Raw genomic sequence first — 72,089 nt, 5'->3', positions numbered from 1 at the left:
CTTCTGTTCTGGGGCAGATGAGTCATTATTAAATGCAGGAACCTTATTTTGGTAGAGAGATGCAGCCTAACTTTAGATATCTACTTTAGTCAGATGTATTAAAACCTGTGATGGCAATAACTGCTCGGTTTTATGTATGAGGCCATTCAGCTAATGTAGTGGCTGGCAATGCTGTAGCAGACAATTGTCGATAACATTTTTTTCACAGGGTGGTCAAATAAAGGCCACAAATGTTTAAGACTTGCCTTCTGTTCTGAGCATGAACATTTAAAACAATGGAAGTTGCAAGTAGTATATAGCTCTCAAATTCATGATCTGGTCTGAATAAAAGGCCATCTATAAATGGATGGCTAATATGTAAAAATATGAAAGCATTTACAGTAAAACTGGGCTTCCAAGGTGAAAAAAAGTCATCAAGCTCAGCCTCTGAAAAATTTTCAATGATTTAAAAAAGAATTCAAAATTGCCTGTAAAATCACTAGTAATCTATAAATAGTTTTTTGAATAAAATCAATGTCTCTGTAGTTATTTTTATGCTCCTCAGTTCCTCATGATCTTTATTTCAGCAGCAGAGCAGCTGTTGAAACACACACAGAATCACACAAACAAATATATAATAAAGTGTATTTTGTTATACTGTTGTAGAATATCTTTTATTAAAAAAATCATTTGACTAAATTATTTTCCATAATTTAAATTTATTTTGCTGAAGGTTGTAATCTTCATCCAGATATCATCCACTTTTCACCACACCCAGTTCTTTCTTTTGTTTTGAAATAACTTCAGAAGAACATCTGCAGTTAACAGGAAAAAATAGGAAAGCACATAATACTTCTCAATGTGATGATTTAGCTTGAGATTGGAGAGAAAGATTTGGTGCCAGTTTTGCCATACAATTAGACAATGTTAAATATTTTGGAACTAGAAGATAGCAATATGATGTTGAAAAGAGCTGAAAGAGCTGAATCTGTAGAGCTATAGCACCTGAAACCTTATAACAACTTCTATAATGACTAGAGTTAATGGATTTTTTCTTGCGGTTTTAAGTATCAGCTAGAGCTTCTGGAAGTCTTCCTGGAAAAGGTCCCAATGACACTTGTACATGAGAGTTTATTTCTAGTGGTTGCAGTTTAGATGGATAGAGGAAAATATATAGAGGCCTAAACTCCACTTTCTGGACCACAGCCACACTTTATGTGAGAATTTCTGTATTTACTAAAACAGCCATTTGAATATATGTAATTCCTGTAGCAACTAATTACTCTGTGGATTAATCAAAAAGTCATTTCTCTTGTGACACATGAAATGAGAAATCCCAAGAGAATTATAAAATAATCCTTTTTCCTGAGCTCAGGATAGAGTATTTATCACACTCACTGAACTGCGTACTGTGGCTGTGAAAACTGCCGAAGTCATCCCAATAGTTTTGGTTCAGAGACACTACCCTGCCAATACCTCTTACTCCAATTTGGCTGTTGAAGTACTGTCCAAACTGGTTCCTACAATTTATGAAGCTGAAGGACTGTTCTGTGTTAAACTCTATCATGGACAACAGAAATATTATCCACAACCCACTGCTAATCAGTATGAACTGGAGACTACTGTACCTACATCTTCTGGCTAAACTGCCATCTGTACAGAGAGAAATATTTTTTTGAGTCTGGAATGTTTTAATCTACAGTGATCTGCTGAAAACAGTTGCACCATGTGATATATTTTGTATCTATTACAAATGTACGTGCTTACAAAAAGACCACTGTAATGAAACAGTTTTCTGAAATATTTGTATTTTAACTTATGTTACTAAAATAATATTAGTGTGTTCAAACAACTCATTTGGCAGTCAAATGTACTATTTTTTTTCTGGAATGGGATATATTAATACCCTTAAGGACTTACAAATTAATTTGATTAACAGAAGAACAAAAGCTAAGTCTAATTACAAGCAGTAAAAATAATATTATACAAGAGTCCAAATCTTGCATTCATTTAATTGACTTTATTTCTATAACCTTATTGCTATAGGTATTATTGTCTCTGATTTTAAATTAAAAAGTAATTAGAACACTTATCTAGTATCTGCACATTACTTTGGTTTTAGAGAATACAAAATACAAAATAAAAGTGAAACTGTAAAACTTAGAAAGGGGTTTGTGCTTTAGCACTGAGGGTAGGCAAGAACAGAGCCAGACACAATGTCCTCAAGAACTCTATTATTAAAAGTAGTTGTCACTTTCTCCCAGAGCTCTGCATAACTGCATTAATTGTTCAGAATCTTGAAGCTTCTCGGATTTCAGATACTTTTTGTTTAATTAATTCTATGTGTTGTACCACCATACAAATATCAATTTTACTAACATGATATTGCTGGATGAGTATGTCCCCATCACTAATATAAATTCATGAAAGCTTGTCCAGGCCTGTAACTTCTGGGAAGAGCTTTCAAGGGCACAGTTTTTCCTGTAGTTTTTCCAGTCTTACAAGAGACCAAATTCTTTCAGTCTCATAGACCAATACTGTGAAGGCATTGCCAGTAAATGTATGAAGACTTCCATCAGAGACACAGTATAAAGGGTAAAAATAGAAACAAAATTTTAAAAATAAATCAGTCATGTGGGGACATGACAGCTAACTCTTTTTTTCAGTAGAAATCAGCTCTATATGAGATACTTATATAATAATTGCAGATTTTTCCTACACTTAGGAATTATGGGGTTTTTCCTACACTACCAACATTCACACAGATGTCTAGAATGCTTTGTAATGTAGGTGTAGTTTATGAAACGTAAAACTATGTAATACAACACTCACATTTTGCGCTTTCTTACCATTCTAACTCTAGGTGTCTTGGTTGCACATAAATAGAAAATAACAGCTTCCTATTTAGACAAAGATATTAAAATTTATTCTGAAAAGTCCTTCAAAATAACCGCAATTTCAGGAAAAGCATTTTATATTCCTATGTAGCCTCTATAGTCCTGAGAAGGGGAAAAATAAATAGCCCAGAGGCTTTGTTTTAAACAACCAGGATACTTTTATTCGCCAGAATCTTGTTTCTCTGCTAAACACCTTTGTGTATCTCTAATTGGAATTCACTGATAGTGAAATTTATCTAATCACAGTTAAATAAATCTGTAATGAGACAGCAGAAGAAATCTGGATTTTTGTTAGTACATTATCCTTTACGATTTGGAAAATAAATAATTCTAATCTAGTCTTATGATTCCTTTACTGCAAATGAATTATATAAAATATTGGTTCTATTGTTGATGAGCACCAAACCATTGAAAAGAATTTGGTTTTCAAATTTCTGTGACTTAAAGAAAACAAGGTCTTCTATATAAAAAACTTCATGATGTTCATAGTATCAGCAGAATGCAAAAGAAAGAGTTGATTATAAATAAAAAGCTTTGTATTCATGTAAAGTTAACACTACTTCTGTAGTTTTCTTCCTCAGTTTGATGCTTCAGAAAGAGTGGACTTTCTTGTGCTGTATCTTTTTTTATATTTTGTTGGTGATATTAAATGTGAAGGGAAAGTTCTGAAGAGAGATTTTGTCCTCCTTATCTTTTGAACTATAAACTATTATTGTTCACATCAACAAAAAGATGATAGCAACTTGGATACACCCTGAAGGTAGAACTGTTTAAATTGTTTCTGAAGAAATCTTTCCATATAAAGTGGAATTTATGTACTGATGTTGATGTTGCAGTACAGCAGTAAGTGTATTAAAGGAGAAGTAGCAGTAAAGCTTCTTCACTGAAAAGGAAGACAAAGTCAGTTCCTCTTTAATTGCTAAGATATTTTACAGTGCCTTTTCTGCCTTATGGAAATAGTATCTACTAGAATGATGGATGAGCTCTATTTTCCACTCTGTTGGTTACTGAATGCATTGTTTAATAGACAGCTGTGGTGAGAGGTGTTGTTCACGACGTTCTTGTACATGCTTCTGCAGATGCAGACTCTTGAAAGGAGAGAGCAAATAAAGAAAATTTGTTATTTGTTCCCTAATACACCATTAGAATGGCAATAAAGAATTAGTCTTCTGAAAATCTCATGAATTCACAGAGGGAAGGAATAGTGAGTTTACCTTAATATGTAAAGAGTTTACAGAAGCACACATAAGACTGAGTTTTCATCTCTGTCTCCCAGCTACACAAAACATAGCTTTTTTCCCCCTTTCTTTCTTTCTTTCTTTCTTTCTTTCTTTCTTTCTTTCTTTCTTTCTTTCTTTCTTTCTTTCTTTCTTTCTTTCTTTCTTTCTTTCTTTCTTTCTTTCTTTCTTTCTTTCTTTCTTTCTTTCTTTCTTTCTTTCTTTCTTTCTTTCTTTCTTTCTTTCTTTCTTTCTTTCTTTCTTTCTTTCTTTCTTTCTTTCTTTCTTTTCTTTCTTTTCTTTCTTTCTTTTCTTTTCTTTCTTTTCTTTCTTTTCTTTCTTTCTTTTCTTTTCTTTTCTTTTCTTTTCTTTTTCTTTCTTTCTCTTCTTTCTTTCTTTCTTTTCTTTTTTTATTTTGGTTATTAGTAGCAATTTACACCCATAACTGCAACTGCAAAAAACGGGATTTTGCCCTCTACCACTGCTTGGTAAGACTTAGTATAGAGCATTGACCCTCATAAGTTATCAGAGCTGAACCTGCATCTTCATCCAGAGCTCTGAACTCAGCAGTTGTGGAAAATACGTTTAATTTACTTCACCAGGCCTTCAGTTTTCTACATAATTTCATTAAATAATAGGAATAGAAGGTCCTCTTTATAGGAATTTTCCTACTCAAGATCTATGCATGTATCAGTATAAAATACCTCACTTTTCAACAGACTTGCGGTATGATTTTATTCAAATCCAACTGACTGCTTATTTACAGGAAGATCTGATACTTTCTCTTTTGTGAATGGTTTACATCTATTTTAAAGCATTGCAGGGAAAATTATGTTTCAACAGTGAATGAACAGTCAAAGGTGGGATGCAATATGGAAATCCAGATTTCTAATTATCCATGTACATGCATGTCCTGTCCTATTCATCAGCAAAAGGGGAAGGTGAACCTTTTAATTCTCTGTGCGGTACTGAGAGTCACCACAATGGCCAAGAAGCTTGACTAAAACCAAAGCTTTACTCAAAAAGGCAGTGGAATTACAGAAGATGACAACGTTACAATTTCATAACATTACTTTTAGTGCAGTGGGGTTGGAAACAGATATTGACTTGGCAAAGGTTTCAGCAACACAATGTCTGATGTCACAAAACCACAGAATGTAGCAAGTGAACAAACTTACAACAACATTACCCTTATGTGCCAAAAAAATCAGAGATGGAGAGGAAACAAAAGGAGAGATAAGAGAAGAAATAAGAGAAAAGATGTCACTACCCTTGGATTCAACAGTGGTCTCTGAGCTGGTGGTCAGGGTCCTCTGGTGGCGGGTGTGTACCTGGTGGTCTGGGTCCTCTGGTGGCAGGAATGCACAGCGAGGTGCTGGCCCCCTCTCCTTTTATACCCTTCTGGTGCCTGTCTTGTAGCTTCCTGAAAGTTCTCCAAAATGAGTCTGTGGGAGGGGGGGAGAGGAAGGGGGTATATTGGTGGTCTCACAGTCTCCCTCTGAAGGCAAGTGCTTAATCTCCTTGTCTTCATGACAAGGTGGGTTTCGCTAGCCAACACACTGCCTCTGCAGGGTTTTGCTCGTCTTTCACACTCCCTTATCAAGATGAGGAAGTTCCCAAAGCATAATGCCTGATTTAGGAGTCTGCTTAATTCACGCATCTTTATCAGTTTCTGGAGACGGAAGTTTGCGAGGATTGCCCACCCCGGCCTAGGGATGTTTGTGACAACTGCTGACCCCAGCCTGGGGCTGCACAAAGAGTTAAATCCATCTTAATAAAAATAAAATGATTCCATAGAGCACAGCTAAAAATTGCAAAAAGAGCTACGCTCAAGCATCATCAGGAAAAACGTACTGAAAATGAAACAGTGTACTGAAATGGAAGTCTTTGGGAATGAAGGCTTAGTTAATGGCATTCCGGTAACCACTGCAGCACCTGAAGAGGTGCAGGTACTTGTTCCTACCCAAACTGGAATTGCTCCAAGGAACAGAAATAAGACCTGTGGTTAAAGTCTCTGCTACAGGAAGCCCACTACCCACAAAAGAATTCATCAGAACATGATGAATGTAGATAAAGGAATGCACAAACTCCCCACCTGCAGTTGTGTTATTGCTGCTATTTACAAAGTACATGTATTCAGGCTTAAAATTCAGACTAATTGGTAGAAGAATTGTCTATGAGCTTTGTGATAAATGGAAAACAATTCCTAGCTCTCCCTCCTGGTAACTCCCTAAAAGAAATTTACTTCTTATAAAACAATCCTTGTTAATGTTGATTACCAAGGAAATTAAAGCAGCTATATATTTTGTCATGAGTTTTAAGTAAATGCATTTATTCTGAGCTTATGAAGGTACTATGTTGAAAATCCAAATGCTGTATCTAGACTGACAAGAAAGAATAAAAGCATAGGAAGAGAAACTACTATTTGCAATGCGAAGTGTGACATAGAACCCGCAGGACTTTGACATCACTCCTTAGTGAATTTGTGACAGAAGTAAAAAAGCATCTCACTAATCAGTACAGAGTGATTAATTTTCTTAATTATACCCTTTTTTTTCAGTCTTTTCCTTTTTTATTATACCATGCTCCAATTGGCTCCACATATTTCAGACCCTCACCTAGCATGGAAGGGGTATGAAAATGGTTCTCAGCATTGTCCTGTGATGATTTCTGTAGCATGGGCAGAGTCAACAGAGGTAAGCGAATCTTCCAGATCCTCTATATATCAGGAGGCAATGTTGTCTTTTTGTGTTTTCATGATTTGTATAGAGGAAATGCACAACAGCTTGTGTGGAAGCTTTGTACAGGACTGGGACCCTTAAATGGTTAGCCAGTAAAATCATAAGAGGTAATTAACTATGTAGGATCAAGTTTGCCAGCAAAGAATAAGACAGGACAGTAAGGATTGTCAGTGAAATCAAGGACAAGTTTACGAGTCTTCTTTGTCTGTTGGTGCTCATTACCAGAAAACAAAAAACTTCCATTCCTAATGAGGCAAGTAGCACTCCACAGTAATCAGTGTTTAAGGGAAAATTTTCAAAAGTGTCCAAAGGCACTTAGGGGCCTCAGATGTCTATTTTTTTTTTAATAGGCTTTTTGGAACAGAGATCTAATTGAAATAAATGTGTCCAGGCTTTTGTTTCTTCTACAATATTAGCTTTCATATTTTTAATCCTTTCTGCAGACTTTAAAAAGAGACAAAGAAAGGGGAAATCAGAAAATTATTTTCTGATTAGTTTTACCTCTCATAAGAAAACTATAGCATATCTTGGACAGTGTTTGAGTTTTTTTAAGAAAGTTGTAATGAGATACTCCATTGCCAAAAGGAATAGATCAGAGCTTTGAACTGAGAGATCTAATCACAACTTTTCTTCTCATCTTCTTGTTATGCTGTATTATAAATTGTGATAGTTTCAGACTCTCTGCTCTCCTCCATCCAGCTTCACGCAATATATATGAATCTGATTTTTTTTTTTCTTTTCCCTGAGAATATTTTGTGGCACAGCTGACACAAAATGTGATTTTAGCCTGCATTCTTTGAAGTGCTCTACATTCTCCAGGTGAAGTTCCATATGACTGTTTCATATGACAGTGAAAATTTTCTGAGCTGGACATTTGTGTTTGATATAGGAGTTCAGAGTTCAGGCTATAACTAGGCTAATATTTTACCAGTGTCTAAGGAAAATACACATTCATCTGAAATAAGTATTCTGAAAAAGAATTGAAAATTTCTTGTCTGCTTACTGTTGAATGCCACTTAAAATCATTAAAATCAAGATCTTTTTTCTTACCAGATTCTCATGGATTCTGCGCTTGTGAGTTCTCTGTGACAATATTTTTCCAGTCTAAAGTAAATGGAAGGAAACTCTCAATATTCAATCTGAGGTTCAGATATTTCTTATTTTATTCTTTTAAAAAAAGTATTATCATGCTGCTACTAGCAGATGCAAAGTTCAGAGAATTTTAATGAGGGAACAGTAGCAGATTTAATTCTCACTATTTCCGGAGTTCAAGAATAAGAAAGCTATTCTCCTCAACCCTGATTATTCAGTGGGTACTGTCAGTCATGAAAATCTAGGACACTGAAACATAAATTCAGGCAGCTCCAAAGTCTGCTTAAAAAGATTTAAGGCCAGAACAATAAGCTGACTGAGAAAGATCCATACTTGAATCCTCCTTTCCTGAACACCGTCTTCAATAAAAAGCTGTTATTAACTGTTTAATTAGCCTCTTCTTGGCAATGACAAAGCTGGATGAGAAGAAATGATTAATTTTGGTTGTAGCACACAGCATAAGCTATAGAGAATTAGTGTAGCATGTTCTTAGCACAGTAATAGGAAAAGATGAATTTTGTATCAGAAAGATTTTTTTCCTCGAAAGGAATGTTTCACTATCCTTTTAAAATGTTTAGAAGTTGAAACAGTTGTGTTATTTATGTAGTAACTCTATCTTTTTCTTTTTTTCTGGTATTGAAAGAGGCAGGTAGCGTTTCTGTTCAGTCTAGAAACTACAGTACAGAAAATAGACATGAGGAAAATTTTTTTTTTCATGTTTGTTAAATTACAGTATTCACTAGAAGTCTTAAATATTAATTTCCTTCTAGTATTTCTCATAAATGCTTTCTTAACATCCTATAATTACTGATTTAAAAGATATTCTGCTCCAGAAAAAAATTTGCCAGGACTATACACTTATGTAGTATTAAGGATATTACACAGATGTCTCTGCTCAGGTACTTCTAGTTGCAGAACAAGCACCCTCATTTAATCTTTGAGATTTTCGAAATTAAGGACACCAATTTCTATTTAGTTTCCTTATGAGGCAACTAATTCTGAAGGATTTCTCCCAGGTGAACATGATAGAACCAGACAGACAGTACAAGTAGCAATGTGCTTTAAAATATTCTCATTATTATGAAAGTTCCACAATGCTTAAATATTCTTCTAGGACCTAATAAAAACATCTGTGCATGAATGGATATTATGGTTGTGGTGTTTCTGATGATGGCTACTATAGTCCTTAGGCAGCGTCTTTTCCCATTACAGTATTGGTCCTCCCAAGAAATACCAACATAAGGGACTAGAAATATAATAATACAAGCAATTTCTGAAAGGTCTAATGGCATAACAGCAAAACATTCTTTTGTAGTTGAAAGCCTATGTATTTGATTAAATATCTGCAGTACAACCAACTAACTTGTAGATGCTCAATAATATTATAGTGAAGTGTAGGAAATGCAAAAATGATGACAATGTGAAGTATATTTAGTTTAATATAGTCTCTAAAAATTTCAAATATTCCAATATCTTTTAGATCTTTTCCATATTCTGTAATGAGATCCCCAATATGAAATTTTCTCAAAACTATTCCGTTAAAAAACATAATGAAGTCATCTATGTTCAGACAATATAACAAAATAAAACATACACATCACAAAAAAATAAATTTAAATCTGTATAGATTCCATATCATCTGGCTTTTAAACTCATCAGGAACAAATACAGAAATTTTCATTCTACATAATTTTCTGTGTAAACTTTATTAAAGGTAAATTGAAAGATACAATTATTCTTCTTCTGTACATTTAAACGGAATGCGTTAAATCTAATTGAAGATTATATGAAACCATCTGATCAAGAAATAATATCTCAAAACTATTTTGTCCAGTTCATATTAAAACTCCTTGTCATTTTTTTGCTTGTTTGGTAATATTAACGTAATTTCAGTAAGAATTCTTAACGAGTTCAGTTATATTCCTGTGGTTCCTGCTATGTCATCTTTCACAGCACAAAGAACGTTTTCTTCCAAGAAAGTTCAAGTTCTGATTTATCTTCTGACCAAATCAGATGCAAATGCTTTACCCCATGTGCAAAACATATGGATGCGTTTTAAACAGTATTTCACTGAAACGTGCTTGATAGTGTTCTATTCTCAAGATTATGGCCTGAAAGGATGTATTAAATAAGTTACAACAGGGTACATTACATGAAACAAAATTGAATCTTACTCTAAAGGCTTGATAGCACACATCTTTTGTATAGTCTTCCTTCTTAATTTCTTTTTTTTTTAATTTGGTACATTTCTAAAGTAAAGTTTCAGAGAAAATAGCTGACAATAGAGGAGTCTGCTCACCTCGTTAAAGTACATCATCACACAGTGCAAATCGTAGCCAAAAATCTGCACAGACTTATTGATCTGTTAGTGTCCTCAAAATATTAAATTTTATAAATATCAAATTTGTCCATAATAAATATTTAACACTGGTCAGTAGAGAGCACACTAGACTTTAAATGTGAAAGTACCGTAGATATCCATTATGCTAGCTTACTAAACAATAAACAGTGAAGCATAAACTGGGTTATTTGTGCTTGAAAGAAAACACATAATCTTGCATTTGAAATACAAGACATACATTATACTTTAGCAAACCTATTAGATAAAAGATAAACACTATATTTTAGTAAACCTATTAGATCAAAAGCAATATTATTTCTTTAAAGAAATCCATAAAGATCATGACAATAAAGTGACAACGCAGTATATTAGTTTTCTGTCACTAAAGTTATTTTCAAAGAAACAACCTGGATCTAGCCTTCTTCAAGACTGAGTGTCACCTATATTTGTCCCTCATCCTGAAGATCATCTGGCTGATGTACACTTTATGCTACTCACTGTCAGCTTCATGACAACACTCAAACATACCGACATCACAGGCTTGCCAACCTGATGTCAGATTCCTTGCTAGACAGATATACATCATAGTACTCTAATCTACTATTCTAACAACACAAAAACTTCTAAATAATTGATGAAACAGAAATAATGGTGGTGAATTAGGTTAGTCTGTTGCTAACAATGTTGTTGCTGGTCTTGTCTTGCTGATCTTTACGCTAAACCCAGTGAATGTAACATGTCTGTTGCTCATAAACCTTCTTCAACAGTCATATTTGCATCTATAGTATGATTTTAGAACATTTTAATAGGCCATTGAAAAGCAAGAAATACAGTCATGGCATTTTGCTAGGTAAGCATCAATGCATTTCGCAGATCTCCCTGTGCTGTATGTGGTGCTACCTTGGAAGCCCTTGACAGTGGCTGGTGAATATTTTTTTTTCCTGGTCAATACTCCCCTTAGATTCATTAAAACCGAATTCATTATCATTTGAAAATGAAAGCTACTTGATATTTATTTCCAGGATCTTGGAATCACATATTGAAAGACACAAACACATAAAAGGCTAGAGAACATAAGAAAGTCTACTCCAGGTTAGATAAAACCTTCCCTGCCTAAACCATTTAAATGCAAGTGACCAGAATCACCCTGGGAACTTTAACACCGAAACAGACAAAATAAGCATTCGGCTGCAAGAAAGGAATACACAGTATCAAAACTGTGCTATTGAACAGAAGTTACACACTGTACTCAGGACTCACAAAACTCAGCTGTCTGAGCACTGAGATACCCAACGAAGTCAGTGCTAAGAAATAATAAAATGAGATATAGCTGAAGTATTTTTTCTTGTTTGGGTTTAGACATACCAGGTTGGGATTAGGCATAGGTGTGCACAGATGCATAGTTTCTGCCTAAATTGCGCACACCTTGGAGATACATCCCCAGCAATCAGCCCTACAAGCATGTTAGTATGTTTTCAGTCATTTAAGAATTTTGATACACAATTTTCAGGTTTGTAAGTGCTGTTTTAGATATAACCTGTAATGATGTTCTCATTGATAATCACTTCAAAGTTTATTGCTTCTTCTTCAATCAAATTTACTACCAATTGCAGCAACTCATTAAGACAATTCAGTAAAGCAGTGTTTCAGCTTCTTGAAGTATAATGGTGTCCAGTTTCATATCACTAACAGCTGTTTTATTTAACTCATAAATCAGCTGATTCTTCCAATACATAACAATGTTTGAGACAAGTAACTTGCCAAAATAATGCAGACACAATTGTTATACCTATGTGCACAGAACTTTCCAGTATCTCCAAGAATTCCAAGAATGTTCTCACCACAAGAGTATTTTTGCTGAAGATGACTTGTAACAAAGAAACTGCTGCTACCTAAATGATCACAAATGAGAAAAGCAGGTAACTTCTTGTAGCTTTCATTCACGTGAAATCAGTGCTTGGCATTCCAATGTGTTTCCAAGTATCTCTTGTATACTGCATATTTTGAAATAGACTTCTAAGAAAAAAACATATGTAATTTCTTGCATTCTAAATCTCTATCCTTAAAAAACTGTAGTCTGTATGAAGAAAAAATATAATAAGCTATGGGAAAATATTGTAAAAAAAATATTAATGTATTTCACATTCTATTCAAGATCAGTTGGTAAACAACAGTATGCAATGGTCATATTTCACACCTACATTCATAGTTAATGTCTCCTTCAGTAAGAGTTTTGTCCTTGCAATAGCCAGAATTATTAATATTGATGTTAGTAATTAGCTCATCACAAAAAGAGTCAGGTTTATAAGCACTAGCAGGCTAATCAATATCTATTGCACTGTTAGTTTTTCAATGAAGCCCTGTCCCAATAGATCACAAAATTGTCTCTGATGTTACACTATTTTGGGAAAAGTTAAAGGCTCTTTACTCAGTACAGTTGAAATTAAGCTATGAGCAAAGGGCAAGAATGCAGTCCATGAATTACATAATTAGAAGATATGACTAAAAATTAATTGCTATTGTCCTTCTTAATTAAGGCAATATTACCCTTGCAAAGAGGAAGAAAAATACGCAGACAAGTGGGGATTTAGGTGTCTCTGCTTTACTACACTTTGTATACTATATACTGTGACTCCCTTTATTTTTTGCCTTTTCTTAAGTACTCAGCAGCTTGTCCTCTGTATGCATATTGAAGAAAGGCCAAAGCTTTTTATCCTTATCTATGTCTATCATAATTAAACCAGTAAAAATGTCATTGTCTCCCTTCCCTAGCATCATCAGGAGCTGAATTTAGAAGATGTGCTGCATAGTTTACAAGATATGGATGAAAATGTTCATAATCAGTCAACAGAAGTAGAAGCTATTAGGATAGATGATGATAAAAATATATTGTCTGAATAAATAGTTACTTTGCTCTTTTTTCACTTGTAAATATGTGGTTGCAGAGGTGCAGTCATTTGGGTCTTGGTAGCTGGTATGAGATAGATAACATTCGTACTGAACTGTGCTGCGTAAAGAAGGCTGTGACACTCTGCTAAATGCAAGATTGATGTCCCTGTGTGCCTTGCCAAAGAGAATATCAGGAGAGAAATACCACTGAACAGAAGAATAAAGCTCATTATTTTAGTATCAAGTCCAAGAAAAAAAAAATACAATTTTGTTCAAGAACATGTTCTGAATAGTAAGTACTTTTCACTATTTGCTCTCTTCAAAATATTTAAGTTGAAACAGAGACAGTATGTAAAATAACAGAGGTACATTACACAGCACTAGGACTCCCATAATGTTATCAGAAATTTGGTATATTTTCTGCTTCTTCTCACCACTCCATCTTAAAATCACCTTATACAAAACAGCTGGAAACTCTGACTCAGAAACAGAGAATAGTTCCTTAACCCTAACTCAACCTTAAGTTAACATAAAACCAAAGAAAATCCATTGCCATCACCATAAAAAATCTCGACAACCACAGAAAAATAAATTAAAAAACCCCTCAAAACCTCCCCCCAAAACAGGGTGCCTCCTTTCATGTTGTAAATGAGTTTTGAAAGTCAATATGCCCTGTAGGCCTGCCATGTTTTCTCAAAAGTTGACCTGAACAGCTAACATCTCACATTAAATAAGGACATGCAAAATGACACAACTTTATAAAGATGTGATTTTTGTCCAAGAAACTACGGTTTCTCCTATGCAATTCGCAGTTAACTATCTTTCAAAGGCTCTATTTAAGGATGAAGTTAAGGATGAAGTACCATCTACAATCTGAATTGCCTTTCCTCCTCTCCCTGTCTACAACAGGAATAGGATACAAAACAAACAAACAGACAAAAACACCCACAACAATTTGGATGGAAAGTTCATCATACTTGTGGTACTGCCAGTACTTGTAGGCTTATAAGCTTTTGCTTCTGTGTTTAGTGACTCATGACACCTGAAACTTCCAGAGTATTCTCGCGTTAAAAGCCTGGTTGCAAGTCGTTTCAAAATATTTTTTTAATCAGTCGTCAACATCTGAACAAGCTTCACATTCCATATTCCACAGACTTAATGACACTTTGTTACATCAAGATCTATTTAATTTACAAGCATCAAAATTAGGTGTATCTGAGAAAATTTTATCTTCACAAAATCTGTAACACCAGCTTTCATCAACAGGTCATCAAGAACATTTTATAGCTAATGAATACACCTGGCTTCACAGAAAATTTGTCAGCCCGATTTCTGTAACAAAGCAGTGGTAAGTAGGAGGTAAAATGCTGTATTGAAATTGTATCCCAAGGGTACTTTCAGAACTGTGCACATTATACAGCTCAGTGAGTCAAGATAGCCTGGTAGTCTAGTTACAGTTTCAGAGACAGGGTCTACTTACAGTTTCAGAGATAGGTTCACAGCACAAATTCTGAGTGCCTGTACACAACTTATGTAAATAAATTAGTTTGTTCGTTTATGATTTAAACTACTTTTACCCTCATCATCCCTCATTTTATAAAAGATACAAAAGTTTTATCCCTGAGTTGTTCTGCAATGTGTTAATTTAAAACCACAATTGCATTTATTTATGAATCATGAAAATTTTGGGAATTTAATAACAGAATTCACACCAACTTCAACAACAACAGGCTATTACCCAGAAATGTCATCTCATGCGATAGTGCATACTCAGAATTTCACACAAAGAAATCCAAGACTGTTCTTGGAACAGTGCTATTTGAAGGCCTGAATATTTTCAAGCTGCTGATATTTCCCATTAGGTCTTCCTATACATAACACTCAGATGCTACTAGAACAGAGTCTTGAAATTACTTGTCTTCCAAACGACTCCACTATTGCCGTAAAAAAAGCTGACTGAATGTGTGTTGTGATATGTAATAAGGAAATACTTCATGCTAAGACATGAAAGAGAGCAATGCTTTTGCTACAGTACAACATTTAAGCACAAATTCCTTGAAGGCCAGTAGATAGCCATCAGGTCTCGAGCCAAGATATGTGCACTTTTGGGGAAGATCATCAGATGACTCTGGATTTTTGGTAAATTACCCAAAGTTTTCTCAAGGATATTTGTTTTCACAGAAAGTAAAACAGTTGTCTGGATGTGGGTCTATCCCAAATTTTATCTGGTAACACTGCCTTTTGACATAGTCTCTATACACAGCAGATAATAGGAAACATTCAGAAAAAAAACGTAACACTATATAATACAATATAATATAATTATAATGTACCTGTAAGTACTAGCATTCAGATTAACAATCTTTCCAAAATTACTTCTAAATCCATGTAGAATTCTTTATGGTCAGCAACAGAGTTTATCAATACAGTCTAGTAAGCCTGAATGACTCCTTTAAGCGTTCTAATGTCTTTGTGAAACTCCACTTCATGCCTTCTAGCGCAGCAAGCACTCGCCGTTTTCACTTGTTTGGTAGCAGATCAAAAGGTAGATGCAATTATGTGCAATTTACCAAAACATACACATCTATGGCTCATAATATTCTTTTCAGTTTTAACCCCTGCCGTGGTCCATACATTTGCAGCTTCAGAATAGATTACTGCAAGGTTATCTGAAGGGCTATAATTTTACTAAGTTTCGTAAACTAAACACATTCAGAATTTTAACACATAAGGTTTAATGTCAAAGCAATTATTGCTCCTCTGGGATCTACAATGAGCGATATGAAAGTAAACATTTTTCTAATCTGTTGGGTGTCAGATGGCTGGGACCTTAGCATCTGAGATGCTCCCACTTGTCTCACACAAAGCAAAGATAGTCATCAGGAGCAGTGTTCTTGGCCTGACATTCAGATTCCATTTTGATTTGAAGAAAAACCACTATCCATAGCGAGAAAGCATCCGGTCCAAAAACTTTTTAATGAATTTTCTTGTATAGTCTTATTTGTCTGTTGAAAGAGAGATATCAGATATATGAGGGAAAATAAACATAAAACCATTTCGAAATGTGTTTACAAATAGAAATCCTTTTTCATTTTGTGATGAAAATGGCATCAGTCTTAGTGAAGTAGAGCTACCTATGAGATACTGCAGCAAGATTAGGAAAAAATAAGAAGCAGAAAGATCTTTGAAGAGGAAGAGTCAGAGTGTCCACAAAGTGATTTAATAATAACATACAAGACTACTGGAGAAAAGTTCTTGTCCCCTTGGATTTGAGAATACTTTCCAGAAAACTCCAGAGTCCTCAGTCTTGTAAATCTGCCCTACTCAAGGGCAGATTTTAATTACTCTCATGTGCAACTTCTGTATTCTCAGCACTTCATTAATTTGTTCTTAAATTTTAGATACTGTGCTCTCAATAATTAACAGAGTCCATTGTGGATATAACTCTGTGCCTGTTACTAGATGCAAGCATTGTATCAGCTACACTATCTTCGGTAGTAAGACATCACAGGAACCCAACTAGCTAGCAGTGGCTGAGCTTTTGATGCCTGGAATCCGTAGAAAGATGATGACAATCTCTTGAAAAATGAAGTAATGGATGGAAATAGCCAACAATAAATTAAATTTATTTATTTATCTAATATTTATTAATTTTATGTGAACACGTAAATAGATTTCATAAATAAAAATACCAGCTTCTGAAAACCATGTGTTCAGTAATATTTGAGGCAATCACTGATAAATATAGTAAACTTCTATTTTGAATTAAACTATCAAAGGTGAAATGAACTCAATAAATTAATGCAGTTGAAATAGGTTGCCACTTTTTGTTTAGAGCATTATATCTGGGCAGTTCTGGTCATGTTCTGCTGCAGACAGTCAGGACTGCAGTGTACACCGAGAAGACAAATTATCATTCTTACCTCATTTAGAACATACTTGACAGCAATTTAAGGAAAGCAGTAAGGCTTTGAAAATTATAACGAGAAAGGAAGATCATTTTGTAATTTCTGTAATGTCAAGCACTACCACTGGGTACTCACCATTGATTTCATTTCAGTGCTTTGCAACTACTTGCCGCCACCACAGCTCTTCGAGCTGTAATTAAGGTAAAGTTACTGTGACAATCTTGTCATTTCAGATTTTCAGATTTTCATTTTTGAGGTTTATATTTTGATGAAATTCCTTCTTATCAGCCCACAGCTGTAAGCTAATAGACTATAACAAATCTAAATGTCATATATAATGAAAATATAGCAAAGGGAAAGCTGGCACAAAGCACAGCTAGTTCTAACTTTACAAGTACTGAAAGTTAATCAGCCATCTCTGGATGTGGAGAACAAGTTATTCTATTCCCCTTTCCACAAGTTCTCTCTGAGGACCAAGTAGCCCCACACTTCCAATAAAACACCAAAGCAGTATCTCTAGACTCATTTGAAGAAATTCACTGGTAGCAGTATGTATTAGCCACCTCTGCATTTCCACTGAACAAATTGCTTCAGGAGTCAGACCATAAACAATTGCAAAGCTGTCAAAATTAAAGTGACTCTGATGGGTATTCCTCACATTGTTACAATCAAAACACTCATCATCTAGACAAAATGATTGCAGAATTTGATATGTGAATTAGAGGAGAGATATGAACGCTAGGATCCAACTCAGCTTATCCTAACTGTATTACAACTAAAGACTGTGAATATGTTAACCCTCTGTCATGGTTTAGTCTGGCTGCAGGCCAGGTGCCCACTAAAACCACTCTGTCACTCTCCCTCCTCAGCTGGACAAGGGAGAAAAAATATGGTGAAAGACTTATGGGTCAAGGTAGGGACATGGACTCCATGAACTTCTCCAATGTGAGTCCTTCAGGAACAGGCTGCTCCAGCGTGGATCCCACACGGGGTCACAAGTCCTGTCAGCAAATCTGCTCCAGCATGGGCTCCTCTCTCCATGGGTCCACAAGTCCGGCCACGAGTCTGCTCCAGTGCGAGCTCTGCACCAGGTCACAGCCTCCTTCGGGCATCCACTTGCTCTGGTGTCAGGTCCTCCACAGGCTGCAGGTGGATATCTGCTCCACCCTTAACTTCCGTGGGCTACAGAAGGACAGCCTTCCTCACTATGGTCTTGTCCACAGGCTCCAGGGGAATATCTGCTCGGGTGCCTGAAGCACATCCTCCCCCTCCCTCTTCACTGACCTTGTTGTCTGCAGAGTTGTTTCTTTCACACATTCTCAGCCCCCTCTCCCTGCTGCTATTGCCCAGCAGTTTTTTCCCCTTCTTAAATATGTTATCACTGAGGCTTTACTACCTTCACTGATGACTCAGCCTTGGCCAGCAGTGGGTCAGTCTTGGAGGTGGCTGGCATTGACTCTATCAGACATGGGGGAAGCTTCTAGCAGCTTCTCACAGATGCCACTCCTGTAGCCCCGCTGCTACCAAAATCTTGCCACGCAAACCCACAACTCCCTCCCCAGACCCAGCTCCCATTAGTAATAGCCTTGGCAATTGTATTCCAACAACCATTCTGAAGACAGGCTAACTGACATAAAAAGTATTGAAATTAGTTGTCTGCGATTATATGAAATATCACTATGTTAGTTTAGATTGTTTTAAGATATATATTAATTAAATATGCTGGCAGCATTTTAGTAAATTATAATAAACTATTTCTATCATCATTCTCTGATAGATGCCCTTTTAGCTGCTTTCTTTTATTTTCTCTATGTAAGTTGCACTTTGGTCCCAGAAGTTGTGCCTGTAGGCACATATAGGAGTGTGAAAACCCATCTCCTTTATTCCTTCTTCTTAAAAGATTTTAGAGACTGTTTGTTAATATCATTGTAAGTCTGCGAGGAGTTTCTACAATTAAGAAGTGAATAATACACAGTGACAAGGAAATATAGATTGCTTATAAAAATGCTCTACGAAATGCCAAGATCTGAGATTGACTGATCTTTCTGCTAAAAAAAGAAGAATTTCTTTCTCTGCCACAGCTATTGCTAGTGACTTCAGAGCAAACAGACCAACTAAAATATCAGAATATCACCCTTTATGCTTATGTTCTGATTTTCTATCAATATGATGAGGGTAATAACACTATATATCCCATTCCATTTGTCTGTTTGGATTGCTAGTTCTTCAGCATAAGAATGGTTTCTCACTACACACATTACAGGGCAGTGAACTTGATTAAAGCTTCTAGCGCTACCCTAATGGATACAGCTCATAGTATAACAAGACATAGGCAAGTGGCATATATTTTAGTCAACTTCAAAAAGACTGTTCTTTGAATTTCTTTAGTGGCTCATATTCACAGTAACAACAATATATATCTTTTCCTGGAAAAAAAAAATCAAATATTATTCATTGTAGACTTCCTACCCCTTTGCCCTGATCCAAAGCCATTCTGATGCTAAAAGATATACAACAGAACTTTGTATTTCCAGAGATTCCTGGAAAAAACTGAAATCCTATGTTTCATGAACATTCAAGAATGCTGCTCTTTAAAAATCAAATAAGAGAGTTGACTTGGGGAAATAAGTTTAATTTATTGCCAATTAAATAGTGCAGGATAATAAGAAATAAGAACAAATCTAAAAAAACTTTCCCTCCACTCCTCACTTCTTCCCAAGCTAAACTTCACTACCAACTTCTCTACCTCCTCCGGGGGGTGCAGGCAGAGAAGGAAGGTTGAAGGGTTGAGGTCAGTTCATAACACTTTGTCTCTGCTGCTCTTTGCTCATCATACTCTTGTTCTACTGCAGTATGGAGTCCCACCCACAGGAAATAGTCCTTCATGAACTTCTCCAGTGTGGGTCCTTCCCATGTGCTGCAGTTCTTCACAAACTGCTCCAGCACGGATCCTTTCCACAGGATGCACTCCTTCAGAAATGGACTGCTCCAGAATGGGGCCCCCCTGGTGTCACAGGTCCTGGCAGAAAACCTGCTTCTGTGTGGTCTCCTCTCCATGGTCCACAGTTCCTGTCAAGAGACTATTCTTGCATGGACTCTCCATGGAGTCACAGCTTCCTACAGGGCACATCCACCTCTTCCATCATGGTCCACAGTCTGCTGGGTGGATATCAGCTCCATTGTAGTCCTCCATGGGCTGCAGGGGCACAGCCTGCCTCACCATGGTCTTCTCCACAGGCTGCAGGGCAATCTCTACTTCAGCACCTGGACACCTCCTCCCCCTCCTTCTTCACTGACATTGATGTCTGCAGGGTTGTTTCTCTCCCATATTCTCAGTCCCCTCTCCCAGCAGCTATTGCCCAGCAGTTTTTTCCCCTCCTTAGATATGTTATCATAGAGGCACTACCACCTTCGCTGATTGATGGGCTCAGCCTTGGCCAGCGGTGGGTCCATCTTGGTGCTGGTTGGAACTGCCTCTATTGGACACGGGAGGAGCTTCTGCCATCTTCTCACAGAAGCCACAATTGCAGCTTCCGCTGCTACCAAAACCTTGCCACATAAATCCAAGACACTAGACTTAAACAATAATGTCATTAGCATTTTGGAAAGCAAAGATAATATACTTGAAGAAATAACTGATTATTTCTGTACTGTAAATAGACACCAAATCTTTATTTTTGTTGTTGTTGTTCTTTTGAAGTATTTCCTTTCTCCTTCTACATTTAAATATAGAATTCTAATAGTAATATTTTATGGACATTCATTGGCTAATATCGGAGCAGCTGCAGATCATTTTACAGTGGTATCAGGAACAGAAATTTTTGTCCACAAGTGGCTCATGCTCACACTGCTTCATCTGAGGTAGACAGACATTCTCTGTTATCATTCTGCATTTGATAATTGTCCTTCTCTTATTATACATTGCCGTTACTGACTGATCGATGATGTTTGCCAAACTGTAGATATTATATTCTCTCTCTGTGTCTCATTTCAGTTTTTATTGCCAGATCTTTCCAGGAATTATGTGTTATTGCTACATAGATGCCTTTCAAAGAAGGGATTAGATTAAATGATGTGTAAAGTCCCTTCCAGTCCAGTGCATTGTAGTTTCAGGTTTAGTAAAAAATCAATCATGGTAACAGCTATATCAGGTTTCTTCCTGTGACATCTGCTCTGCATCAAGCAATCTGGTGGTCTTCGGGATTACAGAATATTAGGAGAGTGGATATAAGTGCAGTTGGACTTGTGCTATACATAAACATGCGCTAAACATGCTTTACAGACACAGTATGAGATTTCTGGTCATATGATAGCCAGATACCCAGAAATCTTGGATAAAATCTAGAAAAGAAAACATATCTATAAAATGAGAAATATGATCACTCTAATAAAGGATTGTCACTTAAAGTAGTCATTTGACATCTTCTATAGACAGTGAAAAGAAATTGTCACATGTACACTGTGAATTTCCTGAGCGTAGAGTAGATTTATGAAAAAAAGTAAAATCTTTCAGAGAGGCAGACTTTAGGATAATTAACTGACATCTAGATGACCAGGCTAAAATCATCAAGAACTAAATAGGATAAATATCATGATAGATAAATGTCAAAGTGTGTGACTTCAAGTACCAAGATTTAGCACAAAGTCCATATCAGTTGGAGCATGTGAAATACAGTGGCCAGAACAAAAGACTAGTATTGAATTAGACAGTTGTAGACAGTCCAAACTGTGCATGAGTATCCTTTTTCTTAATATATTACAAACTTTAAATGTATATGTAACAAAAGCAACTGTAACTAAGGTTATGCTATGTCTGTAATTTGTTAATACTTGGAGTCCTGACTAAATTGTTAAGTCAGAAAGGAATGATCTTGGTAAATGTCTACGTTGCAAAGAGTTTTATCAATTTCTGAGCATTTCAGAAAAAAAATAAATCAACTCATAGATGTTCTCGATAGTCTTCTGCTCTGGAATTAGTTAAACTAGACCTAGACACTGGTGCAATACAGTACTACGCAACAGCATTATTTCAGTTTTCAAATGTCCTCCACACACTTATGGAAGCACAGAATGAAGTGACCTCCTGTGAATTACCCAGGTGAGAAGCTGCTGCTCTGTTTCAAAATAGTAAGACAAATTCTGGCTGATTCAGCACTTTTGAAAATGAAGCTATTGTGAGAGTGATGTTTAAATATGGATTTATAAGTTCAATTTTATATATCCGGGTTTGAGAATGTGGCCTATATATGAAATGATAAAGTATTCATACGTTGGCTTAAAATACTTGCCAGATATCTCTTGAAATGTAACAAGTACCATGAAACACCAGGAGACAGGATAAGTACAAAACTGAAAATAGTTCTTGCAGAGAAATAACCTTCCTTTCATACAGATGCTCTCCTATTAGCTACTACCTCTGACCCTTATCCTTAAAAAATGACCTCCTGTGCTGAACAATGTATATAATAAGTGCCGTGCTGAAATAAGCTCACAATGCATTCAAACATGCCAGGAAATAAGTATTTTACTGACTGTAGCCACAAGCAACAATATTTACATTTAATAAGCAAATAATAAACATGTCATTAAATTGCTAAAATTACAAAGACTAGAAGTGATCCGTGAAATTGTCAATTATCTAACTCTCCCTGCAGTGCTGAAAGGACAAAGCAAAGATTCAAGTCACATTTTACTCTCTATCAATCTCCAATTTATACATTCCCTGTAAGTTAGTCCCTTTAACCTCTCAGAACCAGCTCTCCTCACGCTCACTTTCTTTGAAAAATAACATTTGACCAGTATACTTAACATGGGTTTACCTCAAATATGCCTTTTGGACCATGTTCCAAATATCCAATATTCTCTTTAAGAAATGTTTTCTGGTATGATAGGAAATGGGAGAAAAAGAAAAGCATTTCTGAAGGAGCTGTTACACAAAGTTCAAGGTCACTCAGAACATGAGTATTATTATTTACCTCCTCAGAGTGAATCTCTCATTCCTATATAAGGTTTTGGGTTTTTTTAAGAGGGAGTAGTGGTAGTCAGAAAAATGTTAATTGATCAAGACTAAACTTCACTGTAAAAATATATCAGTTGTGAAAGTTGACTTTCTGAAAAAAGTTCCCTGAATCCAAGCTGAAATTTCTTGTCAAAACAGGAGGAAAAAAATTGAGACGAAACCTATGAATCATCTTCTGACATAAAGTACTAAGGTCCTTGATTAGCAATTATCCCACAATCCAAGTGAATGTCACAATTTTTGGACATGTGACTGTACTGAGGTAGGTTTTATCTGCTCTTGGTATCATCGCTTTTGTGTAAATTCTTTTTTGAACAAGATTCAGTTTGAATCTTAGCACTATAACATTGCTAGGACACAGAAGCATCTGTTTTTGTAGTTTAATAAATTATCATCACCAACAGGAGGTGAAAGAAGTGGCAGAGACTCAATGTTTCTCTTATCAATTTTTCATTATTTTTTTTTTAAAGTTCTAGTTTCATCTTTCCTAAGAAAAGGAAGCTGTCTTAAATGTCAAAGTTTAACAGATGGAAAAAAATACCCCTTGCCCAGAATTAATAATATTTTTTGGGGGAAAAGAACTGTGCAGGTTTCTAATGCAGGGCTGTTAAAGGTATTTGAATTTTGACATTTGAAGCTACTTGATCAGTACTGCCTTCAGTTTTCAATAGTAGCTTCAGTGAGTTTGGTTTCACTCATCTATTTTCACTAAGTGATATTGCACTTAGTTCATTTGCTCAGATACAGTATAATATTTTTGTTTGTTCTGTTAGGTAAACATGATCAAATAAGTGCAAAGAGTGGTGGCCCTAAACTTTCATAGTTTTTCAGGATCACAAGAGAATCCTTTCCAGTAGGCACCTGTGCGTATTCATCACAACATAAGCATAAGAGAACAAATATCCTAAAAAAAAACAACAGAGGTTATTCGTTATCAAGATAATACAAGATGAGACCATTCAACTGGTATGCATTGGAAAACAGTAAAAAAAAGTCATTACCATCTGAAGGGCCTTGTAACTTTCTCCTGTCTTGCTTTTCATGCTTGGTCCAAATTGCCACATACTTGCCTTTGCGACTTTCAGGATAACCAGAGAAATCCCCACTGAGGGTTCTCTTCTACTGCATGCTGCTTCTTTTGACATATATGTCCAGTTCTGCTGTGTTAGAGTGCCAGGCTTCATGCTAGCATGTGCATCATCTGCATTGAGCAGGAGAGATGTAAGACTCGGGAAGATTTTACTGAGATTTACAAAGCTCTGCTGGGAATAGACCTCGTGTTCACCAAGGAAAGAGTCAGCCTTGAGTGCAAGTGAGTGTATGGTTAAGAATTTATAACCTTTCTTTTTGCTACATGATGTCACAGAAAAATGAAACATACAGAATATCATGAACCACTTGTAGGAAACAGGCATTCATTTGGTTCTGATAATGAGAAGTTTGTGCATAGTGTGGTACTTGTTCCATCACTTCCTCATCATGCAAAAGTACAAGTATATTGCAGAAATTATATCAATGCCATTATTTGATGTAGCTAAACAATGTATGGATTCCAGAAGTAGAATACTTTTTCCCCTACAGGTTTTTCAGCCTCACATCTCTGTGAATAGGGATATATATTCCCTCACAAATGAGGTACATTAAGTCAGGATAGTTTGATGCTGCCCTGTGCTTCAACATTTAATTATTTCTGATATGGTTCAAAATATGTTTATTTAATGAAGTATAGATGCAAATGAGATTTTTGGACTAAAGTCTCATTTAAACAGAAATATTTTGTTTCTTCTTTTCAATAAAATCTTTTTTGTATGAAGAGAAACTTCCGTTTGCACACAGATTTAGTCATGGCTCTTATCTAACATACATTTCTGAGCCTTTATTTCCTGTTTCCATCTGTTTATGTTTTATTTACAATGGCTAGCTGTTTTTACCACATTTTCTCCATTCTACTTCACCTCTTGATAAATGACCAACTCCCAAAGGAAATTCCACAGGTCCATCACATTAGCAGCTTTCCCTGAACTTCTGCAAGCATTTCCTACTTCCATTTGAAGAGCCCTCACAGTAAGAGAATGCTAAAACATGTAAATCACTCTTTTAAAATGCCAGTGCTGTTAATTACTGTCTTGCTGGTATTATGTGTTTACTATACCAGAGTTAATCATGATTTTATTGTTTATAAAAGGTTCATTACAATAGTCTTTTAGAGAATATCTGCTAGTCTTTAAAACCACGTAGCGTAATCCTCTCTCAGAGGAACGTGTCTACCTAAGGTTAGCTGGAAAATGCAAATGACTAATTATCACCCTGAATCGCCATTCAGCCATCTGTTATAAGAAGGCAATGCCCAAATCTGAATCACCCAAAAAATAAGAAAGTTATAAGAGAAGTCCAAATATGTTTTGCAACAGTACTTATGGAGGTAATAGCCATAATATTGCAAACAAACTTCATTTTCATATAAGGATAATATTTTTTCTCTAAATGTTGGTATATAATAAGGAAAGTATTGATAGAGACTGTTCTATATCAAATGCACTATATGACGACACTGGCATTCCACATTCGTTCCCCCTTGCATAGGAAGACTTGTGGAAATGAAAGCCTATGTTAAACACAAAAAGATTTGCAACAGGTATGAAACAATTTTTATCGTTTTGATACAAATTATTAGGTAACTTATGAGTGATGCATTAAACTGAAAGCATACATACATGCATCATGTGTGCTTTCAATATATGTATAGAGACATATATATGATTTGAAATTTTAATATCTGTGTATATAAACTCACATAATATGCCAGCTGCTGACAATTAACTCAAAATATCCAATGCATCCAAACCCCAAAGTGAGGTTAGGACTTCTAAGTCACTTTCAATAACTTTTCAGTTAAGAAAATCTTAAAGTTCACATTTTGATCCCCAACAAAAACTTCACTTGTGACAGCTAGTATCTCTTCTTTTTCCTTGTTAATTACTTACTGTATGTTATTTTTAACACGTTATGTTTTACATCAAAAGGCTGAGGTTGGGTAAGTTGATTCTTTCTGACTCCTGACTGTGGAGCTGGTGGGAGGGAGTGATGGCCTGTTCCCCAACAGTAGTTAAGCATGGTTAGCTGAGATAGGCTCCTGGACTGAAGGCTCAGAATGAGAGAAATCAGTAAGAAAGGGGTCTGCAGTGAAAGAGAAGCCACAAACTTGGTTTCTCAGGACTCCTGAAACTCCCACTTCTGAGAAACTCCTGTTTCTCAGGACAAACACCTCAGGCTGTGCCTCCAGTAGCAGCTAGCATGGCCCAGTAAGAGTAGACCTGTGCAATAAACTGATGCTAAGGACCTGGTGTCTGCAGTATACATACTTCAGCAAGATTTACTTCAGTTTGAATTTAGTCTGGTTCATGGACTGAAAGTACATTACCAGTAGGAGTATGTGCTTCTGAAATGTATCTTCCAATTTAATGTCATCTAAAAAAAGAAATCTGGTTTGTATACTTTCTGAGACCACTCTGGGAATAAACCGAAGCAAAATAAATAGTGGCAATAGGGAGAGCTGTTCTAAAAATATAGTCCTGATCCAAACTAAAATCTTAATGTAGAAAAAATCTTTGGAGGTGAATGAAAAATAATTTTTTCCTCAGGAAGGAAAACACACAGTTGGCAAATGCTGAAATGACATTGAAAATTGCTGCAGGGAGGGGTACCTTCTGCAATAATAAAATGGCAGAACATAAAGAAGTTTTCAGACTATTTCTTTTTGTCTTATACAAAAGGTCTCAGTTTTCTCTGTAGGTAGTGTCACTTCATTCTGGCTTATAACCTAATAAAACATGGCATTAGATACTGAAAGTCTATCATCTTTTCTTTGGGTTCCCTTAGAGGAAGAGATAAACTTGGGGACAAGACAGCTACTTAGCAAGGAATAACTAAAACCTCTTTTTTTTTGTGAAGGGAAAGACTGATTTTGGAGCTAGCGACTTTCTTTAGAGCACTAGATGAAGAAACAGTAAATGCAGTATCACACAGTATACTTTTCCCTCTACAAGCCGAGAAACAGAATTGACCAAAGCACATCTTCTGTCTTTTTCTCATAGAGAATGTGAGGCTCCCCCTGCAAAAAACCCCAAAACTAAACATCACAGCCTTCCTCCAAAGTGCTGTAGTCTAGTCCCATGAATAAAAGCCTGTAGCAGAGCAGGTTTGATACCATACCAGTGATGTTATCACAACTAGCAGATCCTTGCAACAAGTAGATACCAGAGCTCTGTGTCTAATAGTGCATTATTTCTGTCGACTGTGTTATTCAAAGATCACAGAACAAGGATATATGCATGACTAACTGTTGCTAATAAAATACTTGTAGTCTTATCAGAAAAAAAAAAACAAACCAAAAAACCCATAAAAACTTGCAGGCTGTTAAAGGAAAATAGCAGATTGTAACAAGGTTCCCAAATGTGCAAGGACAGGATATTAACAAAGTTCTTAAAAATAAAAGCACAGGACAATACAGAGGCCACAAGACTACAAGCATAATCACAAATGGTTATTTACTGATCATTAAAAGATTGTAACTTTTTGATCTGAGTAAAATTGGTCCTAGGGATCACAAACAGAACAAAGACCAGATATCCAGCACATGTAAAATACCACATGTATACTAAAACTTGAATGTAACACAGAAATGTGAATTAATGAAGAAAGAACAAGAGAACTATGTTTAAAAATCTTGTGAAAAGGAAAATAACAAACCCAAGCAGACCCACAGTGAGGAGAAAAACCCCTTACACCAGCAACATACTCCTCCTGATGAATTCATAAAAAGATTTTAATGAATAAATATTTGAAATTTTGATGTGGCCTCCACATTTCTGTTCCACTTCTTCTTCAGGTTCACCTGTAGATGAAGCTGCCTAGTTCAGTCACAACTTAAGCTACACCAGACTTGAAAATAATGACTTCTAATTGATTCCAGGTTGAGAAAAAACCAAAAACAATTCAAAACATTTTTGTATTTAGGTTCAGTAAAAACATATTAAACAAAAATCTGCACTGCATCTGTGGTTACTGATAGCCAGATCATCCAGACACTGTGTTTACCATGTGAAACCTGCAGTAGGCTTTGCAACATGCAGACAGGATGTTCTGATTAAAACAAATCCAGCAACGTATCATAGCTTAAAACTGCTCAATTGCTTTAACTTATCCTAGGAATAAAAATTTAAAAATCAAGACATTTCTAGGATTCTTTGCACCCTACTTAAAGAGGAGCTGAGAGCATGTTGATAAAATTGTTCTTTCAGGAGAAAAAAGAGCATATCTTCCAATTTTTTTTGGTTCAAAACAGCATAACAAGGATCTTCGATGAAAAGATGTTCTGAGTAAAACCTTGATTTTTGCTGCTGTGTGAATCTGAAAGAGCACACACTCTTTTTCTTGGATGATTGTGCTTTAGGATCTGTGCTAGGGAGAAGCTGTGAAAAGATAGAGAAGTTACTACTGGACTGCTGCCCTACTTTACCCTCTCCTTCATGCCAAATTTAAAATCCTCTATATCCCTGGATATAGTAGAATAAGAATGTTTCAAAAAGTTTAGATGAAAGATGAACATGACTGGCTTTTTGGTTTGCCTTGTTTTGTTTGCTTTACCATGTTGTATTGTTTATCTTTAAAAATGCATGGTGGTGCAGCAAACTGAGAAAGCTGGTCTTTTCTGGCTGGTGTAGTTTCAGTCAGATAGAATCTTCTGGAAAGCCGAAATTGTGCTTTCCCTGGAAATGTTTAAATTTTCCAGGGTCTTCTAAAGTGCATGTAGAAAATGAGAGTCGGACAGCCAAAAGATATCACGGGCAAACAGAGGCTGGAAAGCTGCTGAAAAGAGCAGGGCGGGGGGTGGCGAAATCAAATGCCTAAGGTAACAGGGAGAAGAGGGATCCAGAGTGTATCAGGTGAAGTCCGATCACACACAGCTGTTGTAATGCTGTAAAGGACAAAAAGAATGGAGCAAGGACCCATACTCTAAAGACAGAGTAGAAAAAGTAGAGCTTGTATCCAAATCTTCCTAATTTCAGTCTGTCTTAGCCAGTAGATCTGAATTTTTATATCTAAAAAATTACCTGATTTAGTTTTTGTTTTAAGAAAACCTAGCTTTATAAGCTCCATGTTCTCATGGCATTTTGTGTATGCTCACTTAACAGCAAACATTCTGGAAGATCTACCTCAAAACCTAGCCAATTTGGCACTTATACTAACAGTGACAAAAGGAAAGTGTGAGGAGGAAATAATGGGAAAAAATGGAATAAAAATTTGAAAAGACATTAGAAAGAAAAATACGATAAAAATGGGAGATGGAATGTATGGCATGAGTAATATTAAAGTATTCTGTATTGTCTTCTTCACTTCCTCTCTAAAAACCGAGACATTCAATTTGCCCTGAAAGGCCACATTGTGCCCTCACACTTCCTGGCATACTCCTTCATACAGAAATTGGTAAGGAACGATGACTAACCACGCAATTCTAGAAACCCCACTGTGCCATGTCATGCTGTGATGCTCATCCCACATCCACAGTTAGCCCAGTTACCTGGGAGGAGGATGAAATATGATAAACATTGCCTTCATCTGAGGTTTCAGAGAGAAAATGCATTAAGACCATGGTGTCAAACTGGGCAAATGGCAGTTCTTTTTTAGTGGGGGCAAATCTAAAAATTAAAAAGAAATATATTTATTACTTTTCATGGCTCAGTTTTTGCTATGTAAATTAGAAACACGAACAGAACTCTATTTCACATTGCTTCCTGTTAAATTTTCAGATACAAAGGTTGCTAGTACAATAAAAATGTCCATAGGGAAACAAATAACATCAAAAGGCACTCTCACATACAGCAATGTTATGTGACCTAGGTTTTATGATTAGGCACTGATTCACAGCCTGAACAACAAAACTCCTGTGTAAGTCTTCAACAGACAAACCAAACCTTAATTCCATTTCTCTTTCTCAGTCATACTCTTTTTTTTTTTTTTGCCTTACTCTTCAAAATAAACTCAAATAGCTAAAATAGCCCAAAGACATTATACCTTGGTCAAGCTACTTGATTGCATTTATTTCATGGCCTTTCATTATTTATAGCAATAGGCTACAGGTACTTGAAGCAACAATGGCATTATACAGAAAGCTAGTCACAAAATCACTGATAATACTTCTTAGCATGAGTTCTAACAAAGACATAGACTTTTGCTTGTTATTGTCTGTTGTTTGCAATTGCCTCAAGATAGTGGTAATATTTCATAGGTTCCCTTTCACAACCCTTTTCTTCCCATCTGTAATAAAGCGTAGCTAAGGATGATTTTGGAATATTAAATACTTCAAAGGTAACTAAGCTGTATTAACAGAGTTATAAGAACAATGGAAGAATTCAGAATCATCACTTTTTTATTGTTTTAATCTTTTCCTACCCTATTGACATAATAAAGAGGGCTTCATAACAACTGCTATCTGAACTGCTGTGGTACTCCAAGCTATGCATTAATCTTCAAAGGTGAAACATTTGGAGCCGTATTTCCAAGAATGATAGTGTGGTGTTAGTAAATCAGTGATTCCAGTTCTGCAAACATTCTTATATGATATTTTTTATTTTTCTTCTGAAGAAAATCAAGAAACATGGCAAGACTTTTGTTAGTAATTTTTGTCCCATGCTTCAAACTTCAACATCATCTGCAAATTGGGATTAAAAAAGATAAAAAGTGTCAGGTATTTACAGCCTTTTTAAAGTTTTAAAACTGGCAATAGTTATAGATTTTTAAATAAAAATTCATGTCATGGTTCAGTACATTTTAATAACTGTTATTTATAATACATGCAACATAGCGTTAGATTAATACTAATGAAGATTCATGCTTTCCTGAAGGGAATACATTAAAAACAACAACAAAAAGCCCAAAATACTGCAGGCTGAAGGAATAATTTATTGTAAATTTTTTTCAGCAATAAATATTTCCAATTACTACTTAGAGTTCATTAGTAACTAAATATATTATGATTAAATATGGAGGAAAAAAAAAAAAAAAAAAAAAAGGAAGGCCCTGCCAGCAGAATAAAGACTTTGATAAAGAAAGGAAGTAATCATCAGAATCCAGGAAAATAAAAGGATGATGTATCAATGCTGAGGAAGAAAATAATGTAGAAAAAAATAATAGGTGGTAGAAAAATAGAGAATCACTGCGATAACGGCAGAAAAAAGATAGGATTGAAGATTCTGAAATTGTTCAATTTATAGAACACATAGTCCTGTAAACAAGACATTGCCATCTCTAGAAACAGCCCCAGAAACTTTGAATTAGCAGACCATGGCAAGGTTTCAGCACTTGTTAGACTTTGTTAGGATTTCCAGACAACCACAGATCTTTAACAGCCAAGTGACAGCAAGCTAACTTCTATTAGGTTTTTTTTAACTTTCTGCAGTCGTGTGGTTGAACATCTGTTGTTAGAACAATGCGTACACATTTTTGCAACCAGTAGATCATAACCGAAGATAGTTGTTCTGTGCAGAGTGAGGTATCTGTGATCCTAGGAAAAAGTGGTATACAAAAGTACAGGATGATAACAGTGTCCTCGAAAGTGCAAACACTGTGTCATATCAGAGGCCCTATGGCTATAAAGAGAAGTTAGTGATCACTGCAGAAAAGCAGCCTTGTGAGCTGGGTAAAACTTGTTTTGAGGAAAACAAAGAAAGCAAAGAACAATTATCTTATAAACCTAAATAACATGTATAATAAAAATCAGCATTTAGAGTGTATAAAAAAGAACAACAAATGCAACAAATGCAATATATGCAAATATGTCAGTAAACTTACAAAATTAACTCCAGTTAAACCCACAAGTGAGAGGGAAGAACCCCTCCCATTGATGTCATACTTCTTCCAACAATGAATTCATAACACTGACAACCCACTGTAACAACACGTTGGAAAGAAGGTGAGCACATGGCTAGAGAAAGGGGTAGAAGGTCAGTGTCTAACAGTTTTACAGTTTATTTATAATGAACTGCAATTGGATAACTGAACCTGAAGTGCTCACATCACTGTATGTGAACTAGTAGTATCCCCTTAGGTTTTTTTTTTTGGCTGGGTTTTAAAGAAATGTTTGGTTTATTGTCTAACAATAAATATTTATTGTCTCTGCACATTAGCTTTGTTTCTTTATCCCACAGAAATTGTCCTGGGTATAGTGTAAGAAGCAGAAAGGACTTCTGTCTTTCCAGAGGGAACATAAAAGATGGGTCTGATACCTTTGGTGTTACTCTCCATGAGTCATCTGGCTGGAAAAGACTTTCAAGAATTTTAGGCACAAGTGATATTTTTTTCTGTCCTACAAAATGCATGAAATGATGTAGCAAATCCGTATAGTTCAGCAGGTGGCCTGAGAATGGGGGCTGTGATGAAATTCTGAAGATGTTTGACTACTGGCTGCATCTATGGACAGAAAATTTTTCTTGTTAGATGGATTTCAATTATTTTTGTAGTATGGTCTTTTGGCAAGACTTCTCAGACCTTTAAAATGGGAAACAAGAGAGAACACTGGTAAATAACTACAACAACTATGCTTGGCTATAATAGGTGATAGAGAAAATCAGGTAAATGAGGATAGTTAAGCATACAGGAGTATTTGCAGGTATGGTTATGCAAAGCAGTACAAAGTAAGGTTTGACATTAATGTGATTAACAGTCAGACAACACTCAGCACAGCTAATTCAGCAAGAACATTAGCTGAGATCTGAAACAAACTAATACAAGGTAATGGAATAACAAAATGGAGAAACTAGTTAATGTATTGCAATGCATAAGAGCAAATTCTATAAGAATAGAAAAAACTTTGTAACTGGAATGTTATGTTAGGGCATAAACCATGCCAAAAATACTAAAATAAGCTAACAGTAGTTGGAAAAGCACTCATGCTATGGAAAAAAATAAGATGATATAAAAAAGGAAAAACTGATGCAGTGTAGTTAGCCTTGACTAGAATTATTCAGAAGAAGGACTGTAAAAGAGATTTTATTGCTTTCATGTAGGGAACTGCTGTAGATTCCCATTTAGAATACATATAAAGTTAGAATTTAATATTACTAAAGAGATAGTATTAATGTATTCCTGTTTTGTTATTCCGGTTTGCATACAAGATTTCAAGATACCCTTTGCAGGGAGAGGACAGGATAGTGATTGTGATTATGTCTACACTGACAAATCTTTTTCTCCTGTTTTGTGGCTGTCTGTCCCTATTATCATCTATACTGCATGTCTGTTATTAATTCCCATGGTTTCTTAGGAAGTGAAAATGAATAGTTCCTGCTGAGACAAAAAGCATTCTGGTATCCTCTTCAGTTCACACTAGGATTTCTCTATACAGATAATATCAAGAAGATGACCTCAGGTTCAGTTCCTTTTAAGTTGCACAGACCTTCAATGATATCCCAGTACACCAACATCCATTATAAAAAATCTCATGACATGCAGAAAATGTCCTTGGTGTTGGGCTGTGAAATGAACATCTGACCACCTATGCCACAGTCTTCTCATTATTTCAGGCACATTGAACTATAAATAAAAAGCCACAAAAAAGCAACATACCCCTTACACACACACACACACACACATATGAGTCAAGTCTCAGAGCTAACAGGTCAAGTCCTATGCATTGTGTACAGAGAAAACTTACTCCCGGAAAGAAGATGGGGCTCCAAACCACAGGCAGTGCTATTTTATCTATACACTAAGTGGAAATGGATGAAGTCGCTTGAAATAGTCGTCAGATAAACTTTAAAGTCAATCTTTAAAACAGGGGCTGGAAACCATGTCTCATGCACAATTCCTCTAAGGGTGATTCTGCTTCACAAGTGAAGATCATCATCTTTGACCAAGGTTTGATGGAAAGCAGAAGCTGCTGCTTGTTTTGTGCACTCTCAAAGATGACTTGCTGCATTGAGCCCTGTAGTCGAGAAAGATGGAAATGTATGAATTTGGGGAGGTTGACATAATCTGCTTAATATAGGCAAGACAGTGGTGTTTCCAAATAATATTGGTTCATAACCAGTTACTCGGTGACTTCAGGAAATCATAGCTATATAAACATTTTGAAAATTTCTATTTAAGACTTAGAGAGCTACATGTCACCTACACCTCACTTTGGAATCCTCACTGTGCTTGACATTCTGAATAATTTACAAAAAATTGTTGATTTAGATTTCAAGAAAAGAAAAAAAAGAAAGGAAATTAATGGGAAAGAATTCTATAACTACAAAAATAAGAGAGAAAGAGACATAAAACAGTTTTGCAGTGAGAATAAAGTTACATTTAAAATAATCCAGACACAACTGAATATTAATAATTTTTCTTGTCTCAGTTTTTATCCTGAGCATAGTGGAATATAAGTGGAACTGTGTGAAAGTTAATGCGAATACATATATGGAAATAGGTCAAAGAATTTAGTGAACTAAAACTGGGAGGTCAGATAGTCTTCATTTTAAAACAATAAAGAAGCTAGAAATGGATCTTACAATAAAGGCTTAGAACATTAAGCTTTTTTAGCCAACCAAAATTAAGACTGGCAGAACATATGATTGCTCTCAGCAGATGCTCAAGAATTTGAATATCAGGGAGGGAGAAATGCTAGTGAAGTTCAAGGACAAAGTTGTCACAATAACAAATGGATTTAAGTTGACTGTGAATAATGTTGACCAGAAGTAGAGAAGAAGATTTATAATGCTAAAAGGGAAGAGGCTGTAAAGCAACCCTTCACCCACCAGCAAAGGAAAACCATAGCTAAACTGAATTTAGTTACCTCATGAAACAGTCTTCCAATTGTATGACATCAAGGACTATAGGCACTAAGAACTGTTCCAGATCTTTCCTTTTAATCCTTTGTACCATAGTCCTAGAAAACAGATATTTGCAAACATATATATATGTTGATTTAAAATGTCACAGTTATAAAATATCTAGAGAGTGTTTCCTTTTTCTCTATCACTTTTTGATCCTACTTGAGACAGCATTTGACTGACACTATGGATTTGAAGGTTTATTGTTTATTTTAACGAGAATGCTTTCCTGTATTTGAACTGTTGTGTTTGTCACTTAAAAAGCAGCTACAACATGAAAAAGAAGCAAAAGTTCTCATTAGACATATATAAGTGAAGCAAATGTACTTGCTATACTGATCTGATTATCTGCAAATTTATAAGAATGTTTCTGATACTGCTTTGCAGCAGCAATCATAAAAGCAAAAATTTGCCTAAGGACGTGTTTAGGAAAAGAGTGTCAACAGAAATCCACTGCATTGTTTGTACAGGAAATTTAGAAGTTCTCTGAAATCAGAATACATGGGTTTTTTCACACAAAGTTAGGATACCTTTTTTCTTGTGACTAGAATTCTTGGATACACACCTGTAACTTTACTTCTTTGAGATGTGTTATCTATGTGACAGTCACAGTGTCAGTATGCACCTGTTAGTACTATTAGAAAACACCTATCTTAGCAGTAACTGTTCTTTTGTCCTCCCTAATGCTCCCCTCCTTCAATGTTAGCCATAAAGAAGGGGCATAGCTTGTCCCTTCCGTTCAGTTCCTCTTAAAGAACACAATAAATTGGGCAAGACTTTGAGAGAAGTGAATAGGAGGGAGTACTGTAAATGTCTTTGAAGTAGTTATCTATGTGTTCACTCACACCGTGAGTGACTGAAGAGGGCAGCAACTAACAATTACCTGGAGGAGTACTCTTAGAGTTCTTAATTAAACAAAGATTGAAGGATAACTCCCAAAGGCAGCATGATCATTGGATGCTTCAGCAAGTGCATAATGTTTAGTAAATGTATGAACGGATCTCCAGGTGGCCTCTCTGCAAATGTGAAGTGTGAAATGTTCCACAGAGAAGACATTGTTGCTGCTTAAAATGGTCAAATGAGCCCTTGTAAGTAAGGTAGTTTCTCTGCCCACAGTTTGATAGCATTCATTTACACATTATGATAACCAGGATGGTATTCTTTGTGAGGACACTGACACCCCCTGAAGTCTTTCAGCCTTGACACAAGGACGTGCAGAGATCTCCTGAAGGCTATTTTGTCAGTGTAAAAGGACAATGGATATTTATACTCTAATGTGTAGAGAGTTACATTTACTGAGGAATCATGGGGCTTAGGACAGACATGGCAGTCAGAAAACTCCTCCAGTAAAACCTTGGGAAGCCTGCTAAGGGTTGCTTTTTGCTTACGGAAATGACACATGAGGAATCATCCATAAGACCCAGCTAAGTCATCCTGCAGAAATGATAGCCACCAAAAATGCTTTTGATAGATAAATGAGGAAGAGATCATACCATCTAAGGTTTGTAAAGCCTGCACTTTTAAATTGAAAGATCCTATTGATATTGTACTGGAAAGCAGGTCTTAAACTGTATGTAAAGCCTTTTAGACCCTTCAGAAATTTCTTCTGGGGAGTGAGAATGCTGATTAATCTTTTATCTGAGGACATAAAGACACAGTGACTACTAAATAGGCTGTAACAGAAGAAAATTACAGGCCACACATCTTTAGTTTTGAGACGCAGCTAAGAACTGGAAAAATCACTGAGTCTGGGAAACATGACTTATGAGAGCACCAATATAAAAGTGCAACTATTTAATGTGGTAGTTTGTTCTACTAGAACTTCTTCTACTGTTTATAAGACTGTTCTTTCCTGTAAAAAAGATATAGTCTAACTCAAAGCCATCCTGCAGTTTGCTCTAAGACAAACTAAATTTCGTTTTTCTCATGAGAAAGACTTCTTGGGAAGGACAAGGTGGGGATGACTGAGAGGTGGTATCTTCGAAAAAAAAAAAAAAAGAATAGTAAAATTCTTGGCTATGGTATCCAAAACTCATTAGCCAGAAACTATAAATTGGGATGCTTAATGTAAATTTCAGATTCTGTCTCTGAAAAGAGACCAAGGTGAAGAATTTGGTAGTGATTCTAAGGGAGGAAACTATAATGCATAGCTCTTCAACATACCTTCAAAATGTTGTTATCATTCCTTCAGCCTTGTCTCCAAGAAGATTTATACAAAGACAGGTTTGTAGGTAGCTCAGGGCATGGCTGTGCCACTGTGTTTTCACTGTCTACCTGGAAGAAATTTAGTGTATAGAAGAAATAGAGCCTGTGTGGACATGTATATGGGCTTCTTGAGTTAAAACTGGAGAAAACTCAGATATCTCAAAATGGCCATCAAATAGTTGTGGAATGTATTTCATATAAGCATATACACTGAACAGGACCCTTGCCCTTGGAACTGTGATTCCTTAGAGATATCTGTGGCCACAGCCATGAGTGCTTTTTCAGGACAGTCTCACCATTATGGACCTAGCTGTGATATCCAAAGCAGCATTATGCTGCAGATAAATTTTTAACTAGGACAAGAACAAAAGCATTCTTAATTTCTTGGCATTAAACCTGAAAAGAACCTGTAATAGTAGCATGCAGTATTTAGCAGCAGCAATAATAATTAATGATCCAATATCAGGAGTGATGAAGACATTTTCATTCAGAAAAGCAGTCAATACATTTGTAGTATACTTTGATGACCCTGCAGGTCTAGAATGTTGCATAGCAGCAACTAAGGAGAAAGGGATAGAGTATTAATTTTTAAAACCTTTATTCTCCTTTTCCTTTTCATAACAGTGTTCTCCTCAGTTTTTGACACATTTATCAAACATATGTTTACAGTCTCAGTCATTTCCTTTTTTTTTTTTTAAACACATGTGATATTGTGTTTATGCTAGTATGAAAAACTCTGTTCTTCCCAGCCTTTTCCAAGTGACTGTTGGGATGCTGCTCTGCATCTCTTAAAATTCATCCCCAACAGTAATAAACATAATAGTACTACAACTCATGTAATTATAAAAGTTCAAAGAATCCTCTTTAAAAAGCCACAATGTCCAGAAAGACAAGGAATTCACCAAAATAGTTTTCTCTAAATTCCTTGAGTTGATTTGGGTGTATTATTTATATCTTCTTGCTATTCCGCATGGCAGTAAATTCATAGATTACGTTCATTCATATTTTCACCTATTAGCCTTCCAGATAACTACACATTGTCATAGCTTCAGAATTTCCATTTTGTGCTTTTAGTCTCCGAATTGAAAGAAGCATAAGGCCTAATAGGTAACTTGTTTCCCTTTTGTATGCTGTGCCTCTCTCTATTAATAACTATAATCAGAGGAAGTAGATATCATGCCATCTTTCTCTCACTGCATGGCAGAACAGGAAACATAACAGTAAATTTGTTTTCTTTTCTTTTTTCTGCAGAGTAGGATGGTTTCTATGGTTGCACTTTGACGGAGTCTATGTTTCAGATCACTAGATTGCTTTCAATAAAAATTTCTGACTTGTTTCCACTACATATAATGTACTTCTCGCTGGAAATAATCTCGGAATGCACAAGGTCCATTCCTTCTAAACAAAAATCATCTGAGAGATGTACCACTGAAATAAACCTCAATACACTACAACCAGTACAGTTGTTCAGTCCACAGGACTGAATGCTAACCCCTTGAAAAGCACATAGTGTAGAATACCACATTTTCCACACCAGCTGTTTCAATCTAGAGCCCTTCCTACTGCATGGCACTTAGTGCTAATATAAAAGCTTTTATTTATCTTTTCTGCTCATCAGATAAAAAAAATCAGTAATGTTTTTTCCTCTTCCTTTAGTGAAAAAACAAATTTGACAGCATTAGCAGCCCTTATGAATTCCTTGAAACAGAGGAAATGTTAGTACAAACTCTTAGCTTTCATAAAATCCTGTTGAATTAGAAGCTATTTAAATACTTAAATTCTTAAATGGAGATCACGAATTTTAGCCATAGTCCAAAAAAAAATTATAAGCATGAAGTTTACAAATAGAACACTGCATTCTGCAAGTATTCTCATGTTTGAAACTAAACAAGTGTTTCAGTAATCCGTTAGATCAGAGTATACATTTTGAGAATTAAGATAGATGTGACAGCTTCCAGGACTGGGCAATGAGAGATGCATTGTACAAACAGTGACTGAAAAAAAAAATAGTCTTACAATCATAAAACAGAAAAATGCTAGCTTGATACAGATTCACAGAATGACAGAATCACATAATCACAGAATCACAGAATGGTAGGGGTTGGAAGGGACCACTGTGGGTCATCTAGTCCAACCCCCCTGCCGAAGCAGGGTCACCTACAGTAGGCTGTAGAGGACCTTGTCCAGGCGGGTCTTGAATATCTCCAGAGAAGGAGACTCCACCACCTCCCTGGGCAGCCTGTTCCAGTGCTCCGTCACCCTCAGAGGGAAGAAGTTCTTCCTCATGTTCAGACGGAACTTCCTGTGCTTCAGTTTGTGCCCATTGCCCCTTGTCCTGTCACTGGGCACCACTGAAAAGCGTTTGGCCCCATCCTCCTGACACCCACCCTTCAGATATTTGTAAGTATATATTAGGTCCCCTCTCAGCCTTCTCTTCTTCAGGCTGAACAAGCCCAGCTCCCTCAGCCTCTCCTCGTAGGGGAGATGTTCCAGTCCCCTCATCATCCTTGTAGCCCTCTGCTGGACTCTCTCCAGTAGCTCTTCATCCTTCTTGAACTGGGGAGCCCAGAACTGGACACATTACTCCAGATGAGGCCTCACCAGGGCAGTGTAGAGGGGAAGGAGAACCTCCCTCGACCTGCTGGCCACACTCCTCCTAATGCATCCCAGGATCCCATTGGCTTTCTTGGCAGCCAGGGCACACTGCTGGCTCATGGTTAACCTGTCGTCCACCAGGACGCCCAGGTCCCTCTCCACAGAGCTGCTCTCCAGCAGGTCCACCCCAAGCCTGTACTGGTGCCTGGGGTTGTTCCTCCCCAGGTGCAGGACCCTGCATTTGCCTTTGTTGAACCTCATCAATTTCCTCTCTGCCCAATTTTCTCTCTTTTCAGCCTATCCAGGTCACGCTGAATGGAAGCACAGCCTTCCGGTGTGTCTACCACACCTCCCATTTGGGTGTCATCAGCAAACTTGCTGAGGGTACATTCCAACTCTTCATCGAGGTCGCTGATGAAGAAGTTGAACAAGGCTGGGCCCAGTACTGACCCCTGGGGGACACCACTTGTTACCAGCCTCCAACTAGACTCAGCGCCACTGATGACAACCCTCTGAGTTCTGCCATTCAGCCAGTTCTCGATCCACTTCACCGACCATTCATCCAGCCCATACTTCCTGAGCTTCCCTAGGAGGATATCATGGGAGACTGTGTCGAAAGCCTTGCTGAAGTCGAGGTAGACAACGTCCACGGCTCTCCCTTCATCTACCCAGCCAGTCATGTCATGTAGAAAGCTATCAGATTGGTCAGGCATGATTTCCCCTTGGTGAATCCATGCTGACTACTCCTGATAACCTTCTTTTCCTCCACTTGCTTGATGATGACTTCCAGGATAAGCTCCTCCATCACCTTTCCCGGGATGGAGGTGAGGCTGACCGGCCTGTAGGTCCATGGGTCCTCCTTCTTGCCCTTTTTGAAGACTGGAGTGACATTGGCTTTTCTCCAGTCCTCGGGCACCTCTCCCGTCCTCCAGGACCTTGCAAAGATGATGGAGAGTGGCTCAACAATGATATCTGCCAGCTCCCTCATCACTCGTGGGTGCATTCTGTCAGGGCCCATTGATTTGTGGGCATCCAGATCACTTAAGCGATCCCTCACACAGTCCTCCTCGACCAAGGGAAAGTCGTCCTCACTGTAGGCTTCCTCTCTTACCTCCGGGGCCTGGGATTCCCGAGGGTTGGTCTTAGCACTGAAGACTGAAACAAAGAAGGCATTCAGTAGCTCTGCCTTCTCTGCATCCTCCGTCACCAGGACACCCACCTCATTCAGCAGCAGCCCCACATTGTCCCTAGCCTTCCTTTTGCTGCTGATGTAGTTGAAGAAGCCCTTCTTGTTGTTTTTGACATCCCTTGCCAGCTTCAATTCCAAGTGGGCTTTGGCCTTCCTCGTTGCATCCCTGCATGCTCTGACCACATTCCTGTATTCTTCCCAAGTGGCCTGCCTCTCTTTCCACATTCCATGGACCTTTCTCTGCTGCCTGATCTCTGCTAGAAGCTCCTTGTTTAACCATTTTCACTAGAAAATACTGTAAAAAAAAAGGTAGTATAAATAATGAATACATAAAAAAAATCATTAATGTACTTTGCCAAGGCTGAAAACATTTGTTTACTGCTAGTGTACATTTAAAGATGAAAGTCGTAAGTACAGCTATATTAACTGTCCTGGGTTAGGCCAGAGCAGGGTTAATTTTCACGAGAAAATGCACAGTTACCCACAGACCCAGATGAAGTCCATTGCACATAACCCATGTGGAGGAAGTTTGTGTGGAGCACACCATCCTCATATGCCAACTCACTGGCAGTAGTAGACTGGAAGGGTGAAGAGGCACCAGTGGTGGATGAAGTGGCTGTCCAACTCTGGCAATATTAAGAACACCTCTCTTCCTCTCTCGTCTCTGTCATGGAGAAACTGGTCCCTGGTCCAGTGACTCGAAAATAATATGTCCTACCCCCTCACCTGTATGGGCCAGTATCTAAGCTGTTAGGAGTAAGCATTTCTCTGCTCAAGAGAGAGGATATAGAGGCTACACACCACCAGGCACCCTGTGGTTCTACCTGCATGACTACAGAGACGACATGAGGAAGTGAGATGGAAAACCTACCTCAAGCCTAGAGGCACGAGTGCATGAGTTGCAAGAAAAAACAAACACAAAAGGTAATTCTTCTAGGAAAAATGCCACTCCAGTTTCCAGCGGGCAGCTCTCCAGACCAGGTAGACAGTTTGATCTTGCTTCCGATCCTCTGGAGGGGATCTCCAAGTCATTTTTACAGCAGGTGAGCAGCAAATTCTCTGACCAGGATTAGAGGGGCCCTGCCTCCAGCCACATGGAGGAAAGGGACAACCACGTTTATTGGTCTGTGTGGATTCGGTGGCCTGGCACATCAGATCCACAAGAGTATAAAGCTCTAGTGGACACCGGTGCACTGTGTACTTTAATACCATCAGATTTCAAAGGGTCAGAGTCCATTAGGATTTCGGGAGTGATGGGGGGGTCCCAAGAGCTGAGTGTATTCGAGGCTGAAGTGAGCCTCACTGGGAAGGAGTGGCAGAAGCACCCCATTGTAACCGGCCCCAAGGCTCTGTGCATTCTTGGTATACCCAGCAGAGGGTATTTCAAGGACCTAAAAGGGTATCGGTGGGCTTTTGGCATAGCTGCTTTGGAGGCAGAAGAAATTAAAACAGCTGTCCATTTTGCCTGGTCTCTCGGAGGATCCTTCCATTGTGGGGTTGCTGAGGGTTGAAGAACAACAGTTGCCAATCGCGACTACAAGAGTGCACCAGAGATTATATCGCATTAGTCAAGACTCCCTTATCCCCATTCATCAGCTGATCCGCCAGCTGGAGAGTCAAGGAGTGATCAGCAAAACTCGCTCACCCTTGAATAGTCCCATATGGCCAGTGAGAAAATCGGCTGGAGAGTGAAGACTGACAATAGACTACCGTGGCCTGAATGAAGGCACACCACCGCTGAGTGCTGTCGTGCCAGATGAGCTAGAACTTCAATATCAGCTGGAGTCAAAGGCAGCCAAGTGGTACGCCACAATTGACATTGCTAATGGATTCTTCTCCATCCCTTTGGCAGCAGAGTGCAGGCCACAGTTTGCTTTCACTTGGAGGGGCATCCAGTACACCTGGAATCAACTGCCCCAGGGGTGGAAACACAGTCCCACCATTTGCCATGGACTAATCCAGACTGCACTGGAAAAGGGTCAAGATCTAGATGTGAAGAATAACATCTGCAGCACATCGGTGACATCATTGTATGGGATGACACAGCAGAGGAAGTTTTCGACAAAGGGGAGAAAAAAGTTCAGACCCTTTTGAAAGCCGGTTTTGCCATTAAGCGAAGTAAAGTCAAGGGACCTGCACAAGAGATCCAGTTTTTAGGAATAAAATGGCAGGATGGGCACTGTCAAATCCCAATGGACGTCTTCAACAAAATAGCAGCTATGTCTCCACCAAGCAGTAAAAAGGAAGCACAGGTCTTTTTACGTGTCGTGGGTTTGTGGAGTATGCAGATCTCAAACTACAGCCAGATTGTAAGCCCTCTCTGTCACGTGACCTGGAAGAAGAAAGATTTTGAATGGAGCCCAAAGCCATGGTTTAAATGAACTCATGTAAACTTTAAAGGTATGATCCATAAACCAATGGAATGCTATCTGTTTGTATGTACTAAAGACAGGAAAAGTAGTGGTGATTAACTGGAAAATGGGGGAGCTGGGCATGATATAGGTCATATAGAATAAGGGGTGGATAATGTTCTGGGTTCGGGCAGGACAGGATTAATTTTCACCAAAAGCCAGGAGGGGACACAGCCGGGTGCACTAACCCAAACTGGCCAAACAAAACAGGGTATTCGAAAACATGTGCCATGATGCTGGGTTCCAGGTGGGGGAGCTGGCCGGGGGGAGGTCAATCGCATCTCAGGAGAACGCAGGGCATTGGGCGGTGAGAGTTGCTCTGTGCATTTCGCTGTTTTGTTTTGTATATTCTCCTTATCAGTGATGTTGTTGTTACTGTTCGCTTCATTTGCTGTTCTGTTAAACTGCCCTTACCCTGACCCAGGAGGGGTTTTTTTTGCCTTCTTCTTTCCATTCTCCTCCCCACCCCAGCTGGGGAAGGGGTGACAGAGCGACCGTGTGGCCCTTTGTTGCCTGCCACAGCCAAACTGCAACATTAACTCACTAGTCCAAGTAACAATACTAGAACTATTGTTTTAATAGTTGTAATGTTGCAGTGCATTATGAAGGTGATAACAGCTAATCCTGTTTCTGAATGACTGTTCATTAAAAGTATATATTCAAGCTTCCATTTTCACCTGATCTGCATAATTGAGTAGAGAAGAACTGATACATCCCCCAGCAGCTGATATATACTTATAACTTCCCCGGAAACTGTCCATGTTATCTCCTTCTCCAAGCATTCACAATCGCTTTTGTCCTTGCTTTATAGCCTCAAGAGAGAAAATGCTTCCAGCAAAGGAAAGCATCAAGTTTTAAAAAGTATTAACTTTACTGCTGTTCAACAGAGATGGCATGCTGGATCCAGGACAGAAATAAAACAACAGCCTGTCATGCCCACAAATTATACAACAGTTTTAAGTCACACTGCTGTCATTGCGCAGTCTAGTGGACCTACACTGAATAAATACTCTTAACTATTGACAATAGTTATTGACGTGAACTAATTCAAAATAATTTCATGATTCTTCTAATTTGAATACTATTTACATTTTCCACAATCTCATCTTATAAAACTCTCGCAGAATTTGGAAAGTTCCTAGCAATACAAATAATAAGTAAACCTGATTTTCATGTACTAGTAGATGTAAGAAGACTTTTTGTCTCTGTTTACACAATTTCTCTGTAACACTCCAAAACATAACGGCATACTGTAGAGACCAAACTGAGTAGCCAAATGCAAGCAGAAAATGCCATCAAGAGAATCTTCTACTTGATAACTAAAGTCACTTTGCTTAGTCAGGAAAGTGCAGAGGCTCTTTTGTGAGGCGAGACATACCCCACATGTTCACAAGAACGAAAAGGAGAAACTTCTTATGCAGAAGTATATTTCTGTGTTAATTTGCTGGTTTTGGTTTAGGGAAATTATGACAAAGTCTGAAAATATAACACTTCAAGCTCTATAACAAGTATAAAAATTATGGAAAAAATTGTTTGTTACAGGTAAAGAAGTTTCATAGTGCTGTTGAGTCAAAACTTGCTTGAATAAACACGTCAAATTAGTGCAATGTGAAACATCAATGAGGGTACAATAAATGGATGGTAAAACAAAATGGTTGTTGTCTATCTGGACTTTAGTAAGGTCTTTGACACTGTTCCCCACAGTACCCTCCTGGAGAAAATAACCGCCCATGGTTTGGACAGGTGTACCTCCACTGGATAAAGAACTGGCTGAATGGCCGAGCGCAGATTGTGGTAGGGAATGGAGTTAAATCCAGCTGGCGGCCAGTCACATGTGGTGTTCCCCAGGGCTTGGTTTCGGGTCTGGTCTTGTGTAACATCTTTATCAATGATCTGGATGACGAGGTTGAGTGCTTCCTCAGTAAGTTTACAGGTGACACCAAACTGGGCAGGAGTGTCGATGTGCTTGAGGGTAGGAAGGCTCTGCAGAGGGATCTGGAAAGACTGGATCAACGGGCCGAGGCCAGCTGTATGAATTTCAACAAGGTCAAATGTCAGGTCCTGAACTTACATCACAACAACCCCATGCAACATTACAGGCTTGAGGAGCAGTGGCTGGAAAGCTGTCCAGTGGAAAAGGACCTTGGGGTGCTGGTTGACAGCCGGCTGAACATGAGTCAGCAGTGTGCCCAGGTGGCCAAGAAAGCCAACAGCATCCTTGCTTGTATCAGGAATAGTGCGGCCAGCAGGAGTGGGGAGGTGATCATGCCCCTGTACTCGGCACTGGTCAGGCCCCGCCTTGAGTACTGTGTTTAGTTTTGGGCCCCTCACTACAAGCAGGGCATTGAGGTGCTGGAGCATTTCCAGAGAAGGGCAAAGAGGCTGGTGAGGGGTCTAGAGAACAAGTCTTAAGAGGAGCGGCTGAGGGAACTGGGACTGTTTAGTCTGGAGAGAGGAGGCTGAGGGGGGACCTTATTGCTCTCTACAACTACCTGAAAGGAGGTTGTGGTGAGGCAGGTGTTGGTCTCTTCTCCCAACTAACTAGCGATAGGATGAGAGGCAATGACCTTAAGTTGCATCAGGGGAGGTTTAAATTAGATATTATGAAAAATTTCTTTACTGAAAGAATAGTCAGACATTGGAATAGGCTGCCCAGGGAGGTGGTGGAGTCCCCATCCCTGGAGGTGTTCAAAAAATGTGTAGATGTGGCAATTCAGGATATGGTTTAGTAGGCATGGTGGTGTTGGGTGGATGGTTGGACTTGATGATCTTAGAGGTCTTTTACAACCTATGATTCTGTGATTCTATGATACTATGATTCTATGAAAATATTGCATTTGCTAAAATAAATACACATTAAAATGAGTATAGCTATAGATAGCGGTGGTGCTTAGAGAAATAAATCGAGCTCAAATGAAAATAAATGTAAGATATTGGAAAAAGCATGCAGCTTTTACAGAACATGATAAAATGAATGCTGCACCATTTAAAACTGATTGACAGGTAAAGAACTATAAAATCTATATTGAAATGGAAATGACAGAGGAAGAATAGTGCAAGGCACTAATGCTGTATTCACATGGCTGAAAGATGGGAAAATTTCTGAGACAACAGCTCACTGAAATTAAGCAAATTAAAGACTGATGAAAAATCTATGTGTTCTGATTGAGTTAACCAGTTGCTGAGAGACAGAACAGCAGTGCAATTGAACTTCACTGTTAAATGGATGCTCCTGCTTACATCAAACTTCCCATACGGTGGAAAATGAGACACCAGTAAAACTAAATGCACTCCTCACATCTGGCCTTTCCTTGGTTATAAAAACATATGTTGACCATGTTATCAGTTTACTACAGAAGTTACAATATGGTAAGTTCTTAAAGATGCAAAGATTAGTTTATTCTGAACTTTCAGTTTAGGACTAATTTGCTTTGCATTTGTTTTGAATTAGTTTCTAAGCAAATCTTCTCCCAATCTATTTGACAAGCAGAATTCAGATAGTAATATTCACTTGCAACATTTTCTGGGACTTGGATTTACTTAATAGGATGATATCTGTTGTGTGTGTCCCCCCCCAGCCATTGGCTTTTGGAAGATGCACATCCCAAATTGCAGCCAGATTGTAAGCCCTCTCTATCACATGACCTGGAAGATGAATGATTTCGAATGGGGATCTGAGCAACAATAGACATTTGAACAAATTAAACAGGAGATAGTTCATGCCATAGCCCTTGGTCCAGTCTGGTCAAGACAAGATGTTAAAAATGTGCTCTACACCACAGCTGGAGAGAACAGCCCAACCTGGAGTCTCTGGCAGAAAGCACCAGCGGAAACTCCAGGCTGACCCTGTGGGTTTGGAGCCGGGAATATAAAGGATCCGAGGCCCACTATACTCCCACTGAAAAAGAGATTCTGGCAGCATATGAAGGCGTTCAAGCTGCTTCAGAAGTGGTCAGCACTGAAGCACGACTCCTCTTAGCACCACTATTGCCAGTCCTGGGCTGGATGTTCAAAGAGAGGGTCCCTTCCCCACATCATGCCACTGATGCTACGTGGAGTAAGTGGGTCGTGCTGATCACATAGCAGGCCCATATGGGAAACCCCAGTCACCCAGGAATTCTGGAAGTGATCATGGACTGGCCAGAAGGCAAAGACTTCAGAGTATCGCCAGAGGAGGAGGTAACACATGCTGAAGAGGCCCCACTGTATAATAAGCTGTCAGAAAATGAGAAGCAGTATGCCCCGTTCACAGGTGGCTCCTGTTGTGGGGAAGCAGCAGAGGTGGAAGGCTGCTGTATAGAGCCCAACAGGACAAGTCACGGAAACTGCTGAAGGAGAGGGTGAGTTGAGCCAGTTTGCAAAGGTGAAAGCCATCCCGCTGGCTTTAGATATTGCCAGTCGAGAGAAGTGGCCAGTGCTCTATCTTTACATCAACTAACAGATGGTGGCCAATGCCTTGTGGGAGTGGCTGCAGCAATGGAAGAACAACTGGTAGCGCAGAGGCAAACCCATCTGGGCTGCTCCCTTGTGGCAAGATATTGCTGCCTGGCTAGAGCAGTTGGTTGTAAAAGTGCGTCACGTGGACACCCATGTCCCTAAGAGTCGGGCCACTGAAGAACATCAAAACAACTAGCAGGTGCATCAGGCTGCCAAGATTGAAGTTGCTCAGGTGGATCTGAACTGGAAACATAAGGGTAAATTGTTTATAGCTCGGTGGGCCCATGACACCTCAGGCCATGAAGGTAAAGACACGACAAACAGGTGGGCTCATGACCGAGGGGTGGACTTGACCATGGACACTATTGCACAGATTATTCATCAATGTGAAACATGCACTGCAATCAAGCAAGCCAAGCGGGTAAAGCTTCAGTGGTATGGAGGATGATGGCTAAAATATAAACATGGGGAGGTTTGGCAGATTGACTACATCACACTGCCACAAACCCAACAAGGCAAGCACTATGTGCTCATAATGGTGGAGGCCACCACCGGATGGCTAGAAACCTATCACAGAATCATAGAACGGTAGGGGTTGGAAGGGACCTCTGTGGATCACCTAGTCCAACCCCCCTGCCGAAGCAGGGTCACCTAGAGCAGGATGCACAGGACCTTGTCCAGGTGAGTCTTGAATATCTCCAGAGAAGGAGAATCCACAGCCTCCCTGGGCAACCTGTTCCAGTGCTCTGACACCCTCAGAGTGAAAAAGTTCTTCCTCATGTTCAGATGGAACTTCCTGTGCTTCAGTTTGTGCCCATTGCCCCTTGTCCTGTCGCTGGGCACCACTGAAAAGCGTTTGGCCCCATTTTCCTGACACCCACTTTTAAGATACTTATAAGCATTTATAAGGTCCCCTCTCAGCCTTCTCTTCTTCAGGCTGAACAAGCCCAGCTCCCTCAGCCTTTCCTCGTAGGAGAGATGCTCCAGTCCCCTCACCATCCTCGTAGCCCTCCGCTGGACTCTCTCCAGTAGCTCTTCATCTTTCTTGAACTGGAGAGCCAAGAACTGGACACAGTACTCCAGATGGGGCCTCACTAGGGCAGTGTAGATGGGAAGAATAACCTCCCTCGACCTACTGGCCACACTCCTCCTAATGCATCCCAGGATCCCATTAGCCTTCTTGGCAGCCAGGGCACACTGCTGGCTCATGGTCAACCTGTCGTCCACCAGCACTCTCAGGTCCCTCTCCGCAGAGCTGCTCTCCAGCTGGTCTGCCCCAGGCCTGTACTGGTGCCTGGGGTTGTTCCTCCCCAGGTGCAGAACCCTGCACTTGCACTTGTTGAACTTTGTCAGGTTGGCAAATGAATGCTGCTGAATGGCAGCACAGCCTTCCGGTGTATCCACCACTCCTCCCAGTTTGGTGTTGTCAGCAAATTTGTTGAGGGTACACTCTGACTCTCCATCCAGGTCATTGATGAAGAAGTTGAATAAGACTGGGCCCAGTACTGACCCCTGGGGGACACCACTAGTTACCAGCCTCCAACTAAACCCAGCGCCGCTGATGACAACTCCCTGAGCTCTGCCATTCAGCCAGTTCTCAATCTACCTCACTGACCACTTCCTGAGCTTCCCTAGGAATATGTTATGGCAGACAGTGTCGAAAGCCTTGCTGAAGTCTAGGTAGACAACATCCACGGCTCTCCCATCCGGTCATGCCATCACAGAAAACTATCAGATTGCTCAGGCATGATTTCCCCTTGGTGAATCCATGCTGACTACTCCTGATAACCTTCTTTTCCTCCACTTGTTTGATGATGACCTCCAGAACGAGCTCCTCCATCACCTTTCCCGGGATGGAGATGAGGCTGACCGGCCTATAGTTCCCTGGGTCCTCCTTCTTGCCCTTTTTGAAGATTGGAGTGACATTGGCTTTTCTCCAGTCCTCGGGCACCTCTCCCATCCTCCAGGACCTTGCAAAGATGATGGAGAGTGGCTCAACAATAATATCTGCCAGCTCCCTCAGCACTCGTGGGTGCATTCTATCAGGGCCCATTGATTTGTCGGTGTCCAGATTGCTTAAGCAATCTCTCACACAGTCCTCCTCAACTAAGGGAAGGTCATTCTTTCTGCAGGCTTCCTCTCTTACCTCCGGGGCCTGGGATTCCTGAGGGCTGGCCTTAGCACTGAGTTACTGAAGCAAAGAAGGTATTCAGTAACTCTGCCTTCTCTGCATCCCCCATCACCAGGACACCCATCTCGTTCAGCAGCAGCCCCACATTATCCCTAGTCTTCCATTTACTGCTGATGTAGTTGAAGAAGCCCTTCTTGTTGTCCGTGACATCCCTTGCCAGATTCAATTCCAGGTGGACCTTAGGCTTCCTCGTTGCATCCCTGCATGCTCTGACAACATTCCTGTATTCTTCCCAAGTGGCCTGTCCCTCTTTCCACATTCCATGTACCTTCCTCTTCCACCTGAGCTCTGCTAGAAGCTCCTTGCTCATCCACACGTGTCTCCTGCCTCCTTTGCTAGACTTCCTGCTCAGGGGGATGTACCGATCCTGAGCATGGAGGAAGTGATGTTTAAACAGCGACCGGCACTCTTGGACCCCCCTGCCTTCTAGAGCCCTGACCCACAGGATTCCTCCCAGTAGCTCCTTGAAAAGGCCAAAGTTAGATCTCCTGAAGACCAAGGCTTTGATCCTACTTATCGCCCTGCTTCCTCCACACAGGATCCTGAACTCGACCATTTCATGGTCACTGCAGCTGAGTCTACCTCCAGCCTTCACATCCTCAACCAGTCCCTCCTTGTTTGTTAGTACAAGGTCCAGCAGAGCACCTTTCCTTGTTGGTTCCTCCACCACTTGCATCAGAAATTTATCATCGATGCTCTGCAGGAACCTTCTGGATTGCATGTGCCTGGCTGTGTGGTCTTCCCAGCTGATGTCAGGGTGGTTGAAGTCCCCCACAAGAACCAGGCCTGTGATTGTGAGGCTGCTTTCAGCTGCTTGTAGAAGGCCTCATCAACTTCCTCCTGGTCAGGTGGCCTGTAGTACACATCCACAGTAATGTCACCCTTATGAGCCTGTCCCTTAATTCTAACCCACAAGCTTTCAACTCGTTCCTCATTTGCCCCCAGGCCAAGCTCAATGCATTCCAGTTACTCCCTCACATACAGAGCAACTCCACCACCTCGCCTTGTTGGCCTTTCCTAAAGAGTGTGTAGCCATCCATGACAGCATGCCAGTCATGCGAGCTGTCCCACCACTTTTCTGTGATGGCGACCAAGTCGTAGCCGTCCTGCTGTACATTGGCTTCCAGCTCCTCCTGTTTATTGCCCATGCTACGTGCAATGGTGTAGATGTCCTTGAGCTGGGCTGTCAATCTCACCCCTGACATTGGCATGCTACGCCTGGGCTCATCTCTAGTGAGCAAGGGCGATGTCCCCTTCCCCCTTCAAAACTAGTTTAAAGCCCTCTCAATGAGCCCCGCCAAACCTACACGTGCCCCATGCCACCACCCGGAATACCATCTTGACTCTTCAAAAGCAACTCCTATGGCGACCTGGCACCCTCGGAAGAATTGACTCAGACAATGGGACTCACTTTCGTAACAGCCTCATAGATACCTGGGCCTAAGAACACAGTATTGAGTGGGTGTATCACATCCCCTACGATGCACCAGCCTTTGGAAAACTCATACAGTACAACAGACTGCGAAAAACAACTCTGAGAGCAATGAGGGGCGGGACTTTCAAAAACTGAGATACTCCTTTAGCAAAGGCCACCTGGTTGGTTAACACCAGAGGATCCACCAAACAGGCTGGCCCTGCCCCGTCAAAACCTCGGTGCCCTGTAGAAGGGGATAAAGTCCCCGTAGTGCACATAACATAGGCATATGTTAGGGAACACAGTCTGGGTTAGTCTTGCCTCGGGCAAAGGTAAACCCATCTGCAGGACTGCTTTTGCTCAAGGACCTGGATGCGCCTGGTGGGTAATGTGAAAGAATGGGGACGTCCGATGTGTACCTCATGGGGATTTGATTTTGGGCAAGAATAATCAATAACTTATATTGTATGGTGTTAACTGTTAAATGTCCCTGTTGCTGTCTGTTATCACTACTGTAGTTATATGTTATATCAGTAGTATCATAGAATGAATCACCCAAACTAATGGAGGATGGACTTTGATGAAACCTAGCAGAGCACAGTGATAATGCAACTGGACCTCGCTTCAACAACTGGCATTCAGCAACTTTATTAAGAACTACATCTTCAACCCCGCACACCATGGGCACAGGCCATGCCAGATACACCAGCCGTGAGCTCTGGATGCAGCATGCGACCATCCAACACCACACATCACCTCTCCTGCCCTGAAAGACTGTTACAACAGATGGAGCCCAAAGTCATGGTTTAAATGAACTCAACAGACATTTTAGAGGGATGATCAGTAGACCAAGGGATTGATATCTGTGTGTAATATTAAGGACAGGAAAAAGTGGTGATGATCAACTGGAAAATAGGGGACCTGGGCATGATGTAGATGGTATAGAATAAGGGGTGGACAACGTCCTGGGTTCAGGCAGGACAGGGTTAATTTTCACCAGAAGCCAGGAGGTGACACAGCCTGGCTGGCTGACCCAAACTGGCCAAACAAAACAGGGTATTCCATAACGTGTGCCATCATGCTCAGTTCGGAGTGGGGCAGCTGGCCGGGGGTAAGTTAATCACGGCTCGGGAGCGCACTGGGCATCGGGCAGTGAGAGTTGCTCTGTTCATTTCATTGTTTGTTTTGTATATTCTTCTTATCAGTATTGTTGTTGCTACTGTTTGCTTCATTTGTTGTTCTGTTAAACTGCCCTTATCCTGACACATGAGTTTTGCCTTTTTTCTTCCCACTATCCTCCCCACTCTAGTGGGGGGAGGGGCAATAGAGTGACCACATAGCACTTTGTTGCCAGCCAGGGGCAAACATCCACAGTTTGTCATAAATTAAGGCAATAACATAGGTGCTCTATATCTTCTTAGAGTAGTCTAAAAAACTCACTCAAATAGTTTCCATAACTTCAACCTATTAATCTTTAAGATACTTTTCTTCTGTACTCCCTCAGTGAATTTTTGGCTCTTATACCTTGCTAACTGCGTTAGATGATTTTCACGTTTTCTTCAACTTTACAGAGATATATGGTGTATAATGTTTATACACCAAAGACCATGATATTCTTTCAGCAGGTACTCTGGGAAATTTCTGAGGATAACAGATTTCTGATTTTCTTGGCCCTTTTTGAGAAGTGTGCTACATGAATGAAATGAGAAGGAAGTAAGTAGCCTCATGGTTGAGCTCCTTTGCCCAGGTTTTCAAAATCCTGAAATTTTGAAATCACTTGGCTACAAGTCATCACTAAATCATATCTCATTTTGTTCTTTTTTCCTATTTGATTTAATTTTACGTTTATTTGTTGTCATAATCCATTCAATGTTAGGACATTGTATCTCATGCTCAGAGCATCTCCCTATTACCATTTATCCTGCACACATATAATGCTTTTAATGTTAACTTGTGATAATCTTTTTCTACAAGTTTAAAATTCAAATCAATCTCCACTGTTTAAATTATTTCAGATAAGTAGATATTTTCAAATATAAATGCTTCAAACAAGAAAAAAAAATAATTTTATTTTTGTAATGGGTGCTTCAGTGCTCACTTTCTTAATTTTTCTCTGAGGAATGTTAACATATTTCAATTCAGATGATCAAAAGGGAAGCACATTTTCTTTCAGAATAAAAGGACATGACTGCAAGAATGCTGACAATGAGAAAAATCCATCTTCCTGTCACTATACAATGGATTATTTTCAACTACCCATAGTTTTTTTCTTGTCTATAATAGCCTGCAAATATACACATCAAATAAATCACTGAATAAGGAGGAATGAAATGGAACAGATCTATTTAAAAAAGGTACAGTGAAGTGTGTTCGCTGCTCCAGTGCATTGAAATGGATTTGGACTAGTTTTACTGCACATTTGTACTGGAATACTAAACACAGGACTATAGGCAATTTACAAAAACAACTGAACAATGCACTGAGAATATTTAGAGTTCTGTATTGACAGACCTCCATCTTCAAAACACTCCTCAGAATAATAAATAACAGTGTCTTCAGTTACCAAAATATCCAAATAAAGATATTCTATCAATTACTGAAGAAATAAAATGGTTATTATCAGCCTGTGAAGTGTAAATCCCTGAGTTTCTATGTAACACAAACTTAACAGTTAGATACAGTTCTAATAATACTGTCAAGAAATGTCAAAACTTGAAATAGCAAAGTTGTTGCTTCAGTGATACAATATATTAAATCTATCTGTACAACGGCTTTGTCCAGGATTAGTTAACTTTGTCAAGGATGAAATTCAGAGTGCATCTGCTTAGTATGAGAAATTTAAAACACACGCTGTAATGAAATCTGAAATATGCAAAATATTTCTATTGGAAAAAGAAACAGATTAAAGAACACAAGTACCCACACAGCTAAACTACATTTTAATTTAGTACCCTCCAATATGTAAGATGAAATTCATCCTGAAGGAATCACTGAAAGAAAAGTACACTAATTAAGCACTGAATTACAAAAAATTTCAGAAAAAGAAAAAAACCCACCACATTGGCACATAAGTGATACCAAAGATATCTAAGCAAGACATTTTACACAGACTGAATTGGAGCTAGAGTTGTGTGATACGGAATTGAACTAAGATATGCTACATGGAAACCGGTATCTTTCTTTTTTTTAAGCAAGATTTTAGAAAAGAAAAGGAAAAACAAATCTTGCCTATTCACCCATCTTAACTTTAACAAAGAAACTAAAGATACAATGTTAAGACGGCACCTAAAATGACAATTATTTGGGCTTTTCAATCAGTAACTGACAAAGATTTTGTTAAAGGAACAAAGGGGGAAGGAAGATGAACTTCAAAGTTTATTATAAGGGTAATGGGATGTTAAAAATGAAGCCATGATTTCCTATTGTTACAGTATCAGTTATTAACTACCAGAAAATTACTTAAGCAGCATCACATAGAGAGCATGAGCTGCAGCAGATGTAGGAAAATGGTTCTTTCTGTATTGTTAATTTTGCATGGTTTATAAATAACGGCATCTGGGATTAATATTTTCTCACTGTTAATGACTACCTCGCTTTAGGGGCAAACTCCTCTGGATAGTCATCAACTGTCAAGAAATGCTGACCCCACCGGTCATTCTTACTGAAATGCTGTATAATGCATAGAATAGCTATGTAAATACTGAGTACCACTACAATAAATATTTAAATGAGGTGCTCAGGAAAAGCTTATGGGTTATTCTTGAACAAATGCTTTGGCTGGGTGTGGAAGGTGGGCACAAGGAGGGTCTGTGACCACTTGCAGACAAGAGCAAGCTAACCTAAGTGGTTTTATCCTCTGATTGAAAGGACCTGGCGTTAAGACCTAATATTAGCAAAGATGAGGGATACTGAGAATGCAGAAGAGAGTCTAGTTTGGAGTACTGCACTTTCTGGTATTTGGCTACATTGGGAGGAACTATGCATTGAACTGCTAAACAAATAGAATTCATTGCCAAATGTTCTCACTGTGTCACAGAGGCACACGTTCAGAACCAAGCCATCTAGTCTGCTCACGCTCCTTAGGTTTGGATGGGTAGTTCAGGCACCTCCCTTATGAGCACAACCATTACTGTCTCTAGTGAAAGCTATATGTCTCCAAAGAGTGTCCCTGAATTTTAAGCACTGAGCCTCCTTGAGTTTGCCAGTCAGACATATTGATGGAGGAGGAAGTTTTCCATTCTGAATTTAGACACCTGATAAAAGGTTGCTATCAAGCACATCTACTCTGATTTCAGAGCACTAGGTCCTCCACTGTGGACAGATATATAACTGGGTAGCTATCACTCTTTCTAAAATGCTGCTGGCCACAGTTTCCACACTTGCATAACAACAGCCACTAAGATAGAGAACCCATCTAGGAAGTGAATATTCAGGGATCATTTCCTTCCTAAATCCAAGAGGAATTCCGCTTACCTTATCCTCTTCCCAAGTAAGTGTCTTCTCTAGATTATAGCACAGCCAGAGCTAGAAGCACCATCCACAATTCTTGCGGAAGTAGGACTGCTGCATAAGCAAGAAAAGAAGAATCAAGTGCCCAGAAGTCAAACGTATAGCCAAGTCTCACCTTTTAGGTGAAGTATTAAGCATGGAGAAAAATGTTTGGTTTTCTGGTCCCCACCCCAAGTTCTGCTTTGCTTTTTACATTGTATCACACACTGAATAAAACGCATATGCTTGGAAAGATTTCCCTGTACCAAGTACTGCACTTTCTAGACACTGCTTTTGTGAGCAAAAACACTGGGCCTCTCTATGATCTTGAGTGCCTCCTCACAATATATCTGAAATGCGATGAAGCTTGAGCTAAAGTTGTACTACTAACTTCTCACAATGATGCACTTCTGTATAACACTGTACACTACTAAACACCATAGTCTGGTCACTGCATAGGATGTTTGGTTCTAATTGGAGATCAACTGAATATCCATCTCTCCAAGATCAGGGTGGAAATTTTTGAATCACTAAATCACTTGGATATAGGCACCACAAACCCATTTTATGCATCGAGTGATCTGCATCCATCATAAAATCCATTCCTCTGCCTGCAGATGACTGTTTACCATGTGCTGAATATACTGCACTGAATAAGACTTTGTTTATAAAAGCCAGTCTTACTACTATAGGCAAAACAGAATCTTGCGACACTTACAAATTATAAATATACTAATAAATATATAATTATCTTGCCTGGAACCTGAATATAGGCCTACTAAAATGCAACAGTTAACAATGTATCTGTTTTGCAAAGCCATGATAGCAGAGCAGGGCCAGACAAAATTTCATGTGAAATTCACATATGTGAACAATGTATTCACCAAAGGGGTATACAGAGACGAGAATAGCTGCAAGCAGGATGCAGGAAACAAAGAGTTTCCAGAGGACAAGATAAGCACAGGGGGCTGCAAATATACAGGATGCTTTCCGAAATGCACCACAAGGATGCCTGGGAAGGTTAAAAAAAAAAAGAAAAAAAAAGCAGTACTTAGAGCAGAAGAGACTCCCCCAGCTTTTTGAGGGGAGGAGGGAGCAGGGGAGGGAAATACTGTAAAAAACATCAGGTATAAATGAGGAAAATCAGAGAAGGAAAAAAGACAAAGCCCACTTCTGTTCTGACTTGTCTTGTTAAATTGATAAAAGCCAACAGTGATAGTAGACATCACTGCTAACTATATAGTTTCAGGTCCATGGTATTGTATACTCACACCTAAATCAGAACATGAATGCTAAAGGCTAACTGTTTTGTAAATATAGTAATGATGATGCATTGAGCTGAGAATAAGAACTAACTGAATCTGTAAAAAGAATTGATCATTTACAAGGAGTGTATCGTTCGTGAATGAACTTTATTTTACAGTTCAAAACTGATCTAGTTTGTCAGTCTTGTAAACAGTCGCATCATGGTGATGTCTGATTTCCTAACTGATACATATATACGTTGCTACTCTACAAATACTTCTATAAGAAATGCTAAATATCAAAGCAGAATAGAAAAATGTAGAAAGATTTACAGTGGGGTAGCTGTCACAAAGAATGGTGCATTAACAGAAGAAATTCATTGCCAGAAAGGAACTCAATGATGACAAAAATAATAAAACTCTTTGTTTTGAAATGTGTCTAAGAATGTATCTCGCATGAGAAGTGAATCCTGTTAGGCATCCTACCTTCAAAATACAAGACAGAGAAAAATGAGTAATTGCTAATTGCCAGGAAGACAGATTTCAGTTGTTCTTGTTTTATTCATCTTCTAAAGAGATTTAATTTTGTGTCATTTTTTCAGACAAAAATACAAACTGATTAATGTATAGTCCATCCTTTGAGCTATAACAGGAAGCATGAACTGTTTTAGTCCAAAACTAATGTCTAGGATATACTTGAATGTTCTGGACTAGAGTACACAGACCACAGACCAAAATGGAAATAAAGATGTAAAAGAGCTAATCAGCCACTATACTGTATTCAATATATAGCCCAGACATACATTCTCACAGTAAGTACATATATACATAGGCATTCAAGACTAGAGACTTTTTACAGTTGTAAACCTCCTTTCTTGCATTTGATAGAGTTATGTGGGGCAGAACATACATGTGCCCTCTCAGATCTGACTCAGCCAGAGAACTGCTGTGCTGTCACATACTTTAAGGATTCTGTGAAAACCAAAAAAAGGGTAGAAATTTTTCTCTTTTAATATATAGACGTTAAAGACCTATAGATACTGAACAAATCTTTCTGTATTCAAGTGATATAGATGTTATAAGTGGTAACTCCAACATCATTCCTCATTTGCTGAATCTAGATCTCAAATGCCTTCATAACAAAAAAAAAAATAAAATACACAGAGGACAAGTTTATCAAAATGTGTATTATTTCTGAATGCCTTTGTGCAGTATAGTTAAACTTTTTGATAGTTTTTTTCCCTGTAAGTGTGGTTGGACTTTTTCAACTGACTGTTTAGCAGATGAGACGCCACTGAAGTAACGTAAGACTTTGTTTCATACCTAATACCCTGAGATGGAGAAGTTCAACTGTCTTGTCAAAAGTGCTAACACAGCCCAATGTGCAGTTCAACAGCCCTTGTACGGAGAAATTTACACTATTGATATTAAATATCAAAACCATGAGTTTGAGTCTCTTCAGGACCACTCCTAAAACAAAAGGGGCTCCTTGCATTGGGGTTGCAGAGTGCAGGCACATAAATGTGCCTTAGATTATAGATCTTATAGATATACAGATACAGTAGATTATAATTTTTTTGGAAAAAAAATCTCTCAGTTTTAGATGGAATTTGGAAACCTGCATAAGTATCTAAGCTCCTTTCTTGACAGAAATTACTGAAGACAAGAACACCACTTTCTTAGGTGAGTACAAAAAGTATGCAGATTGCTAGAGGCTCAAAGTAAGGCTTAACAACCATGCCAAATGTCAGGATCAAGGGATACAGGAGATGATGAGATTTTTTAGAGATGGTTCTGAAGGTTAATGTTCAAGTTCTGTATGTCTGTTCTCTGACAGATAGAACAGATACAATCTCTAATGGATGTATGTAGCCACATCGTGTACCTGGACGTCTTTCTGTTATTCCACAGTACCTACCATAAGCTGTAGAATATTGACAGGAAATCTGGGCCTTTCTGGGGACCAATAATCCCCATGTGTCAGGCCCTCGGTGTGAGTATCCTACTGAAAAAATGCATTAGTCTGAGTGCAGCATGTCACTAGAAGGAAACCGAAATAAAGGCTGGTAAGAAATGCAGCACTAGAAGGGAATTCAGATTTTTGAACTGAAAGAATGTCTTCTCAGAGAGGACACCATCTGAAGCTGTGACTATAAATTTCAGAGTCTGACCTCAGGCAGCATGAAGTTGTATGCTACCAGATGTCCTATCAGAGCTCAGTAGGATTTTACTGGAGTGGTAGGAGAGTCTCCAGTCAAGAAATCAAGAAGGTGCCATGCACATATATGCATACCACCATCCCAGTATAGGATGTCACATTAGTTATACAGGCATATTGTATACACAGAATGATGGCATCATTCCACTCAATGGATTTTCAGGTCTCCAGTAATTTGTTCTTGCACAACTTGAACAGTAGTTTAAAACTTCTTAATAAACTTGTTTGCCTCACAACATTTATTTACTTTTATACGTTTAGGGAACGCTGTGTTCTAACATGTATTTGTTAAAGTAATGATTGCCATGTATATAGGTTTCTGTCTCTGTTACACATTTTTATTGATGCTGCTAGTGTACATTATTAATTCTTTTCAGCTTAATTTTATGAGATTGTATGAAATATACTCTTAGAGGACTGGCATAAAATCATTTGCAAAGGTGATTCCAGTCTGACGCTGTTTTTAAATTAAGACTAAAGCCTGAAAATAGAGTTGGTTAATAGCATGTTCTTTTCTGTAGATAAAAGCAGGCATTTCTGAACAGAAATATACATGGCAGAATTCAGAAAAGAAGGTATTTCTATTACCAGGAAATTATGTATGCTGTGCACATGCTCACTTCTGCCCAAAGCCATAGGATGAGATGCTCAGTTAAAACTGACCTATTTAGCTATAGCCCAAAAACCCACAAGAATATAACTTTCTTCTTCCAAAGCAAAATTCCTTGAGGAAAAGATGATATGGGTTGCTCCACATGAAACCTTCAGTTGCTTTTCAATATTCTTAGCTCCTTGTAAAAGTTAACATTACTTTTTCAATATTTTACCTCATCGACTTTTTTTTCATCTTCCTTGGGAAAATATTTTTGAACTATGTAAATCATTATGCATCTGCCAGTATGAAAACTGTCATCAAGAGCATTTAGAAATAACATAAATCCACAAAAATGTACAAAAAGCTGTACAGTAGTACTGTACAAATAAGCAAAACCTATTTTATCCACTAGTCCTACTTACAGGATAATAAACCTCGGTCAGGGAACCTAGAAGGGTTGATTTCATTGTTCTTTGTGACCTCAAGAACACAATAAGAAATGGCATTTTATGGGGGAAGGCTTGAAATTTTTCTTTAAATGGTATTGCTCTTTAAGACAAGAAGAAAAATTTGACTCTGATATATTGGGAGAAAAAAAGCATTATTATTTTCAGAAACAGTGGCAATGTTAGTGAACGCAATAGATAAACTAGAGGACTATCTGTTCAATGCTCTTTTATTCAGTCTCTGAAAAAGACATCGCAGGTTTCATATGAATTGTTGAAGCTTTTAAAGAAATACTCTGTTACAGAATTGTCTAAACAGAGTAGTGGTATTTAGGAGATAGTAATAGCATTATTCCAATATAAGCAATATTCTCAGTAAACACATTTTAAACATTAAAAAACAATGATACTATATGATGAGGTATTTTTTTACATTATGCAGACGTTTTTTATAAGTGAATCATCACAAATGCACCGTCACAATCGAGTAACTGAAATGCCTAATTTAAGCATGATTCGTATCAATAATGAATTTCATCAGTCCTCTATATATTTCTCCCAGACATTCATCACAGCGCTAAATCCTTGCAACATGTAAAACAAGTTATATATCAATGTGAAAAACTTCAGTATTATATATTAGGAACAAGCATTTTGCTCACACAGTTTTCCCTTTCCAGAGCTTTTAGATATAACTCACAGACTTGGTTTGGCTTTCAAATGGTGTATTCTTGCTTTATTTCTCAAATTGTATAAATCAACTAATCACTACAATGTCTGCAATAACCTTATCTGAGCTTATATCTTAATTCTTACATAAATAGAAAACCAGACACAAGCGAGAACTAAAGCTTCCACCAGGGTGTTTCCAAGTTACTGAAGATAATACTTGTTCTCTTACAATTTTTAATTGGAATATTATAGCAATTTTAGCATAAATCTAACAAAAAGATGATAGCTTTTTCTTAACAAGTACTGTTTCAAAAAAGACGTCTTCATTGACTGACAAGAAACTATAGAAGATATTTCACATGCATGCAGATGTATTTATATACACATAGTCCTTAATTTATGCCTTGCTTTTAAAAGCAGTTGATCAAAAACTAATTACCTAGTTTTCAGGTAATTTTTAGTTATAAAAGATTCAGAGGGAAGGAGTTTTTTGTTGATTCAAAAGTCTAGTCAGTCTGTCTAAAACTACTGCAGGACTTGGCTATCTGGGTAAATGCTAGAACCTAATATGTACTGTACAGTTCAGACTTGTTCACATTAAGAACATTCTATTTTTCTAGCTGTAGGACTATCATAGACTTGAATCTTTCTAGTAAAGTCAATAGCATTATTTGATTTGATTTCAATCATGTAGAACTGGCCAGAGTTCACCTCCTCATTTTCTTTCTTGTACTATCAGACATGACCCAATAGAGCTATAATCTGTGCTCAGTGTTAGTGCCATTACATCTGACAGCAATGTATAACACATTCCATCACGTGAACATATAGAAATGCACTGAACTGAGATCTTTAAACGAGTCTCACTGCAAGAATTTTCATAACACGTTTTAATTCAGTGGGCACATACTGACTCTAAAATTCTGCATCAATTTACTTTTCATGCAATGATTTAGATAAATGCAAATTAATCCACTTCTATAAAGTGATTACTGCATTTTCTCCTTTATCTTTACAAAAAAGTTTCTTCCTATTCACTTTCCACTCAAGTCTAAATCAGTCAGTGATACTTCACGGTAAAGATGGAAAGAACCAGGAGGCTTCACATTGTCTTCTATAGGTCAACAAAGAGTCTCTGGAAAGATCACAAGAAAGAAATACCCAGACCTAAAAGTCTTTCATTTAAAAATATCATGTACCTGGAAAATCCCTTCTGCTTGAAATGGAAGGCTTTTTCAAACATTTATTCCTGCAGTTATCGTATAGTCATGCTCATTTTCCCACCACCTTATCACCTCCCTTCTGTTACAAAAAAAAAAACCAAATTATGTGTGCACTCATCTTTTCTTTCCAATGTGAAAACACAGGTCTCATAATTTTCTTGATTTTATAATGCAATTGAAACTCTGCAGCAGTTAAGAGTGTCTCTGAACTTCCATTACAATACCTTGATATATAATAAATATATGTATTATAGGTATGCCTTACCGTATTAACCGAGGAGAAGACATTTAAATAAGTCTGAAGTGTTTCAGATTCTTTCATAGGTTTATGTTTAATTCTTGTCTAGATGTGATGAACAAGTTATATAATGGAAAGGTATCTTCTGTAATTTTAAAAATAAAGTGTATTGTGAAGGAAAGCATATAATTTAAAGAGGCTACAGTAGATATCATGTAGCAATACATTTGCATATTTTATATTCTTTTCCTCTGGAAATCTGAAAACCTTCATCACCGGAGGCACAGTGATTTATTAAAATTTAATTAGCAGACCTTTAATCTATCAAACACTTGAATGATGTGAAGTTACTAAATGACACTAAAAACTGTCATGTGCCTGAGAATACAAGTCACATCTTTGCAACAGACCTCATAAACACACAGATCTATCTCTTTATCAATGCTAATACATTCAGATTCTTACAGTCCATCTTGGTTTTACACCAGCTTCTTAGACTTGATATACTTCATTAGACAGGCAAGACAGCAGTGTGACTTTATGGCTAGGGGATGGATTCCTTGGAAGAGCCTACATGTGAAGATGCACAGGCAGAAGACAAGTGCCCTAACCACTACATAAGATTGTATTATCTTCTATCCCATGATATTTCTATTCTCCTCCCCAGTCACAAAACCCAACACACATGATATGATGAGTTTATAAACGACTGTTTTCTTATTCAAAATTTAGATAACACAGTGTACATGATTTGATGATTTTATAAATAATTGTTTTCTTATTTTACATTTAGATCATAAGGTTTCCAAGAAAACATCAATTTTATTTGAATAGTATACAGCAAATTTAGCACAAATTATTCATTTCTAAGCATGCACACACAAACAATAACACCAGTAATGCCAAGACTTTTCTGTTGGTTCAGCGTTCCCAGGTTTGGTTTGGATACAAGCCAAGAAGTATAAAGATAATATTTATTTATATCTCCAAAATCCAAACCTGTTTCTGTTTTGGAAGAATGTTTAGGCTAGAACTTCACATCTACATAAATTTGCTAAGGTACTCTTTATGACAACTAACAATTAATTCCTATTGCAGAAGCAGTAGGATATAGAAGTTTTTCTGATTTTTTTTTGAAGTGAATTGAATCTTTTCTCATTCAGATTTGGGTAATTGTGTCACAGTCTCTGTTAAGTCAGAATCAGAAATAAAAAGTCACCTGAAGATGGATCACTACTTTTGGGAAGAGAGATAATCAGGGAAAAATGCATCATTTATTACAAAAACCCGCAATTATTTCAGGGAGAAAACACTGAGAATAAAATTCAAATATCAAATACAGCACTTTTAAAATCTATTTTTCTTTTTTTATTTTCTCATTTTCTCATTAAATAAAAAAGGCCTTGGCACAAGTCGTAATATCCAATCATATAGGAACAAAGCACTAACAGGATAATACTGATTTACTATGGATCTCACAGATTTCAAAATCTATCTACAGTATACACTGAGGAGAGAGACTGGCCTTCAATACTAGGTTTACTTTCATTGCCAAAGTGAAATAGTTTCAATTTTAATTAACTGCCTTTCTGTATCTTGTTCGAGTCTCACAAAATAAAACAGAAAAATAAATACTTTTTTAAAAACTGTATTGAATGAAAAAATGATTTAAAAATTAATGATATGTATATAATCCTTATGTATGTAACCCCTTTTAATATTGTGAAAAAATATTAAAAATAATGTATTCATTATTTCATAATTATTATATACTTCGTTCTAATATCTAAACAGTATGAATTATGTGAAAGCATGCAACACATCAGAGGGGATATCTCATTGCTAAAATAGCCTAGTAGTATACTGTTTGAAAGCAAAGGCTGTCTGCAAGAGCATATTCAGGTTGATTTATCTCTGGAATTGTAAATGATGTTTCACACAGCAAGAGTCACTCCATGCAAAAAGCAGTAACAGCATTCTCCCCTTTCCTTCTGACAAATAATTCTCTACAGTGTCAAAATTTCAAATGGATCACGAGAACTGATGCTTTATTGTCCTTTAAAATTTATCTCTCAAAAAAAATACTTTAGGAGATAGTAAGACTGGTATTCTGTTTATCTAGACATACATCTAATTTATGTGAAGATAGATTACCCAATCTACAAGTGAGTAAAATATTTCATCTAGGGAAAAAGCCTGGAATTACCACCAGGACAACAGTGCACCCTCTTGAAAACACTTTTACTGTGTTTTATTAATTCAATTTAAAAGACTGGGTCAGATCAAGTGGCAAGCAGTAAGGCAAGGACCATGGACATTTTTGAGAGCAAGGCTTGACTAGAAGTCAGTGGTGTCAGTTATTAGAGGCTAGCAGATTTACAGGATTAAGGGGCGTGTAAATTTCTGAAGAGGTAATGGAATCAAGTTATTTCATAGGCAGGGGCAGGCGGGAAGGAGGGAAGGTTGTTATTCCCTACATTCCTGCTAATCCTGGAGAGTACTTCAAACTTCAAACTCCTTGGGACAGAATGTTCTGTATTCATCGAACACATCAGCTCTGGATTTGTAAATCAGTGCCTTATAAATACAAATTATAATAGAAAGTCTTGTCTTTCATGTGGAAGTCATCTATTTCTGTTTCTTGACATAAATTTTTTTTTTTTTCTCCTGGATTAGATTTCTTCCAGTTTTGTATTTTGAACAAGTTTAGTAAAGGATAAAGAAGCACCAGTATTAGCACAAAAAACAGGGAGAAGGCACTTTCAGCTGGAATTGGGATTGCACTAGGGAGAAAGGTAGCAAGCAGCTCAGATTATTTCAACCTGTATTGGAAGTAATTCTAAATGAGCTAGTTGAAATGCTGCAAAATTTAACAAGTTGCTGCTTCCTGTGTTAGCAAAATGAGTTGTAATTAATTTCACATTTTATATTACTGATTTGAAGGGAAAAGCATTGAGCATTGGGTCAACCTCCAGTTAAACAGTATAAACTCTGAGTTTTCAAATACAGCTCTTAAAATGTCTACTACATCTATGTCACTTAAAAATGTGTATTTTCTTCATAGGAAGAGGCATCAAATCAGAAATAGTATATGGGATCACCGAAACATTGAGGCTGGAATGAATTGCTGGGGATTGCATAATCCAGTGGTGCTGGTCAAAGCAGGGTCCCCAAAAGCAGGTTGCCCAGGGCTCTGTTCATCTGGGTCTCCATTTTCTTAGATGAAGACTCCACAATGTCTCTCAGCAACATGGTCTGCGATTTGACCACCCACACCAAAAAAAGGTATTTTGTTATGTTCAGATGGAATTTCCTGTGTTTCAGTTTGTGCCCATTGTCTTTTGTCCTGTCACTAGGCACCACCGAAAAGAGCCTGACTGTCTGCTTTACTGCTCCCATTGGGTATTCATACACACTGATAAGATAACCCTTCTCTTCCATAGGCCAAACAGCCCTACTTTGCTTCTCATCATATGAGAGATGCTGTAGTCCCTTCATCATCTTCACGGCCCTTCACAGAACTCACTCCAGTATTTCCATGCCCCTCTTGTGCTTCAGAGTCCTGAGCAAGACCCAGCACTCCAGATGCAGCCTCATCAGGGCTGAGGGCAAGGATCACCTCCCTTGATCTGCTGGCAGTGCCCTGCCTAGTGCAGGTCCAGAGACTGCTGTCCTTCTTTGCCACAATTGTAGATTGCTGGCTCATGGTCAATTTGGTGCCCACCAGCACCAGCAGGGCCTTCTTTTCAAAACTGCTTTACAGCCTGTCAGCATCCAGAAGTAGATTATTCCTCCCCAAGTGCTGGACATTGCAATTCCCTTTGTTGAGCTGCACTAGGTTCCTGTTAACCCGATTCTCCAGCCTGTCCAGTTCCCTCCAAATGGCAGCACAACTCTCTGTTGTATCAGTTACTGCTCCCAGTTTTGTATCATAAGCAAACTTGCTGAGGATTCACTCTGTCCCATCATCCAGATCATTAATTATGAAGTCAAAGAGTATGAGACTTGGTATCAGCCCCTGGGATACACTGCTTGGAACTTATCTCCAGCTGGATTAGCTGCTACTGATCACAACCCTCTGGGCCTAGATGTTCAGGTAGTTTTCAGTCCACTTCCCTAGCCACCTCCCAGTCCATGCTTAATCAGTTTGTCTATGAGAAAGTCATGGGAGACAGTGTCTAGATAGACAATATCCACTGCCCTCCTTTCATCCACCAAGCTAGTTGTTTCATTGTAGAAGACTACGACATTGCTTGAGCATGATTTGCCTTTTGTAAATCCAGGCCAACTACTCCCAGAAAAATTCTTGTCTTTCATGTATTTGGAAATGGTTTCTAGTATTCATTGCTCCATCACCTTCCAGGGATCAAAGTGAGGCTGACCTACATGTAGTTCCCCAGAGCCTCTTACTACTCCTTCTTGAAGGCAGGAGTGACGTTTTCTTTCTTCCACTTCTGAGGAACATCACCTATTTGCCCATAACCTTTCAAAGACAATTAAGAGTGGTCTCACAACAGCATCAGTCAGCTCCCTCAGCTCTCATGGTCATCCCATCATCTCCTGTGCACTTCTGGGTATCCAGTTTGTTTATATCTTTTCTAACGCGATGCTTTTCCACCAAGGGGAAGTCTTCCTTGCTCCAAAATACTCCCCGATCTAAGCAGTGAGGGATTGCTGGCATGATTAATAAAGACTGAGACAAAGAAGACATTGAGTACCTCAGCCTGTGTCCTTTGTCACTGTGTCCCCTTCCCCATTCAGCAGCAGGCCCATGTTTTCACTTCTTTTTGCTGTTTATGTACTTGTGTAAGCCTTTCTTATTACCCTTCATATGCCTTGACAGATTTAACTCCACATGGGTCTTGGCTTTCCTAATCCCATTCCTGCACAACTGGACAGTATCTCTGCGTTACTCCTGAGTCACCTGCCTGTGCTTCCAACTCTTGTACACTTCCTTTCTACATTTGAGTTTGACTGGGAGATCCTTGTTCATACAGGTAGGCATCCTGTTGCCTTTGTTTGATTTCCTGCTGATCCAGATGCTCAAATTCTTGAGCTTGGAGGATGTGATCCCTGAATACTAATGAGATGTCTTGGACCTCTCTTCTCTTCAGGACAGTCTCCATTGAGGTTCTTTCAAGTAGATCATTGAAGAGGATAAAGGCTGCTCTTGTGAAGTCCATGGCTGTGATCCTGATGTTAGTCTTGCTTCTTCTGTTCAGGATCCTGAACTCCTGTCATGGTCACTGCAGCCAAGGATGCCCTGGCCTTCTGAAGACAAACATCCCTTCCTTATTTGTAAGTATGAGATCTAGTAAAGTCTGTCTCCTTGTCAGCTCCTCAGTCATCTGTGTTAGGAAGTTGCCATCAATGTACTCCTAAAACCTCCTGAATTGCTCATGCCCTAGTGTGTTGTCCTTCTGGCTGAAAACAACACTGATAAGCACCTTTGGCTGAAATGAGAATTTTAACATTGATTGGTGATATGGTTTTAGACCTCTGTCAGTACCTTTCAGTGGATGAAAAGAGCAGAAGAGACTTTGACTAGATGATTCTGATAAAATCATGATGTTGAAGACATGCAAGAATGCGGGAACACGACTGCCATATTACAAAGCATATCACACATTCCTTTAATTTTTTTACAGGCTGGTATCATCCATATATAAGGTATACATGATAATTATTTATTTTTTAAAATTCAGTTTTCTGCCAGAAGTGCTGAAAAGAGTAATGAATATTTCACTGCATGGGTCAAGCTGCCTAGAACAAACTTTAATGAATTACATCTTAATGCTGCAATCCAAGCATTAAACTGTCAAAGTTATGATTAATAGTTGCATTCTAATAAAGGAAGAAAAGCTCTAAAAGAGAAGAGAATTTTGTTTATTACCACTATGACAGTGGTAAGATAAGGCTACTGCATCATCAAACCTTTTGTAATAATAGAAATACATAGAAAATACATTTTATGGAAATAGAGCTGAATCACATACTTTTGAAAAGCCATAGTTACAGCAGTGATGACCTTCGCAATATTGCCACTGCAATAAAAAGGAAGAGGAACAAATATATGCATTAGGGTCACAGAAACATTACTTGTTAACCAAAATATAAAATTTTATGGTAGTAGTAACCTGTAACAGTTGTTATTCCAAGAAGAGAAAAATATAGAACACATTTGAAAATTTTAGTCTTTGTTTCAGCATGAAAACCAAAACCATTTAACTTCAGGTTGACCTGATTGTTTCCTTCAGCCAAATTTGTTTCATTCAGCCAACGAACCAAAAAATCAATTAGTTGCACAGCCTTGGTTTGATGGTTCTTTTCCTACTTGACTGGTCTCAGTGAGAGTAAACAGCATAGTGGTTGCAAGAGTATTCTACTATTAAACCCAAATAAAAATTCTCAAACTAAATACATTAACATGTAGAAAGAACCCTTGCTTCAGAATGATACCTCCTGAAGGTAGTTATTTATGTGTATATGACAGAATACCATGGATCGTCTGTAATTTATTTTTCTTTTCGCTGCTACTAGACACTTCAAAAAGCTCAGACACAAATCAAACTATATTCCGTCTCCAGGTTAGAGAAATAACATGGATTTCATTTCCAGAACTTTAATCAAGTATCCACAAAATTTGTTTGTTGTACTGAAGGAGAATGGAGGCGTAGAGGTGAGATTTGAAGTATTTTATCATGTAGATCTAAAAGATTTTGCTGAGGTTGGAAATGTGACTTCAAATTTGTGCAAGATATACTTGAGGATTAGTTAGCTGTCGCCCGAGCAGAAGTAGTGAATCTCTGATGCATCCTGGCTTAGTCTTTATTTTGTGCTTTGGTATCAATCTTTTTGCTGTGAGGGAGCTTGGAGCAGAGTACACACACAGACACACACACAAAGACGCACTTTTTAAATTCTAGTTTGCTTAACCTATAAATAATTTAGCCCTAATTTACTTAATAGTAAAAGATAACACTTTTCATTTTACTAATAAGTCTGCAGTAATAAAATGTGGTGAATGGCAAATTCAGAAGAAGCTCTTTTCTCTACAGAAGGTGACGGAGATCCTGCTACAACTAAGTAACAGCATTGCTTTTACAATCATTAGTAAAGTAAAGGAGGAAAAAAAATTGTTAAATTCAAGATAAAATAGTTCATTTGAAAAATATACTTGCACTTTGTCAGAAAAACTAAGGTCTGAACTATGCTTATTAACCTAGAGCTTACCAACCATGAGAGACATATTGGTACATTGTTATAATTAGTAAGCACATGAAATATTCATAGAATAAATTTTATATGTTAAAGAACCATAAAGAAGATCACAAAGACTTCTTGCTAAACTTAACAACAAAAATGCACAGCCATTTTTCTTGAGAACAAGAAAGGAGTAACTGCTCTGGCCTTAGCAGAAGGTAGCAATTAAATAATAACTTTTAAAAGTGTTTACTTCCTCCTAGAGCACACTGCTAAATCAAACCGGTGTATTTTTCTCCATATTAATGAACAGAGAGCTCAGAATGACTGTAAAAAGATACTGAACATGAAATGCATATAAACAGCAATTCCACTAGTGAAGTAAGTCAAAGGAAGAAACATTTGTGTCTCTAGTTAAACTCTTCAAACAGTGCCCACTTATCACTAACATATCACTTTCTGGTGTCTCAGGGTCCTGACTCCATTTCTATGCAATTGACCTCTCCATAAGAGCTCTCTGAAGAAACTAATACAGTAACATTTTTATAGGTATTTAGCTCTAATATGGCTCATCAAAGGCATTTGACAATATTACAGCAACACATACATCAACTACCATATTCATAGCAAGATCCTTTGCTCTGCTGTACGTGGAATGTACTGCTTATGTCCTGTCCCATGCACATATTAATTTCTATTTAAAAAGAATTATCATTTTTTTTTGCATTTCTTACAAATATTTATACCCAATTTCAGTAGGTCAGAGGACCACGTTTGTGCTTTTTCTTGAGCCTAATGCAGAAATCATGATGAAACAATGTTAAGTATTTTTTGGTAGGATGATTAGAAAAGTACAATACCATGGTCATTGTTTTGTTTCTATAGACCTTGGAGAACTTAGAGTGGATACAATCATCAAAATCAGAGACGTCTTGATGACTTCTTATGTAAAATTAAAAGTAAGTTAAATAAAGTGAAGTGAACAAAAACAACATAGCCTTTAAATGTTTTTGCCTCTTGAAGAATATACATGGTGGCTGCTATCCTCATATAACTTCTTTTCTTAATACAGAGCTTGTAAGTACTTTTGATTATTTAACAAAAAGTGTCAAAAAGACGACTGTTGCCATCTTGCTTTTTCAATTATTCAAAAAGATTGGCATCATAGATTTCAGGATGCAGAGAGTTTGTTGTCAAAAACAGATTCAAGTTTTTAAAGTATTGCTAAATCCGTGTTTTAACCTTCAGCACAGAACATTTATTAAATCATCATGCCACACTTGATTTTTCCCAATGGAAATCTTTGACACAATTAAAATTAAAAACAAGCCAATAAAGAAAAATTATTATGACCAAATGCATAATTAAGATACACTGTTTAGTTAAAAACTATATTTTTCTCCCAGCTGATATCTTTGCCTTGCAATCTGCATTTTGCAAACACAGGTTCATTAAACTTGCCAAGTGATGGATGAATTGCTCAACATCTTTTGCGCATATATGGCCAAAGAGATGAAAACTGAAGAAGTGACACCATCTGATTTTAAAATACGAGTATTTACAACAATCAGTGTTTGAATGTGTCCTGGTTTCGGTTAAAACAGAACTGATTTTCTGTCAGTAAATCTTCCTTACAGCTAAGTTCTTCTACGCAATTGCATTTTTCTGAACCTGGCTGCATATTTTACAGACACTGTCCGCTCCAAAGCTGAGAACACCTGATGTTTATAGTTACACTGAGCCAATGGTAGGAAAGCAATGCAGAAAAAGGCCCATTTATAATTATCACTGTAGCAGCCGAGGTCACTGACAGATCTCTTGGGTCCTGCAAGTGAGGAGTCGGAAGGGGTCGCACTTGCGGAGAAGGGTGGACAGGACAGGTGACCAGATATTGACCAATGCGGTATTCCATGCCATGAACGTCATACTCCACTTAAAGCTGGGAGTGGCATCACTCAGTAGTGGCATGACTTCACTCTGAGCACAGTGCTCCACTGTTAAACTCCACCCTTCATCAGACTTTCACACTGGCCATAGAGGGCTATTAAAGGATGAGAGTCTTGATGATCACTCCTTAGCTCTTCAATTGATGAATCAGCTCATGGATAGTAACCAGGAAGTCTCCTTTGGTGCGGTATTGCTGTCAATGCACCGTCATGGTAGCAATCAGCACCTGACGTTCTTAGACCCTCAGCAACCCCACAGCACTGAATTCCACTTGCTCCAGGAGTCTTTCACTGAGACAAATACATTTTTGTTGTCTGAAACTTGCTTAAGTAAGTATTAAAAATTGTTTTGCATCTTATTCAAACTGTCCATAGAAAAGGATTAATTTCTGCCAAGGGACACTTGAAATACAGTTTGTTTCTT

General features: G+C 38.2%; 1 long non-coding RNA gene across 2 annotated transcripts; it reads right to left on the bottom strand.

Moving 5' to 3' along the window:
* Positions 1-31,212: 31,212 nt before the first annotated feature.
* LOC142362207 (uncharacterized) lies at positions 31,213-37,307 on the bottom strand. 2 transcript variants are annotated; one of them, XR_012764799.1, is made up of 4 exons: positions 37,114-37,307; positions 34,914-35,006; positions 33,792-34,061; positions 31,213-32,551 (listed from the first exon to the last, which is right to left on the bottom strand). It is a non-coding gene; the product is annotated as an uncharacterized LOC142362207 (long non-coding RNA). The 2 variants fall into 2 exon arrangements; XR_012764798.1 differs by lacking the exon at positions 31,213-32,551 and having other exon boundaries at positions 32,970-34,061.
* Between the last annotated feature and the right edge of the window lie 34,782 nt (positions 37,308-72,089).

This window comes from Opisthocomus hoazin, chromosome 8 (genome assembly GCF_030867145.1).
Source record: "Opisthocomus hoazin isolate bOpiHoa1 chromosome 8, bOpiHoa1.hap1, whole genome shotgun sequence".
Lineage (NCBI taxonomy): Eukaryota > Metazoa > Chordata > Aves > Opisthocomiformes > Opisthocomidae > Opisthocomus > Opisthocomus hoazin.
The sequence above is the reverse complement of the archived record's forward strand: the minus strand, read 5'-3'. Positions and strand labels throughout refer to the sequence as shown.